This window comes from Lotus japonicus, chromosome 4, assembly GCF_012489685.1.
Source record: "Lotus japonicus ecotype B-129 chromosome 4, LjGifu_v1.2".
NCBI lineage: Eukaryota > Viridiplantae > Streptophyta > Magnoliopsida > Fabales > Fabaceae > Lotus > Lotus japonicus.
The window spans coordinates 26,751,099-26,822,805 of record NC_080044.1 but is presented as its reverse complement, the minus strand read 5'-3'; the positions used below and the strand labels follow the sequence as shown (position 1 = coordinate 26,822,805).

Here is a 71,707-nt window from a genome sequence, read left to right as displayed (position 1 = left end):
TCGTGATGATCTCCAAATCATCCGACTCATCTCCATCCGATGGTCAAAACTGCTCAACGAGCAAAGAGTATCAACATACTCGGAAACTACCGGTTTCCCGGACTTATCCCCAGGATAGCCTCACAACACAACTGCTCCCAGAGCACAAGAGTATCAACATACTAAAAAACTTACTAGTTTTCTCAGCTCTTGGACTCGACGACACTTCTCATTTTCAAAACTTAATGTTCAAGCCCTAAACTTTCGTCTGAGTCTTTTATCATTACATTAAGGGTTTTGAGGTTGTTTAATACATTATGGAGGTTCATTATGCAATTGTTTAAGTTTCGTCTCTAATCCTATTAGTTTCAAAGTTCTCATAATTCCAATGATTCCCTGGAGAAGGTCTCAAAACAAAAGGTCCATCATCACCCAAGTAATGGCCCGAGAAGTTCCCAGGTAAGCTGGCCGGGCACAATGCCTCATTAAAAGCCCTTCTTACCTTAGACAGAACAACCCAAGTTCTTACGTGACTTCAAATGGGGTGTTTCCAATATCATTTTCAAACTCATTTTCCTTTGAGAAGGTCTTGATCCATAAAACAATAATAGGGTACGAACCTCGGTCCGTCCCATCAAACTTCCCAAAATCCCAAAATAAAATCGGCATGACATGCCCGTTATCCTCACTCTAAAGCATAACAGATATATGTGTAATAGCATAGTTAAGTTAGCACAATTCAACAATCATAGCTCATATATCAACACATCCTAAGTTAACCACATAACACTTAGCATATAGAGCAGATATCACACATCCTAAATTAACCATTTAGCACATAGCATGTAAGTCAATCTCAAAAACAATCAATAGATGAATACTCATCATTGTCAGCCGAAGCCTCAGAAAACATTTTCCAGTCAAACACAAACAAGTGCATAAACAATAAATCAAGTCGAATTCGTCGACACCTAAAGCATTAGCTAATAGTTCAGTGAGTAGCCCTCACCTGTAGATTCTCCAGGGTTCTCTTCAAACGCTCCTTCACAATCCTCTTTTCCTGCTCCAAGTGTTCCTCCAAACGAATCTCGATACCTTCAAGTAGCAACTGTTGAATCAACGATCAAGCAAGAAATGAAGAAAAGCTCTCCTCCTCCCTCTTCTCTCCAAGCCGCGGATTGTGTGTGTGTGTTTGTGAGGTTTTTGTTTCAAGCTTCACATATTTATAGGGAATGAAATGGAAGATATTTATTAAGGATAGGATAAGTATGAATAGATATTTATCAAGATTGGATAAGTATGAACAGATATTTATCAAAGATTGGATAAGAATGAATAGATATTTTGTAAACCGGTACAGTTTTATTTAGATATCGGAGGATTTAACTCATAGAGTTAAAATAAAAATATAAAAGCGATCCCGATTTCTTCCTACTGATTCCAACGTATTTTAGACACGATATTCTCCTCGCTGAATCTTCTAATTCTTCAAAGAAATATCGGTATGATTTTTGGTTTTCGAGGCTTGTTTTTAATGCTATATATAGAGGTTGGAAAACGCGGGAAAATGAAAGTTTCGCGAACCTGATTTTTCCGGCTTCATTCTCCATGAATTCTAAGATAGGTTTTGGCGAAAGAATTCCAAAACTAAAAAGAGGTTCCCTTGTATTTTAGGCGACTAATGCAAAGTCGGTGTAAAACTATTTTGCCCGATAAGTTACTTTTTGCATCGAATGTCGGAATAGAAAACTTTCTTCTGAAGAAAGATTGAAATCATCAAGAGAAATGGGTGTACGCGTGTGGAATCTTCATTTGATGTTATGAATAGAAAAAGTCTTCATTGTCGGGTGATTCTAGGGTTTTGAAATACCAGGGTTTCGGTTTCGGCAAACTTCCGATGATTGGAATCGGACGTTCGTAGATCCTAGAGTTTCGCCTCGAAACGATTGTGATGTATGGAAAAAGAGAAGTTCTAACATTTCTCTGAAGATTTTTGGAATAAATTCCTACAGTGTTCCAAGGGTGGAAGATTTTTGGAAATTTATTCTTATAGTGTTCCAAGGGTGGAAGATTAGTCTTTTCCTGAACTTTCTCCTTCATAAATTTATTTCACTAAATAAACTCTTGTTCAGGTTTCTCTTCACAATACGTCAAACCTAATCGTAAATGGAAATCTCTCCCACTTATTCTAAGCTTAAAAACTTGGGTCTTACATGTATTATCCAAGCCTACACCGAATATTCCTTTAATCCTCTTCCTGGCGGTCACAGACAAAGTTGTTAGCACAGTCTTGTTTCAAGAGGAGGCTAAAAAATACAAGATCATTTATTTCGTCAGCCATACTTTGCAAGGCGCTGAATTGCGATATCAAAAAATCAAAAAGGCTGCTTTGGCAATTCTGAAAACGGCAAGACGCCTCCGGCCATATTTTCAAAGTTTCCAGGTGAAAGTCAAAACTGATATTCCACTGAGGCAAGTACTACAAGAACCGGACCTGTCAGGGCGGTTAGTCAGTTGGTCAGTAGAATTGTCTGAATACGACATCCAGTACGAGCCAAGAGGAACTGTAACAATCCAAAGTTTGATTGACTTTGTGGCAGAAATGACGCCTACCGATGGCGAGAGTGTGTTTGGAGAATGGATTTTGTCTGTTGATGGTTCTTCCAATGACAAAGGAAGTGGGGCGGGAATAACGATTGAAAGCCCGGATAAGATGGTGATCGAGCAATCTTTGAAATTTGAATTCAGGGCAAGCAACAACCAAGCCGAGTATGAAGCACTGATAGCCGGCTTAAGGCTCGCCGTTGAGTTAAGAGTTCACAAGTTGTTCATCAAAGGCGACTCACAGTTAGTATTTAAACAAGTGAAAGGAGAGTACCAGGTGAAGGATCTACAACTTTCTAAATATTTGGAAATTGTACACAGGCTGATGATGGAGATTGAAAAGGTTAGGATAGAACACATTCCAAGAAGCCAAAATGAGCGGGCAAATGTATTGGCAAAGTTAGCTAGCATGGGACGATTGGGTAATTACCAAACAATCATTCAAGAAACTCTTCCTCGCCCCAGTATTGACCTTGTTGAAGTAAAGATAAAGGCGGTAAAAGCTATAGCAGAAGGGGAATCCTCGTGGATGGAGCCCATTAAAAAATTTCTTCAAAATCCCCCAAGAGAAGATGATTTAAACACAAGAGAAAAACACAGGGAGGCCAGCTTTTACACATTAGTGGGCGATGAACTGTACAAGCGCGGTATAATGTCACCATTACTCAAATGTGTGGACGCTAAGGACGCCCAGGGGATCATGGGAGAAGTTCATGAGGGAGTATCCTCTAGCCACATAGGAGGGCGATCTTTGGCAGTAAAAGTGCTAAGAGCGGGATTCTACTGGCCGACATTAAAAAAGGATTGTTTAGAATATGTGAAAAAATGCGTTAAGTGTCACGTTTTCTCTGATTTGCATAAAGCCCTGCCAGAACATTTGACAACCATGATGGCACCGTGGCCCTTTGCTATGTAGGGGACAGACATACTAGGTCCATTTCCAATGGCAAAGGCACAAATGAAGTATATTGTTGTGGCGGTGGATTACTTCACTAAGTGGATAAAGGCTGAGGCATTGGCAACCATTACCGCCGCCAAAATCAGAAATTTTTTATGGCGAAGGATAATATGCAGGTTTGGTGTTCCCATGGCGCTGGTAATGGACAACGAGACTCAATTTACTAGTAATTTGACAAGAGAGTTTTGTGCAGACTTTGGGATTGAAATGCGGTTTGCATCAGTAGAGCATCCTCAGACCAATGGGCAAGCGGAATCAGCTAATAAAGTACTTTTAAATGGTTTGAAGAAGAAGTTAGACGAGGCAAAGGGTCTTTGGGCGGAAGAACTACCAGGCGTGTTATGGGCATACAACACAACTGAACAGACAAGTACTGGAGAAACGCCATACCGTCTGACTTACGCCCGAAAATTTGCAACAAAAGTAGTTCCAAGAACCATGAAGGCAGGAGATTAAGTGCTCCGGAAAAGGACGCTACCCAACAAACACAACAAACTCTCGCCTAATTGGGATGGACCTTATAGGGTGATGGCAGACATTGGAAATGGAGCCTATAAGTTGGAACAATTAGATGGAAAAAGTCCACCAACGTGGAACGCCTCGCATTTGAAGCAGTATTTTAGTTAAAAGAAACAACAAAAAATTAAAGAAGCCGCACTCATTTTTCCTTTATAAGGTTTTTAATGAGGCGGCAAATGTAAATGAAGGGACGATAGCTCCCATATTTTGAAAAATCAATGAAATTTTTTCTCTTCAAGTGATTTTAGTTTTTATCAGTTTATACGTGTTTGAATATTGGGTGGAATGAATCAACTTAAGGTACAAGCTACCGCGAGTAAGTCTTTCGGAATAAGAAAGCATCACCGCTGAGTACACAAAGCCTTGGCAATTCTAGTGACCACTAGAAACCAAGCCTCGTGGAAAAATTGACTAAGGTAATATAAGCCTAAATCTCCAAAACTCAATAAATAATAACAACAATAACATAGTTGTAGAAAAGAAACTTCATTGAGATAAAAAGGGCGCGACCCACACACATTACAAACAAAAAGTGGGCGAAGCCCAATACAGGGTGAAAATTGAAACGGGCACAGCCCATGAACAAAATAAACAACAACATAAAAATAGATCAAGCCAGGCTTTCATTGTTGGCGTTGTTGTCTTGGCTTGCATCGGCTTTGGGGTCTCTCCCTCCTTCGTCGCCATTCTTGTCCTCGCCATTGCCATTTACACCATTCTCTTCCTCAGATTCACTCTCAGAGTTAAACTGAGGAAGGAGGTCAAGATCAACATCATCATCGCCAACTACTTGGCCATCCTTAATCTCCTTTAAAAAACCGATGCGAGAAAGGTCAAAACCAGGTTCAACAACACTGATCTGCTCTTTGGCCTTTACAAAGCCTTGAGCAAATTGAAGGGATGCACGCCCAAGAATGGAAGCCTTCATGCGCTCATGCTTTTCCGCCATCTTTTGGCACTTAGCCTAAGCAGCAGTGTGTTTGGCGTCAATGGTGTCCTTCAAGGACTTGGTCTTCTGCAGGAGCAAGTCGGAAGTCGACAAGTCCTCATTTAACTTAGCACATGTTTCTTCAGCCGACTTCAGGCGCTTATTGGCAGCTTCAGCGTCACCTTTTGCTCGCTCGTAAGCAGCCTTCCAATCGACCGCTTTCTTCTCCAGGTGTTGTTTAACCGTGTGCATGTCCTTCACATGCTGGACCATTCCCGCCACATTACTGGTGGCCGAAAGCGTATGATGGATGGCCATAAAGGCAATGTTGGGAGGACCTTGACCAGCGATGTCTTTATGGATCGTATTGTCAAAAGTCCGGTTCATAAAGTCTAAACCGTCAAAGCGAGGATCAGACAAACTTAGCAAGGCAGGGAGAGCCTCGCCTCCAACAACTGAACTAGAGCCAACATGAACAAATGGTGTCCGTGGGCGGTCAGTCGACGCATTTGGATCTTGACGAGGTGGCGGGAGATTGTCATTTCCCTTCTTTTTCTCAGCCGGTTTGCCCCTTGAAGTCAAGCCGGATTGATTCAGAGTCGCTTGGTGCAGAGGTTTGTCACCAACAACTTTTTCAGTAGCGCCCGAAGTCCTTTGGCGCTTGGGGTCTCTGACATTACCTGAGTCAGAAGTACCCTCGTGTCTTTTCTTCTGCTCAGCCTCAGCAGCCCTCTTTCTCGCCGCCTCAGCAGATTGGGCGAGATATTCCTTCATTTTCATCGGGCTAGCATCAACCTTACCTTTACCCATCGTGGCTGCACAAAAAAAAGACAAAGTTAAGAATAACGAATGAAGTGATAATTTAAAGTTACACATGAAGATCATCGACTTACTAAAAAATTGATTCAAGGTGCCAGTTTTTGACGCCTCAATAAAGTCATGACCAGAGAATACCGGCAACGACTGAAGATAATCAGCAACCCCTCGCTCGGATTCATCTAAGGCATCATAGGAAACAAAGATTTTTCGGCGAGGATTTTTCGTCCAGTAAAAAGGAAAGAGAGGGCAATTGTTGGAATCCCGGAACAGATTCTTTATTTCTGGCGACTCAACAACCTTAAAATATTTTTTCTGCCAGACTTTATAATGGCTCTTAAGTGCGGTGAACCGGCTCATTTTCTTACGGGCTAGAAGGGGAACCCACTTGATCGAAGTAGGTTTTTAAGTAACGAACTTATAGAAAAGAAAAAATAAAGGGTAGGTGGGCGTGAAGCTCAAATGATCACACAAGATCTCGAAACAACGAATAAAGCCCCAGGCGTTGGGCTGGAGCTGGCAAGGCGCCACATTCAAAAAATACAAAACGTGACATATGAAAGGCGAAAAAGGAAGTTTGATATTCAGATCAGTAAAAAAATAACCATAGACATAAAAGAAGTCGAGCGACTCATCTGACGCGTCTTTTCGCAAAAGGACACAATCATCCTCGCCACAAGGGAGAACGTTTAACTGCAAATCATCGTTGCATGAAGTGGCGGGATTCACTTTCGTGAACCCTTGAGCTGATATTCGAAGGGAGTTGATACTCCCAATACTACCCCAGATAGAACGCCACAAACACTTATCTTCAACCAAGTGCACATTTGTCCGCCATTCCGGCGAGGACAAACCTTCATTGGAAGAAAGAACAGAGTCAACAGAGCCGGTGGGGCCGGAATCATCATGAATCAAGGGCGAGTCAGGAATTTCAATGACAGATGGTGAAGAAATTTCACCGCCTGATGAAGGGGAGGAAAGTTCTAAAAAAGAAACGCTAACACTGTTCAACGACATACTGGGCAGTCTCATTAGAGGTTTAAAGAAAAAAGATGAACAAATTCAAGAACGACAGAAAGAAAACAACAAAACGAGAAAGAAGTGTGCGAAGAACTCACCGGAGGAGGGGATGTGAGATTGGGTGAGGAGAGCGTCGGCTAAAGAGAAACACCGCGCAATGACAACGATCGGAGCAAGCAGTTTGAATCAAAAGTCAGGAGGAAACAGTTTTTTAGAATAAGGGCAAGAGCAGTAAAATTGTAGAAAGTAAAAGTAAAGAAGAAAAGAGGGGAGGTTTTATAGTGGAGGAAAGAAGAGAGAGAACGAGTGGGAAAGAGTATGAACCGACGGAAGAAGAGAGAGAACGAATGGGAAAGAGTACGAACCGACGGGAATTTTGAAAAAATTTGAAAAGTTTTGAAAAAGTGTAGTTGAAAGAGGAAAAGACATCTCACGATCCAAGGTTTTCCCCAAACGAAGCAACTCCTCGAGACGCACGCACACACAGATTACATTCATTGCTAATGATGACAAAATCCAGGAAAAGAGGAATGCGTGTGTCAGTGAAAAAGATTCGATTGATGTTTGATCGAAGACCGCCAGGCAGGTAACAACACACCAACATGAGTGAATGACTCACGCTACCAAAAGAGGGCGATGTATGCGCATGGTGATAATATCATCAAGGGAGAAAAATGGCAAAATTTCTTACCAAGGCGATGCGAGACAGTGGATGTTTGAACCACTAAAAGATACGATAGACATTTCGACTCAAGAATCTTGAACCTCATGTCTTAGGGGCTTGTGGACTGGGCGGGACATCCCTCATATGATTCCCGCCCATTACACTCATGGAAGATGGCGACGCGTCAGTCTGGCAAAGGTCACGGGCGACGATGGAAGGTCTGAAGGTCTATCGTTTTACCGGGGGTCCCATCTGCCAGCTAGAAGATTCTTTTGGGTTTGTCTTATCTGCATAGGGATTTGGGCCTCGCTTGTAAAGGCCCAAATATAGGAATAATCTAGATGTTGACCACACACCCTCTATAAAAGGGAGATTTTTACCTTGTATCTGACAACTTTACTATCATTAATGAGAATGTTTCCTTTTTATTACATCATGTCCATATTTGTGCTCTGTTAGGGTTTTCTTAGTGTACCTTTCTTACTTAAGATATTCCTAGTACAGAACAATGATGGAGTGACGATGATTGGAGCGGTCAGACGACAAGTGCAGCACAAATAAGCCTCTAGGACGACTAAAGTTTTAGAGGAGGTTGTGAAAGAAGAACGTGTGCATGCCTTCCCAGAGATGGTGAAGGAGAGCCACGCAAGTGATACAGCGGGTGGTGGATGAACCGTGGCGTGGCTAGTAGTATATTGGTCAGGTTAGGATTTAAATATATTTTATTTTATATAATTATCTTTATACATCCAAGGTAACATTAAACTTTTAATTTTACCTTAGCTCTTCTCAATAGATAATAAATTAAATTCATGACGTTTATCATTTAAGATTCAATTTAAACTTATAATATTATATATTTATATTAAGTTTAAATAATTATTCATTTAGAAAATTGTACTTTAATTCTTTTGAAATTGGTCTTTATTTCATTTCAAGTATATACTATAAATTATACTCAAATAATAATTACAAAAGTTTATTTTAATTATTGTAAAAAATATTTTTCTCATATATTGCACGGGCTAAAATACTAGTTTATAAATATTTTCCATTTATTAAATTCACATTATCACCATAAAAAAAAGCTCATATTACCACATGACTAAAAAAACAATTATTTTTTAATTTCCTCCAAATTTTATGTATCCAACTTAAATATTTTTTTAGTCATTTTTAATATATTTGCATTAGGTTTAATTCCCTAAATGTTATTTTAGCTTTTAATGTTACTCCAAAGTAAAGAGAAATATTATGTAAAATTAGTTAAGGTATGTTAGGTGATGTTTTGGCAAACGAATTACCATATCATCATTTATTCACATATATTATACGTTACACGTGGCAATCATGCATCCTACCTCCCCCTTTACCCTTCCTTTATATAACCTTATCCCCACTCATTCCCTTTCTCTCACACCATTCATCTTTATCCTCAACTTTCACCATGAACCAAAGAAATAAAACAACCACACCTCGCCATCTCCGTAAGTATATCAAACTCGGTGCCCTAGCTAAGATTCGTGACGCTCGTATCAGTGCTAGATCGAAACAGATTAACTTCATCCATGAAATTCCTATCAATCATGCTCTCTCATCGTCACAACCCTCATCTATTACTCAGCATGAGGCCAACTCTGTTGAAACAATTCCTCTCTTCCTCACCAGGATCCATGGCCCTCACTGCCCACAAAGGAAGAGGCTCACTGCTACAAAGCCAATCACCTATGTACCCATCAATCCCTCTATTGCCTTGCCTGATCTAGCTATTGAGTCCTTTGGAAATGATGTTGACATCGCGATTTGAATGCAATTTGTTGAAAAAAAGGAATGTAGAGAACTTTGGATGTGCAGATCTAGCACTTTTTGGTTGAATTATATGAAATTAAACTTTCAATTTCACATAAATTTTTGCGATGTTTAATTCCAATTACATTTAATTATAAAAAAATTGTTGCTTTTGTTTTTACATTTAGGAATATGTGGGGTGTAGTGTGGACGCAAAGAAGAAAAAAGAGCGGTTAATGTATCAAGAAGAAGAGTACATGCTAAAGAGTTCACCTGATGTTAAACCATGTCACGTTGAAGGAAGTCTAGATTCTGAACACATTCTGAAGATGCCTATTTGTCATAGGCATTGATCAATCATTAAAGAAGAACTAAGTCTAAAATGTCCTAAAACAATGAAAACACCTAAATTAACCAAACAAACTACACGAAAAATGACTGAGAAAACTAGCCTTAAACCTGGATCATCACACCCCTATACTCAACGTTAGATTGTCCTAAAGTGAATAACAAATTAACAATAAAACTTGTCCTCAAGCAAAAAAACACTCTAAGTCAGATGCAAGCACATATTTCTACACTCAAGACAAATTTCTACACACAAAGCAATTCATGGAAACAGTCATACTAAGAGACTAAGTGACCTTCAACGGGTGAAAATGAGAATCACAAAGACTACCAATATGTGGGGGTTTTACAACCAATTTCTAACTCCCCAACCTCATATTGAGAATCCACTAATAATGGTCATCGGTATTTCTTATGAGCGCACATGACATTATTTTCTTCTTTATTTCTTTTAGGTAAACCCCATCTAAAGTAGGAGATATAGTGGTGCTCGTGCACCTATGCACACGAAACCCTCATGCTCTTACTCATGATAGAAGCTAGATTAGTTTTTTGAACAACGTAGAGAAATGATTAGGGGTGTTCTTAATGGGGTAAGTATCTCTTGTTAAGTTCAAACGTTTAATCATATCGTTTATCATGTTTTGTACAATAACAATTTTAAGGGCATATGTGGAACACTAAAATTTCATATTTAAGGAACACTTTTCACTTATCTTCTATGCCTATAATGTTTTGTCCAGGTATGATTAGTCTACACTAAACGACAGTTCAAGTCTTGAGAAGAAAGATGATCATTTTCCAAGAGAAGATCGTCAGGAGAAAGAGTGTCATCTTTTAAATTACAAAATGATCTCAGGCAAACTTGGAGAAGAAGACTTGCTAAAAGAGCACGCGATCTGACTAAGCACAATGGCCAAAGCTGAAGTACAACATTGTCACCATCAACTTGCCATTTTTTTCTCATTAACGGATAGAAGAAATGACTTGTGCTACCTACCAACTGATAAAATACACCTTTTGGGCAAAAGGTCTTCATCAAATAGTGTCATTCATTTAATGCAATTGACATCAAGTACATAAGAGCACCGTTTGATCCAACAACTAGAATCTTCGTGAAGAACAAGCTCCAACGACTATAATCTCTCTCACGGAAGATCAAGGAGCATATATGCAAGACTTGAACATTTCTACAATTAACGATCCAACCTTCATTGAATCAATTCAAAAAGATCAAGTAAGCAAGAAGCTAGAAATTAAGAAAAGCCTAAGAGTCAAATCGTTTTCATCGTCTGAGAGAAACACTTAAGATTCAAATCCTCAAACTTAAATCTCTCTAGATTCAGAACTCAAAGTATACACAAGAGTCAAATCTTCTGAAAAACTTTGTAGTTCCTATGCTTAGAATTTTATACTATCCATTTTGTGATAAGAGAACCTTGTTGAGCCAAACGATCTTGAAAAAGATCTTAGGAGAAGTCCTGAACAATACTTTGGAGGAGCTAAGTTCAAGGTGGTCTTCCCTCTTATGGTTTCACTATCATGGTACAACTTCAACCTCTAACTATTTACAGTAAAAGATCTTTTAGAATTTTCCTCTTCAATCTCAACAACACCATGAGGGAAAACCTCTTTCACTGTGAAAGGTCCTGACCACTTAGACTTGAGTTTCCTAGTAAACAACCTCAACCTAGAATTGTAGAGAAAAACTTGCTACCCCAGAAAGAATCTTTCTCCTATCAATCTTCCTTTCATGCCATTTCTTGGTTTTCTCTTTGTAGATGCTATAACATTCTCATAGGCTTAGAGTCTAAACTCATCCAACTCTTGGAAAAGCCTCCTTTTACTAGCATCATTTAGATCAAAATTCATAAACGTCATGACTTAGTGAGTCTTGTGCTCTAATTCCACAAGTAAGTAACATGACTTCCTATAAAGTAGATGTTCTAATAGGGGTTTTGAAAGCAGTTCGGAAAGCTCATAAGGTATCATCAAACTTCTTCAGCCAATAATTACTTTATGAACTTACCACATTTTCTAGAATCCTTTTTAATTCCCTATTCGAAACTTCATCTTTCCCATCAGTTTGTGGGTGATAAAGTGTAGCAAACTTATGCCCGACACCATACTTTTCAAGAAGAGAATCAAGCAAAAATGTGTGCCCCTGTCACGTATAATAGCACGCAGTGAACCAAACATAGTGAAAACATTCTTCATAAAAGTCGTTACCACATTGGCATCATTTGTTGAGAAGGCAGAAGCTTCAACCCTTTTAGAAACATAAACTACTACCGTGAGAATGTACTGCCATCAAAATGAAGGTGAAAAAGGTCCCATGAAATTGATGCCACATACATCAAAAGCTCAACTTCTAAACTATTTTTAAGGGGAATCCCCTTCTTCATAAAGGTGTTTTCGGTTTTTTACACCTAAATGTTAAGTTCAAACATTGAATACATCGTTTATTATATTTTGAATGATAACAATTTTCAAGAGCATAAGTGAATTGATTAAATATTTCATGTAAACTTCAGTTCAGAAATTAACCTTTACGCTACAGTTTAAATATTATGGTTTTGGATTTTGAATTTTGCGCTAGCGGTTTAACTAGGAATTTTATCGGGATATTATTTATATTTATATTATCGCAATAACCTACATTTAAAGTTGGATATTGTTAATCGGATAATGGTTTAAAAATCAAATGATAAAGTTTTTGAAGAGTTGATTAAAATAAAGTAATCAAATTGATTTTTAAACTTAAAGGATAATTGAATCGATTTTTGAAAAGTGATTTGAAATGATATTGAAAAACCTCATTTAAGTTCAAGTAAGAACTCGGGTTGTTCTGTCTAAGGCAAGAAGGGCTTTTAATGCGGCATTGTGCCCGACCAGCTTACCTGGGAATTTCTCGGGTCATTGCTTGGGTGATGATGGGTCTATGTTTCGAAATATCACCGTTTAGAAAAGAAGAAAAAAAAAACCCGAGTTAGTCCCCATATTTTGTTGGGTTACTAATGTGATCCCCGATTTAGAAATTGGGGCGTTACAGAAGATAATCTAGACAAGACAGGAAAAGTCGAATCTGCAAAGTTGTATGATGAAGAAAAGAGAAGAACGTTTGAAGAAAGAAGAAAAGTCAGAGCTTCAGAACTAAAATTGTACAAGATACATTCAAGCTGACAGATTGTCTAAGAAGACCGTGATTAAAGAAGATCTACATCGTCTATCTTGAAGGATGAAGCAAGGTACAGAGAAAGAGCAGCACATTCTGTAAGATCAAGTTTTGATCGTGTAGTACAACTCTATGTTTTGATGATTACAAGTTAACATTTTAGTATGAACAATTATGGTACTCTAACGTGTTTTCTGAGTGTGCTCTTAACAGGCTCTGACCTTAACATAATCTCACACAAATCAGAAGCACTGTGCTTAAAGAGTGACCCTAGCAACGCTTTCGCAATCTCCAAGTTCAATCTGAACAGTAGAAAAGCTTCAGAAGATGTGAAGTTAATCAAGCTCTGATAAGGACTCAGCTCACTTGAAGTTCTGAAGATTCAGACGTTCTGACAACCCAGACACTCTGAAGGTTCAGATGTTCTGATGGTATAGAAGACTCTGAAGATCCAAAAGCTGAAAAGTGAAGACTCTGAAGTCCAGAAGCAAAATGGCTCTGAAGACCAAGTACTTCTCCTCTGGGTTCAGAATCAGAAGATACAACGGTCAGAGGATCCATGCTTCCCTCTGACTCTGATCAACAAGCTTCACAAGTTCCAACACGAAGCATTCCTCTGATCAGAAGTCTACTAGGTTAAAGGTCAAGTCACTATCCAAAGTACAAAAGCAAATGTACTATCCTGACGACCTAACCTAACATTCTCAGCCACAGCAGAAGCTGGAAATCCCAGATCTGCCCTCCAACGGTAGCTTTCCCATGCAATGTTCAAACCCTAACCCTTGGAGTATATATAGAAGCTGAAGATTGAAAGATGTGGTTGGAAGAATCTCATACGCGCAAGCTATACTCAAATCTTCTAAGCATTCTTTCTTCATTGAATTCATTGTGTTTACTACAAGCTTTTAAGAAGCAATCTCCCTGTAAACAATATTTCTTAAACAGTTGTTTAGTTTACCTTTACGAGATCAAGGTTGATCGGATCCTAGAGAAGACTAAGAGAGTGAATCTTAGTGTGAGCTAAGTCAGTGTATTGTTAGCCACTTGTAGGTTTCAAGTGCAGTTGTAACAATTATCTGATTAGTGGATTGCCTTCATTCTAAGAAGGAAGAAATCACCTTCACGGGTGGACTGGACTAGCTTGAGTGATTCATCAAGTGAACCAGGATAAAATCCTTGTGTGCTTTTCTTATCTCTTATCTTAAGCACTTTACTTGTGTCTCGAAAGATTTGTTTAAATCTTAAGGTGGAAGTTTTATTCTGAAAATGTTATTCAAACCCCCCCTTTCTACCGTTTTTCATACCTTCAATTGGTATCAGAGTGCAAGTTCTAATTACCACACCTAACAGTGTTCAGTGATCCGGGCCGGCGTGAAAAACAATGGCTACCACCAGTGAAACGCAAAAAGATGGTTACAATGCAAAGCCTCCCATGTTCGATGGTCAAAGGTTCGAATATTGGAAAGACAGAATTGAAAGTTTCTTTCTGGGCTTCGATGCAGATCTCTGGGATATCATTGTGGATGGCTATGAGCGTCCAGTTGATGCAGATGGCAAGAAGATCTCCATATCAGAGATGACTGCTGAGCAAAAGAAGCTTTACTCACAGCATCACAAAGCTAGAGCTATTCTTCTTAGTGCTATTTCCTATGAAGAGTACCAGGAGATTACAGATCGTGAGTTTGCCAAGGGCATCTTTGAATCTTTGAAGATGTCTCATGAAGGAAACAAGAAAGTGAAAGAATCAAAGGCGCTGTCCTTGATCCAGAAGTATGAATCCTTCATCATGGAACCTAACGAGTCCATTGAGGACATGTTTTTCAGATTTCAGTTGCTCGTAGCTGGAATAAGACCTCTCAACAAAAGCTACACTACAAAAGATCATGTCATAAGGGTCATCAGAAGTCTTCCTGAAAGCTGGATGCCTTTAGTGACTTCAATAGAGCTTACAAGAGATGTTGAACGTATGAGTTTAGAAGAACTCATCAGCATACTGAAATGTCATGAGCTAAAGCGGTCAGAGATGCAGGATCTAAGGAAGAAGTCTATAGCCTTAAAATCCAAATCTGAGAAGGCTAAATCTGAGAAGTCAAAAGCTCTTCAAGCTGAAGCAGAAGAATCTGAAGAAGCATCATAAGATTCTGATGAAGATGAGCTGACTCTGATCTCAAAAAGGCTCAACCGCATCTGGAAGCACAGGCAGAGGAAGTACAGAGGCTCTGGAAAGGCCAAAGGAAAGTCTGAATCCTCATCAGGCCAGAAGAAGTCCTCAATCAAGGAAGTCACATGTTTCGAGTGCAAAGAATCAGGGCACTACAAGAGTGACTGTCCAAAGCTGAAAAAGGACAAGAAGCCAAAGAAGCACTTCAAGACAAAGAAAAGTCTGATGGTGACTTTTGACGAATCAGAGTCAGAGGATGTTGACTCTGATGGTGAAGTTCAAGGGCTCATGGCTATTGTCAAAGACAAAGAAGCAGAATCAAAAGATGCAACTGACTCTGACTCAGCATCAGAAGAAGATCTTAACTCAGACGCTGAAAATGAGGTATTCGCTTCTTTCTCAACCTCTGAATTAAAACATGCTTTGTCTGATATAATGGATTAGTATAACTCTTTATTAACTAAGCATAAAAAGTTGAAAAATGATTTCTCTGCTGCTTCTAAGACTCCTTCTGAACATGAGAAAACTATTTCTGAATTGAAAAATAATAATCATGCTTTAGTGAATTCTAACTCTGTGCTTAAGAACCAGATTGCTAAGTTAGAAGAAGTAGTTGGCTTTGACTACAGGACATCTAACAAAGAAGATCATAAAGGATCAAAAAATTTTGTTTCTGCTACAAAACAAACTGAATTCAAGAAGCCCAGGAATTATCAGTTGTCAGACCCATTGCCCCGACATGTGCCTCAGCATGTGGACCCTCAGCTTAAGTTTGGCAAAACCGTGCCTTGGAAGTGTCACTACTGTGGTAGGAATGGTCATATAAAGCCCTACTGCTTCAAGTTATATGGCTATCCTCAGATGCACAATAATATCAAGTCTACAAAGCCTATTCAGATGAGGAAGCAATGGAAGCCCAAGGGTGAAATCAAATGTCAGGTAGCCTACACATCTTTCAGAGCATCATCAAAGGAAGACTGGTATTTTGATAGTGGCTGCTCAAAGCACATGACAGGGAACAAGAGCTTTTTACAAGACATCAGAAGTCACTCAACCAACTATGTCACTTTTGGAGATGGAGCTGAAGGAAAAATCAAGGGAGTAGGAAAGCTTGTTAGCACAGAATCTCCTAACTTGAATAATGTGTTACTTGTTAATGGTTTAACTGCCAACCTGATCAGCATAAGTCAACTGTGTGATCAAGGGTATGATGTGAAGTTCAATAAGCTAGAATGTGTTGTGACCACTGATGATGACAAAGTTGTGATGAGAGGGGTCAGATCAAAAGACAACTGCTATATGTGGACATCAGAGGACAAAGCTCATGTTTCTAGATGTTTGTTAACCAAAGAAGATGAGGTAAATGTATGGCATCAAAGACTAGGACATCTCAACTACAAAAGCATGCAAAAGGTTATTGTTGATGAAGCAATAAGAGGCCTGCCCAATTTAAGCTTGGGAGAAGGAAAGCTTTGTGGAGAATGTCAGATTGGTAAACAAACCAAAGTGTCACACAAGATGCTCCAGCATCAGACCACGACAAAGGTTCTGGAATTGCTTCACATGGATCTCATGGGTCCCATGCAGGTTGAAAGCTTGGGAGGAAAAAGGTATGTGTTTGTTTGTGTAGATGACTTTTCAAGGTATACATGGGTTGAATTTATGAGAGAAAAGTCAGAGACGTTTGAAATATTCAAGAACCTATGTTTGAGACTTCAGAATGAGAAGGACTGTGTGATTGTGAGAATCAGAAGTGATCATGGAAGGGAGTTTGAGAATTCTAAGTTCTTGGAGTTCTGTGGAACAGAAGGTATTAGTCACGAGTTTTCTGCCCCTATCACTCCACAGCAGAATGGAATTGTTGAAAGAAAAAATAGAACACTCCAGGAATCAGCTAGAGTAATGTTACATGCTAAGAAGATTCCACACCAGTTCTGGGCTGAAGCTATGAGTACTGCATGTTGTTGGTCAATTCGCAAGTGTACGAATACCTCCGGGTTTTAAAATATCGAACCACAAGGATTGTGAGTGAGAATTGTTGATTTAAGCCTAAAGTTTGCAAGTTCTTAAAGCAGTAAATTTCAAAGATTGGTGTTGGTTGTTTGTGACAAAAGATTTGCAAAAGAGCAATGTTGGTAAAGTTTGAAATAACAATTGATGGAAAATTGCCTTGGGTTGTTGATCATCTAATCCATTTTAGTCCACCTATCCTATGCATGTGAAACCTTGATTTAACTCTTGTTGTTATAGCCTATGTACTTACTAGTTGATTCCTCACAAAAGTAATTTTCTCAAATTGAAAGTTAAGCCCAATTCCTTGTGTACTTAAACATTCATAAGAGGTATGATAGCATGTATATTCAGGCCAACAAAACCCTACCCTCACTCTATGCCTAGAAGCAATTATAGAAGGATCTATTCCAATTCATGTCCCTAAATCATAACAAATTTCCATTTGATTATAATCTAGCCTATAGCAAAGGTGCACCAAAGCTAAACATGCAATAAGGAATTGAAATACAAGATTGAATCAAGAACTCATGCATAGAGATAGGATTTAACAAACTAAAATTTCATAGAATCTCTTAACCCAAAGCAAAAAGTAAACTAGCCACTCATGGCTAGTGAATTCATAAAGAAAATGCAAAGAAAACCTGAGAAAAAATACAAGTTGGAAGCCTCCCTTGGCCCCAAAGTTCTCCTCAGCTCTCAAACTTGATCAAAAATGAGTGAAATGTCCAAATGTATCAAAGAAATTAGCCTAAGCCTTATTTATAGGCAAAATAAACGAGGCTGGGTGCTCAGGCGCCAATTCAGAGCGCCTGAGCGCCAATTGCATGTTGAAAAACATGCCTCTGGACCTAATTGGCGCCTAGGCACCCATTCCCAGTGCCTAGGCGCTTAAGCTTGCCTGAAAAGGACTTTTTGGCTTCTGAAACTCCTCTTTTCAATCCTCTTTAAGTTCTCCATCAATTCCATGCTTCTTGGCCTTCTTTCTCCTTCAGTTTCTGCTCTCCAAACCTAACCAACAAGTCAAGGAAGATTCTAGAAGCTCCAAGAGCTCATTAGCACAAGAGGTCCTTCATAAAACAAAGGAAAATCATGCAAGTCCTAAACTTAACTTAAAATGCAAGAAAACTCCCTATAAAACTACAAAATTACCAAAACAAAACAAAGACTCAAGAAAAGATAAAAATGCATGAGAATGCATGAAACACTACATGAGACTCAACAAAAAGACTCAAAACAAACAAAGAAATGACCCTAAAAACACTACTAAAATAGGGTCATTACACCACTATACTCAACGACAGCTCGCCCTCGAGCGTAAACAACACTCGCTTGCCCTCAAGCGCAAGAAATGCTACCAAACAAGTGCTCTCAACAAGGAATACTTCACAAAAACAGGGGGATAAAGGAATCACAGCTAGTTCCAAGAGAAAGACCCGACAACCTACTTCATGCATCTTTTGAAAAGAGAAGAGTGTAGAGTCCATTCTTGAGAAACATATAGAACTAAAAATCCTAGGATGAGATGTTAATTTAGTGCACTGAGCACACAAGCAAGTTCATAGGTCCTGAATGTCATTCACTCAATAGCAACAAAGATCAAACATGCAAATATTCAAAGAGACTTTCAAAAGGGTTGAAACATTGGCTAGGTAAAGCATGATGGTGGTTGGTCCCTAAGGGAAAACTAGGCTTTCAAGCACATTGAGTGTGGTCCTCCTCTAATAACCCCGGAGCTTTTCACAACACACATTTTTCACAAGCCTCTTGCATCCCCTTTTTCAAACTCTTTTCTTTTTCTTTTTTTCCAACTCCAACTTTTGTTTGGGAGTTCTTTTTCTTTTTTTTAACTTTAAATTTTGGGGCACGAGACTATTTCACAATTTTTCAGCTCCACTCAAATGAAACAAGGACCAACACTCCCCAATATTCCAACCAAACATCCGTCCCCATCACTTGGCTACAACAAATTCTCCAATTAAGCTCAAATGGGACAACTAAGGGTAATGTTCAACCAACAAATTCAGAATCTCAAGAAATCCTACAAGTCTCAAGAATAAAGCACGAATCACAAAGCATGCTATGAGTGAAATTAACGCAGAACCAAGAATTGCAAGTGAGTCAGGATCCTCCAGAGAATTTTTATGGTGAAGGGTCAAAGATAGACCCTTAATGGACTCACCTCGACTCCTTTCTCAAGAAACACTCGGAAGACCGAAGTCTCCTCCTCTCTTCCCCAAACATGCAATCACTCATCCCCAAAAACAACAACAAGTATTCACAAAAGCATTTTCAAAAACAGCACAAGTAGGGAAGCAAAACTATAGCTAAAAGCATGTGAGTATAGGGAAGTAAAAGACCCAAGAAAAATAAAACTAACTAAACAATGCATGATAAAAAGAAAAACAGAATCTACAAATTGAAAAATATGCTAAAGATGCATGACCTAAACTAAGGGTAGACATACCTCAACAAACTCACTCCATGGGGTCATGGTCACCCCTTCCATCGCCATAATCCGGATGGACACCGGCATCATGCATTAAGCTCAAGTCTATCATCCCCTACTCCAAGGTATTAAAATCCATGGGCCCATTGTACCTGGGGTCTGATGTACTACCTCCCCTCCAATGGAGGTCAAGATCCCTGTGTAGGCGATCTTGCCTCAAAAGAATCCGCCCGAAAGGGGCCTCCATCCAAGCAGGAGAAGGGTCAGCACGTGGTGGAGTAACCACCTCATTCACCACCTCAACATTTTCTTCTTCCTCCTCTTCTTCTTCCTCTTCTTCCTCATCTTCTTCCGCTGGCTTCTCAGGATCCTCTTCCTCTTCCTCCTCTTGAGGCATTCTTGCCGTCCATTCTTTATAAAGTTGAGTGATCCTTTCCTTACTGAGCAGAGGTGCCACAGGCAACCTCTTCTCAATATATGGACTGGCCTCCTAGCTCTGTCCCTCACTGCATGAATCAAAGAGCAAATCAAGTGAGGAAAGATGGGCCGATGCTTATCTTTACCCCCGTTGTAGAGGGAATAAATCCGACCAGCAATGATGGTAGCCACGTCCATAGGATGGCCACTCACAATGCAGTAGATGGCAACCATTGTAACCTCTCTAACTTCAGATTTGTTAGAGCTAGGAATGAGGGTATCCTGCAAAAATTCAGCCCAAACTCTAGCCAGCGGTGTCATATCCTTCCTCCGCACAAAAATGATCTCATCATCAACTGCTTCCCAGTCCCGCCCAGGCCTAACAATCACTGCCTTCATGTCCTCCAAGATCTCCGGTGACTTCTCCTCTAAGAGCTCATGATAGGTGGCCTTCTCGGGGAAAAGCTCCTTCTCTTGGTCCTCCGTGAGGAGACCAAGATGCCTGCGAATGACTGCTGCATTGTAGTCAATCACATCTCCCCTGAACCAATATGAATTCACCGGTGGCCTGGACCTGTCCTCTTGATTGTCACAGTAGGTGTTCGCGTAGAACTCCCTAATCATGACCTCACAAGCAAACGGAATGGGGTTGACCCAATTCTTCCACCTCCTAATCTCCATGGCTTCTTGCATGCCCAAGAGGTCTCTTCTCCCCTCCCGATAAAGAACTCCCCGCTCCTTCACACACTCCTTGTGTGCTAGGTGAGATCGATAAAACTCCTCCTTTTTCAATGAAAGGAAGCGGGAGCGATCAAAGCTCCGGGAGGTGGAGGAAGAAGCTGCAGCTCTTGTGTTGGTTCTTGCTCTTTTTGCAGGCATCTGCAAAGTTGTTAGCACATACACAAGCCACAGACGTTAGAAATGTTAGTTCAAAAACAAAAAGAAATGAAAGGAGAAACCTTGTACAAAAACAAAAATAGAACAACCTAAGAGCACCCAACAAGTCTCTTAGTGATTTTGGCAAAGAGAGAAAGATTACCACATAAGCACTTGCCAAGAATCGACTAAGAGAACCCATTGAAGCATTCTAACAAACACCTTATAAGCAAAAGCTAAACTAAACTAAACCACAAAATCCTAACTATCCATTCCTTACAAATTCACAACCCCTTTCTAATTAAGCACAAAACCAACCCATAATGAACAAATACAACTGAAACCCAACTTGCACTAGCACAAATTCACTCACCCTTACCCAAAAGAAGCATGCATTGCAAAACTCATGAACTATTATGAAGGGAAGTGGAAAATGGAACTTACCTTGACTTGAGAGTGAGTGGGTGCAAGTGGAATAGACTTGATGCAATGCAGAACTTTGAAGCAAAAGGAAGAGCCAAAGCGTGTGCAAGTGAGAAATGAGAAGTAGAAATGGGGTTTGGAGAGAGTGGGGTGCGTTTATATGAGAGAAATGAGAGTTAAGAGTGGGAAAATGAAAGGTTGGGGTTTTAAAACTCAAAATGTGGGCAAAAATACGAACAGGAGCGCTCGAGGGGAACGCTCAGGCGCTCAAACCAGTTCCAGAGGCAGTGCCTCTGCCACTAATTGGCGCCTAGGCGCTCAGCCCAGTATTTTCACAAAAATTTTACTTTTTTTTTTTTGAAATTAAACACCTAAAATACTACAAAATTAAAAGATAGAAAATAACAAAATGAAAAGAATGGGTTGTCTCCCATTTAGCCCTAGGTTATAGTCCTAGGTGGACTCTCCTTCCGATGGTGTTAGGAAGGAAATTCCTTTCCATTGATTAACTTACCACAAGTGCAAGGAAGAAACCTTGCACAAAACCTCTGGAGTAAATCCTCCCATGAGGCTATGTCCTCTTGCTCATCAAACCAAGCTCTAACCTCCCTCGTCAAAGAATGAGGGAAGAGTTTAATCTTCACTTCATCACTTGAAACACCCTCAATCTTAGCAAGGGTGCTAGCTTGGTTAAACTTCACCATATGAGCATGTAAGTTCTCGTACTTGGACCCCCCATACTTGTTACCGCTAACAAGCTTGATGAGAGCCGGATGGAACTCATCAATTTGGGCATTAACTTTGGGGGTCTCTTCCGAAACCTTTGACCTGCTTCTATTCACATCACAGACAAAGTCATTGTCATGGTTAGTCTCAATCATAGGATTAAAAACAGAAAACCGTACCTTTTCCTTACCAACACGGAGAATGAGGTGACCCTTGTCAACATCAATCTTAGCTCTACCAGTAGCTAAGAAAGGTCGACCAAGGATGAGAGGAATCTTCTCATCCTCCTCCATATGAAGCACAACAAAGTCCACGGGGAACACATACTTGTCCACCCGCACCATTACATCCTCCACAATCCCATATGGAGTCTTGAGGGATCGATCCGCCATTTGCAAGGAGAGCATGGTTGGAGTAACCTCTCCTAGGTTAAGCCTCTCAAACATGGTGAGCGGCATCAAATTGATACTCGCTCCAAGATCACACAAGGCTTCCACATCCGCCATGCCTTCAATTTCCATCGGAATAGTGAAACTTCCGGGGTCCCTTCTTTTCTTTGGCATCTTCCGCTGCAAAATGGCACTACATTCCTCCGTCATCAACACCGTCTCATCTACTCCCTTCAATCTTCTTCTCTTATGCAAAATATCCTTCATAAACTTAGCATATATAGGCATTTGTTCCAAAGCATCAGCAAAAGGAATACTAATGTGGAGCTTTTTGAAAACTTCAACAAATTTTGAAAACTTTTTATCTAAGCTCTTCTTAGCCAATGCTTTAGGGAACGGAACCTTGCTAGTTTCAGGAGTAAGATCAACTTCCTTTCTCACCTTAATAGGCACAACTACTTCTCCTTCCACTCTCTCCTCTCCCTTTTCTCCCTCTGTTTTTTTCTTCAATTCATTCATCACTCTCCCACTTCTAGTGGCTACAACAGAGGCATTTTCTTGCTTAGGATTGGGGATAGTTTCGGAAGGAAATTTACCTTGAGGTCTCTCGGCTATTTTCTTGGCAAGCTGGCCAAATTGATTCTCAAGATTCTTGATAGCCGCCTCTTGATTCTTGTAATTGTTCTCCGTCCGGTTGATGAAAGTTTCCACCAACTCTTCTAAGCTCTTCTTGGAACCACTACCTTCACCTTCTCCTCGCTCTTGAGGTTGTCTTGAGCTTTGGCCTTGGAATCCTTGGCTAGGAAATTGTCTTTGAAAGCCATTTCCTTGCCCACTACTACCTTGCCTCCAAGAAAAATTAGGGTGATTCCTCCATCCTGGATTGTAAGTATTTGAAAATGGGTCATTCCGAGCTTGACCCATAGCCTTCACTTCCTCCTCCGGTCTAGTCTCTGTGCATTCTTCGCTGTCATGTGGCCCTCCACAAGTCACACACTCCACCTTGGCAACTCGACCACCAATCTTGGTAGTCTTCATTTGATTTTGAATCTCATTCATTTGCTTGGAGAGTTTCTTGTTGGAGGCCATAAGTTGATCATAAGCTTCAACCTCAAGGACTCCTCTTCGGGCTTGGCGATCATTACTAGAGTTCATGGCTCTTATAGCCATTTTTTCAATCAACTCATACCCCACTTGTGGAAGTAAGGCATCGAACTCTCCACTTGAAGCCGCATCCAAACCAAACCTCGAAGAATATTGGAGACCATCATAGAACTTTGCCACTTGTTCAGCTTGAGTAAGGTTATGTTGAGGACACCTCCTCAAGAGCTTCTTGAACCTCTCCCAAGCTTCATAGAGATTCTCATCGGTGGATTGAGCAAAAGTCATGATGTCATTCTTGAGCTTTCTCAAGAGGGCTCTTGGAACAAACCTTGTGGTGAACTTCTCAGCCAAGTCTTCCCAAGATGTAATGCTACCTTGGGGCTGTGAATTCAACCACTCCTCAGCAGTATCCCTCAATGAAAAGGGGAATAAACTCAAGCGGATGGTGTCCGCTGAAACATTCTGAACTCTGTAGGTGTTGCAATTGCGGATAAACCGCTCCATGTGTGCATGAGGATCTTCAAGAGCACCTCCACCATACTGATTTTGGCTCACCAAATTAATGAATGCCGGCCTCAGCTCAAAATTTCCCGTGCCATCGGGGGAAACTATGCTGCCCGGATAATCGTAGCTCATGGCAGCCGAGGTGAGGTCTCTGAGAGAACGATTGGCATTCTCCAATTCTTGCTCTTGAAGTCTTTGAGCAATAGCCTCATTCACTCTTTCTTCACTGTGGGCTTGCATCTCCTCCTCCGTCATATGGGCAGCCATGGCGGCTAACTCAGCAGCTCTTTGTTGAGCTCGTCGACGATGGAGGGTGCGTTCTGGCTCCGGATCAAACAACAGTGGATCTGAACCAAATCTACTGTGCATAAACTGAAATCACAAAAACAGAGAAAAGGTTAGTAACACCTATTCAATGCAATGCTTAGTAAAACAAACAAGCAAACTCTTTAACTTAAATCGAAAACCACAAACAATCCCCGGCAACGGCGCCAAAAACTTGTTGGTCAATTCGCAAGTGTACGAATACCTCCGGGTTTTAAAATATCGAACCACAGGGATTGTGAGTGAGAATTGTTGATTTAAGCCTAAATTTGCAAGTTCTTAAAGCAGTAAATTTCAAAGATTGGTGTTGGTTGTTTGTGACAAAAGATTTGCAAAAGAGCAATGTTGGTAAAGTTTGAAATAACAATTGATGGAAAATTGCCTTGGGTTGTTGATCATCTAATCCATTTTAGTCCACCTATCCTATGCATGTGAAACCTTGATTTAACTCTTGTTGTTATAGCCTATGTACTTACTAGTTGATTCCTCACAAAAGTAATTCTCTCAAATTGAAAGTTAAGCCCAATTCCTTGTGTACTTAAACATTCATAAGAGGTATGATAGCATGTATATTCAGGCCAACAAAACCTTACCCTCACTCTATGCCTAGAAGCAATTATAGAAGGATCTATTCCAATTCATGTCCCTAAATCATAACAAATTTCCATTTGATTATAATCTAGCCTATAGCAAAGGTGCACCAAAGCTAAACATGCAATAAGGAATTGAAATACAAGATTGAATCAAGAACTCATGCATTGAGATAGGATTTAACAAACTAAAATTTCATAGAATCTCTTAACCCAAAGCAAAAAGTAAACTAGCCACTCATGGCTAGTGAATTCATAAAGAAAATGCAAAGAAAACCTGAGAAAAAATACAAGTTGGAAGCCTCCCTTGGCCCCAAAGTTCTCCTCAGCTCTCAAACTTGATCAAAAATGAGTGAAATGTCCAAATGTATCAAAGAAATTGGCCTAAGCCTTATTTATAGGCAAAATAAACGAGGCTGGGCGCTCCGGCGCCAATTCAGAGCGCCTGAGCGCCAATTGCATGTTGAAAAACATGCCTCTGGACCTAATTGGCGCCTAGGCGCCCATTCCCAGCGCCTAGGCGCTTAAGCTCGCCTGAAAAGGACTTTTTGGCTTCTGAAACTCCTCTTTTCAATCCTCTTTAAGTTCTCCATCAATTCCATGCTTCTTGGCCTTCTTTCTCCTTCAGTTTCTGCTCTCCAAACCTAACCAACAAGTCAAGGAAGATTCTAGAAGCTCCAAGAGTTCATTAGCACAAGAGGTCCTTCATAAAATAAAGGAAAATCATGCAAGTCCTAAACTTAACTTAAAATGCAAGAAAACTCCCTATAAAACTACAAAATTACCAAAACAAAACAAAGACTCAAGAAAAGATAAAAATGCATGAGAATGCATGAAACACTACATGAGACTCAACAAAAAGACTCAAAACAAACAAAGAAATGACCCTAAAAACACTACTAAAATAGGGTCATCACATGTTATATTCATAATAGAGTCACCATCAGGGCAGGGACATCCTCTACTCAGTATGAGCTTTGGAAAGGAAGATAGCCTTCTGTAAAATACTTTCACATATTTGGAAGTAAATGCTATATTCTTGCAGATCGTGATCCCAGGAGGAAGCTTGGTCCAAGAAGTGATGAAGGGATTTTCATGGGGTATTCTATGAACAGCAAAGCTTATAGACTTTTTAATTCTCGCACAAGGACCATGATGGAATCTGTGAATGTGACTGTGGATGATGAACCAAGCAAGAAGGAAGAAGCAAATTTGAATGAAGATGATGATGGTACAGATGTTCCAGCCGATGCTCCAACAACTATCCTCGACAATGATTCAGAAACAAGTGCTGATGAAAAAGAAGACAAAGATATCTCATCAAATAAAGCTCCATCAATTAGGGTTCAGAAGAATCACCCGCAAGAAAACATCATTGGTAATCTTCAAGAAGGGGTGACTACCAGATCCAGAAGTCTTATTGCTCATGGTTGTTTCATCTCTAAGATAGAACCCAAGAATGTCAATGAAGTTCTCACTGATGAATACTGGATAAATGCCATGCAAGAGGAGCTAGAGCAGTTCCGGAGAAATGAAGTGTGGGAATTAGTGCCTAGACCAGAAGAAGTAAACATCATTGGCACTGAGTGGATCTTCAAGAACAAATCAGATGAAACTAGAACAGTCACAAGGAATAAAGCAAGGCTAGTTGCTCAAGGATATACTCAGATAGAAGGGGTTGATTTTGATGAGACCTTTGCTCCAGTAGCTAGACTGGAATCTATAAGACTCTTGTTAGGTGTTGCTTTTCTTTTGAAGTTCAGACTCTATCAGATGGATGTGAAGAGTGCTTTTCTGAATGCCTATTTGAGTGAAGAAGTTTATGTTGAGCAACCTAAATGATTTATAGATCCACATCATCCAGATCATGTGTACAAACTGAGGAAAGCCTTGTATGGTTTGAAGCAAGCACCTAGGGCTTGGTATGAAAGGTTAACTGAGTTTCTTGTAAGAAATGGTTACTGTAAGGGAGGAATTGATAAAACTTTGTTTGTGAAGAATGACAAAGGAAAGCTCTTGATAGCACAGATTTATGTGGATGACATTGTTTTTGGAGGAATGTCGAACTCGATGGTGGAGCATTTCGTCCGACAAATGAAATCTGAATTTGAGATGAGCTTAGTTGGTGAATTGAATTATTTCCTAGGGCTACAAGTCAAAAAAATGGAGGATTCTATGTTCATATCATAGAGTAAGTATGCTAAAGGATTAGTCAAGAAGTTTGGTCTTGAAAAGGCTGGTCACAAGAGAACTCCGGCTGCTACACACATCAAACTGTCCAAGGATGAGCAAGGAGAAGATGTTGATCAAAGTCTCTATAGAAGCATGATTGGAAGCTTGTTGTATCTTACTGCTAGCAGACCAGACATCACCTTTGCAGTTGGTGTATGTGCAAGATACCAAGCAGCTCCTAAGGCAAGTCATCTGCTACAGGTCAAGAGAACTATCAAGTACATCAATGGCACAAGTGACAATGGTATTCTCTATACTCATGATACAAATTCTTCTTTAGTTGGATTCTGTGATGCAGATTGGGTAGGTAGTGCAGATGATAGAAAGAGCACATATGGTGGATGTTTCTTCTTAGGGAATAATTTGATTTCATGGTTTAGCAAGAAGCAGAACTGTGTCTCATTGTCTACAGCTGAAGCAAAGTATATTGCAGCAGGAAGTAGTTGTACTCAACTCATGTGGATGAAGCAAATGCTGAAAGAGTATGATGTTGAACAGGATGTCATGACATTCTACTGCGACAATCTTAGTGCAATCAATATTTGCAAGAATCTCATATAGCATAGCAGGACCAAGCATATTGATATTAGACATCATTTTATTAGAGACTTGGTGGAGGATAAAATTGTCAATCTGGAGCATGTTACAACTGACAAGCAGTTAGCTGATATTTTCACAAAACCCCTTGATGCAATTACCTTTGAAAAACTAAGAGGAAATCTAGGGATTTGTGTTTTTTATGCATAGCAATTAGCATGCCCTATTGTGTCAACGACTAGTTTATTTTTGGTCATCATTAACTGTCGTTGTGACATCAGCAGAGAGAAGGTTGCTTTATGGTTCACTTGCCCTATAACTACCTCCAACGGGCAAATTGTGTTCTCTCAACCGCTTGTTCATCTATTTTCTTCAAGACTCATTATCTCTCATTTTCAATTCTTCTTCATCGTTCTGTGCTCTGTTTGTGTTTGCTCTCATTTCATCATGTCTCAAAGTTTAGGAAAGAATGACTCCGTCAAGGCAAAGATTGAAAGAATTGCTAAAGGAGTTAAATGCATGGGTTTGAAGAGTGGTTCTTCCCAACCATCTTCTGTGTAAAAGAAATCTCTTGAGAAGACGAAGACAAGATACCTAGCAAGAAAGACCTACATGTCCAAGGTTCAGAACAAAGAACCCACCAATGTCCCTCTCTGTGAGGATGTTACTGATGAAGAGGAAATCAATGTTGAAGACTCTCTTGTGAAATCGCTTCCTGATGTTGTGCCCGATGTTGAGACATATGTGTCTCAGGAAATTTCTGATCAAGAAAATTATGGAAAGGAGTCCACTTCTCTTGAAGATTCAAGCAAGGCTACCATCTTCTGAGGATACCAATTCTGCAGAGCCAACCCAGGCTCCAGCCCCTGTTCAGGACATCTCTGATGATGATTTTGATGATGTGCCCCTGGTAAAGTCCATTCCTGATAGCATTGCTGCCAGGATGAAAAGAAAAAGAAGGGTCTCTACACCTGAAGTCACTCCTACTCCACCAAAGAGATCCAAGTCATCTCCTGTAACCTACAAATCTAGACAAGCAAGTGTGAAGGATAAGGGAAAGCAAAAGGCTGTCAAGACTCCAAGTGAGAAGAAGAAAAGGAAGATTCCAGTTGATGTTGAAGACTCTGAGTCAGATGCTGAAGGCGATGTCCATGACATTCGACCCTCTGAGTAAAAGAAGTTTTTTGGTAAGCGTATTCCTCAAAATGTTCCTGCTGTTCCTATTGATAGAGTGTCTTTTCACTTGGAAGAGAATGTACAGAAGTGGAAGTTTGTTTGTAAGAGAAGAATGGCCAAGGAAAGGGAAGTTGGCCCTGATGTTCTTGAATGCAGAGATGTTATTGCACTTATTGAGAAAACAGGTCTGATGAAGACTATCCAGAATGTTGGAAGGTGCTATGAGAAGCTTGTGAGAGAGTTCTTGGTGAATCTCTCTGTGGATGTTGGACTGCCTGAGAGTGATGAATTCAGGAAGGTTTTTGTGAGGGCTGAATGTGTTGTGTTCTCACCTGCTGTGATAAATCAAGCACTTGGAAGAAGTGCTATTGAATTTGCTGATGAGGAAGTTTCCATGGATGATGTTGCCAAGGAACTTACTGCTGTACATGTGAAGAAGTGACCCATCAAGAGATTGTTGTCCACTGGAAATCTCAGTGTGAAGTATGCAATCCTTAACAGGATTGGTGTTGTGAATTGGGTTCCTACTAAGCATACCTCTGGTGTTTCTGCAACCCTTGCCAAGTTGATCTATAGGATTGGCAAGTCTATTGCATTTGATTTTGGTGCTTTTGTTTTTGAGCAGACATTGAAGCATGCTGATACTTGTGCTGTGAAGCTGCCTGTTTCTTTTCCCTCACTTCTTACTGAGATCATTATCAAGCAACATCCTCAGATTCTTAGGGCTGATGAAGTGGCTATGTCTCGTGGAGTTCCAATCACTTTGGATCAACGTTTGTTTATGGAGCCACATGTCCTTGATATTGCCATGCCAACCAGCAGGACATCTGCCCCTCCTGTGTCTGAATCTGGCACTCAGGCCATCATTGATGAATTACAGGAAGTCTCCAAGGCTTTGTAGAAGACAATTAGGGTGAGCACTGCCAGGAAGCTCAAGGTTGATGCTTTGCTTCTCAAGCTGCAGGAAGAAGAACGCCAAGGAGGTGAGTAAAGTGCTGCTGCTACTGCTGCTCAGGCTGGGAGCAATGAAGAGGAGGAAGGGTCTGATGAGAGTGCAGAGAAAAGTGCAGAAGAGTCTGGAGAGGAATCTAGTTCCGAAGACTAGATTGCTATGTACTTCTGCTATTGTCGTTTGTTTTTGGATGTATTTGTGCACCCTTTGCAAATTTGTGCTAAAAAATGGGAGTACTTTGTAGTTTGAAGATTTGAAGATTCTATCTGCTATGGCTTGTAATAATTTGTGTTGCTACTAAGAAGACCTATGTTGCTACTGAGAAGACTATGTGTTTTGCTAGTGTTAGCTTTGGTCTGTTTTATTTGAAGACAAGTTCAAGACAATGGCTATGTTTTGTTTCATGTCGCATCTTCGGGTTTTATGTGGATAGCTTATGTGCAAGTAGCTTCTGATAGTATTTCTGATATGTTGATGTTCAAGCTGATCTATTGTGGAGTCATCATATGCTAAGGCCTGATTGTACTTTTGTTTGTGTGTTTTTGCTGCTAAGTGTAATGTTCCAGCTATGCTAGTTGTTGGTATGGATGCAGCATTTGAGGGGGAGCTATGCTTAAGGGGGAGAATTGATTCTCTATTTTTATCCTCTCTGGTTTATGTGTTGTTTTAGACAAAATTTGACAAAGGGGGAGATTGTTGGTACATGTTGCCTTGCATTTTGTCAAAACAACTGATTGTCGAAGCAGATGTCGTGGCATCTGATTCCGTGAAGCTAGGGCATCAGTCCTTAGCTTGAGTTTCTGTTGTGGGCCCTCTGAAGATTATCTGAAGATATGTTTTCGAGTTACTTAAGGTGCAAGTAGCTATTCCATAAGGGTTTTAATTATGGGTTGTTATTTGTTGAAACAATCTTTGTTAAAAGATTGGATTCTATCTTTACTTGTGCAATAAGTAAACAAAATCTATCAAGATTGCGTTTTGAATTGTTGTTGCTGCAATCTGTTACTTCAGCCCATGCTAACCCTAGAGCCCATGCTACCGCTGCTGAAGTCTATAAAAGGATGAAGACCTAAAACATGAAGACCACCGAAGCTAAGAGAGAGAGATCAAGTGTTTTAGGATTTGTGATTGTGCTTTGTCCTTTATTAGTTGTGAATCCTCTTTGCTCACTGATTCTATAAAGCAAAGAAGGGTTCTGTGTGTTTGATTGCGTTCAAACTCTGATTGTTCATTATATTCACCAATCATTGTGGCAGTGATTGAGAGAAAGTGAGAGGGGCTCTCATACTTAGGTTGAGATTCTAAGTAGAAATACACTGGGTAGATTAGGAAGTGAACTATGAACTGATGTGTTCATGAGTGTCTGTAATTCCTGAATCTTGAGATAGTGGATTTCCTTTCTTTGGGTGCAAACCCTCCAGACGTAGGTGAAAGTTTTTCACTGAACTGGGTTAACAATTCTTGTGTTTTGTTGTTTCTGGTTTAAGTTCTGTTTTACTGTTAAGCGATTGTCGAACCTATTGTCCTAGCATCGTGCAGAACATTCGTACTACAGGGAACCTGAATTACATTCTTCACCTGTTTTGTGCTAATTGATTTGTTAATTTTTTTCTTATAAATTCCTGGTTAGTGTTCAATAAATTAGTCAAAAGTAGATTTACGGCATTACTATTGTGGTTGGATATTTAGCAAAAGGACGTAACATATCTAGTAAAAGGAACCCTCTTGTGTGCATTGTCTCAGCGTTGCAGATTGTGCTGATTGCTGGTTGTTTGAGTTCTTAGGCATGTTTGTGTCATGGGCTCCCTGGCTGGGTACATAGCTTGTTGGTTCTACTGTATTCCACTGTCATGATTGTTTTCTTTCTTTGGCCTTGGAATGCATTGTTGTTGGTGTGGCATTCGAGAGTACATTTGGATGCCTCCCTGCCTTTGCAGTATTGGTCTTGTTCTTGTAACAGCCTTATTTTGCTTTAATTTTTTTTTTTTTGCTTTAATTGATAGTGTTCTTTTATTCAGTATATTTCATAGAAAGAATTGACATATTATATGTTTTAATGTAGATAGATGGTGAGAGTATAAGCTAATTCGAGTGAGATTTCAGCAAGGATAATTATTTTCTTAATTATTTAAGTAGTTTAAAGATGATCTTTTATTTTGAAGTAAGGGTAATATAGGAATAAAAAGTTATAACTCATTCTGTTCCGTCCATCATCCAAATAATGGAGTGGTAACTTTGTTCCGCTCCATCATGAAATACCCAAATAATGGATGAGATTTTTTTCCCATTCCGCTCTGCTCCAATCCATTCCATTATATTCCGCTCCATTATGTTTCATCAATCCAAACATAGCCTAAAGATTTTGAATTTCGCGTAAATAGTGCTTTAAGAGCAGAAATACAACTATTTCATATCACACGCATACAATACAGCAACTTAGCATCAATCTTGACATCACATATTCTCACGTTACACGCATAGCATAAGGCAAAGCAACACGACATGAACTTTGACATCAAATTTAGCATGCTCTTCAAATAAGAATCATATATTCATGGCATCCAACACTTTTAAGAAATAAAAACAGTAACTTTATCATATCCTCATGCATACTCATCAAGGTTTAACAACATCAAAAGACTTCACATACACGAATATTATCACAGAAGCATGCATCAAAAACAACCCTAGACCTCTACCCGGACTGAAGTTTCCCTCACCTTAGCCAAAAGTCGAAAAGAAAAGAAGATGAGTGATGATAGTGAGTCACGAATCCTCTCCCTTTCTTTGTGCCTCACGCGAGTTCTTCTTCTCCCTTGGCTCTTTCATGCAAAACCCTTCTCTCTAGCCTTGCTCTCACGTGAATCCTTATTTTTGGTGTGTATTGTGAATGTAAGAAAGATATGTGTGGCTTTTCTGAAAATTCACAGACATAGATAAAATACCACACGCATAATCACCCACAGTAACTCAACAATTACTAAAAATTCACTCAGTACTATTTATTTAAAATAAATAATATTTATAATAAAATCAGGCTCTTACACCTGCAACGCCTGGTTCTGCTAGCGGAGCTCTTCCATCCCAGCGATCTAGGCTTGTATCGCATGTTCTGCTGTTGTACCTTGGCCATCAATGCGTTTATGGCCTCGTCCGTTTGTAGAGTCGGGCCATTAGAGCCATGGACGTGAGATCTAGTATCCCCCATGCTCGTTCTAGGTCGGTAGTAAGACTAATATTCCTTGAGGACTCGGGAAGAGTTTTACCGAGGCCTCACAGTGGGCGCCAATGTTCACGAATGAACTTTCAGTAAGTAAGACAAATGATAAAGACTAGTATATTGCTCAGGTATCAAAAGGATGGATCTTCATGGAAGCCCCCCTTTTATAGTGGGTTAACATCCTAACCCTAGCTCCTATGTCTATTACACAGTCGGCTGACCAAAGGGGGCAGACTGCGCTCCTATGTCCATTGTTATGTTGACTCTTATGTGATTTGCGAAAGGATCTCCTACTACTGTATTGACTCTTGCGTGATTGCGGAAGGATCTCCTACTATATTGTATTAACTCTTGCGTGATTGTGGATGGATGATCCTCTTGAAGTAGCGTTGCTGACCTGATAAAGGTGCCACGTTCGCCTGACCCAAGTCGCGAGACGGTCTAGAGATCATAATTGATTATGATAGATAGTGTCAAAAACAAAAACATGTGAAAATCAATTCTCCACTATATATTGTGCTTTGAAATCAATTATAAGGTTCGTCATCAAACTCCTAAACACACCTAGTATGTTGACAGTTAGGTGAATAATTAGTCTAACAGTTACTTGATTTGAAAAAAAAAATTTATTTAAATAAAAAAATAAAAAATATATAATTTTTTTATTTTCCCAGACATTTGAAGAAAAATGAGATAACAATTAACAAATAAATGAAATGATGAAATATCTCTGAAGTATAGCTCAAGTGATAAAAGTTTGGGGAGATATGAGTTGGGAAATGGAAGATCCATAATGCAATTTATCTATCCAATGTATAAAAAAAAATAATGATGAAATAGAAACTGCGATGAAACAACACATTCATAATTATCATTTCGACGATGTGGCAAGCTATAAACATTAATATATTTTCAGCAGCACTGGCTATATATATCATCGTAGGATCTTTCATGCGGCTGACTTTGCTGATGGCGAGAGCCTGTATAGGGGATTCACCGGGGAGAATCCAGATCTGAAAATCTATGAACGTTTCATTCACCTTTTACTAGTCCCATCAAAGCTACAACTAGCTTCACCAAATTATTTGCATATGTTTTTCGCTTTATTCATTCCAAGATGAGAAATAATACCATACATTCTCTTGCTCTTGGGGCATGCATAATCGGGTGTATATATAGTAGTTAAACAGATGACAACTTCCCAGTTAGTAACAGCAAGTTAGCAACAAATTAGTAGCAGCAAGTTAAACAGAAGTTATTATCTTCAATGATAACTTTTCTACTTTCTATTGAGTAGCAAGTTAATTCTATGTTTTTTTTTTTTTGAAATGTAATTCTATGTTCAGTTGTAACAAAATTAGTCGTAATGATATACATATAAAATAGTTTGATATCAATAATAACATAACATTTACCATTCTTCAATGGCTTAAATATGCTTGGGGTTCTGAGATTGTAAGAGGAATTCAATCTTCATCTCAACATTTTCATCTCAACATATAAAAGTAATTTCCTATCAATAATAACATAACATTTACCACTATTTTGTATTTGGTTTTTTTAATTGATTTTTCAACCTGTCGCAGGGACTAAATTGATAGTGTCGGGGACCAAATTTAAACCCACGTGACATATAATGTGACACATGAGCATTTTTTGTCCCAGGGACTAACGGAAAATGTGGAAAAGGACAACTATGACAGACGGTTACAACTTCAGGGGTTATTTGAGCCATTTTTTGAGTTCATGGACGTAAAAGACCGACGCCTACAGTTTAATGGACCATTTAGACGATCAATTCGAGAGGATATAAAAAAAGCTAAAGTGGAGTTGTGTTTGGAAGGTATATGTCGTTGGGACAGTGAAGGGTTGCCTGGGGTTGCGTGGATTTGGTGGAATTTTAAAAATTCCCAAAAATTCCCAGATAGATCCTCTTCTCCAAAAACATTGGCTCTGGATTTACTTTTGAAGCTGGATTTGTGGTAATTCAGGAGGTTCTCTCATTATGCCAACAACATCTTAGTCATAATCTAATCATTGAAAGCGGCTCATCCTTAGTAGAAGGATCAGGCCATGGAGAGGCGGATGCTCTTGCAAAATGGGGGTATAATAATTCAAGGCCTTTGTATGATCTGAACAACTCTGTTGGCGCTTACTGATATATGGAAGGTTTTTATTCCCCAGTCAGCTTGCTTAAAAACCTCATTATTAGAGCATTTTACAGAGATAAGAAAACCGCCTCACTTGACTCTATATCTAGCCAAAGGTAAAGACTTGCATTAAGTTACTCTGAGAAAGATCCGGCAGGGTGAGTTACCAATATCCAGAGTAGCTTGTCCATAAAAGCCCAGTTTACCTGGCAAATAGGAGGATTGATGCCTATTCTATTACCAGACATAATTGGGAGAAGCTCATCCGTTTCATCTACCACATTTGAATTTACAATTAAATGTGTCTTTGTTCCAACCGTCGCGCAAGGTCCGACTTATACCCCACCTTGTTTAATTTCAGGTTCGTAACACACATACAGGGAATTATTTTTGATAAAGACCATGGAACGCGTCATTGGATATCATTTACAGGGTGTAGGACTGTTCATGGTTCGGTTCTTTGCTTGAACCGAACCGAACTGAACCTGAACCAAAATTTTGGTTCGAGAGAACTGAACCGAACCGATATAGTATGGTTCGAACCGAATCGAACCGGTTTCAAATTTCGGTTAACCAGTTCGGTAAAACATGCATATTTATAGTATGGTTCGAACCGAACCGAACCGGTTTTTCAATTTAGGTTCGAGTTCGGTTCGGTTCTTAAAGGTTCGGTTCTTAAACGGTTCGGTTTTCGGTTCGATTTTTTGTTAGCTTCGGTTCTCAGAGAACCATGAACAGTCCTAACAGGTGCTTGTTATGCTCTATCTGTAGTATATTTGAAGGTCACAGATATGTTGTATTTTGATCCAACTTAGTTATTGTCCTCCCGTGTAATCTATGTGCTACGGCTATGCATGGAGTGATGTTTGTCCTAGCTGGGTATTTCTGTTTTGTTTGGTATGGGCATGTGTTGAGTACTCTTTTTCCCCCTAAGGGTTTTTTCCAATGGGTTTTCCTTGGGGATTTTAATGAGGCTCTTCATTTGCAATATAGTTACCATATTTTAATGAGGCTCTTCAGATGGGGGAAGAGTAGACTTAAATATGAATTAAAAAAATTTACAAAGACTAAAATTGATGCAAATTCACATGGATGCCTCTGTTGACTATGCTCACTACTAGATCGTTGACTAGTCAAAATTGATGAAAATGACTTAATTTGATTAAAAAAAGTATAAAAATGACATTTCAAAGAATTTTTTTTCAAGAACCCAATTTTATACCTCTTACAATTTTAGGACCCAAACATGTTTAAGACTTGTTCAATTCATTTTTCACTGTGATAGAGTTTGTTATTTTGAATTCACCATTCCTCACAAAGCATGGTTTAGACGTGTACATCCTTTCTCGAGTCATCTGTATCTGTACTTATGTTCTGGCACACCTTGTGCTTGTCAATTTGAATAAAAGTTTTGCTCTTCTAACTCTAATTTTCCGATGTGCAAAAAAAAAAATCCCACTAACTTTAACTTTCCAATTATGCAAATTTCCTTTACGCTGATAGTTCTAATTAAAGGCATTCATTTATGATGTGAAAATAACATGAATACAAGTTTATACAACTACATAAATGAGGGTACATGCTGCCCCACATCACAACATAGATGTAGAAGTATAGCCAAAAGGTCTCTCTTACGAGAGCTGCTGCTTAGAACAGCTACGAGTACTTACTACATTCTCTGCCCTCTTCATTTATTTTATATCCTTATCCTTGTCTTATCCATAACACTCCTTATCTCATCACTTTTCACTTATCCACCAAAATTACCTCACTGTAAAATCTGATTTTTCAATTTGAAATTGCACCGTTCCATGTTTTTTACTCCCTTCCATGTTTTTTACTCAATCTACAGCAATACTTCATTTTTCTTTTACTGCAACGCAAACTTGCAATTCTTCTGCGCCACCGCGCACTCCAAATCCTCCACCCCCACATATCCGCCGCAAAACACCATCCTCTCCATTCGCGCCACCGCCTCATTCCTCACGCTCCGCCACGCGCAACCTCCCCTGTCTGCAAACTCGCACACCACCATCTCCTCCGGTTCCCATAGGTTCACCAGATAAACATAATCCCCCACCGTAGTCACCGAAATCGACGCCATCACACCGCAACCATCATCACCCTTCATCTTCGCCACCATAGCCTTCGGCATCGCCCCCAATTCCTCACACCAATACTTCGACCCTATCCCCAATTCCCCTTTCACTTCCCACAATTTCACCCCTTTCACGTTCTCCGCTTCTCCGACCATCCCCGCCACCACCAATCGCCCCCTCACCGTTCCCGTGACGCAGTAGAAAACGCCCTCCTCCGGCCGCAGTTCGTACGGCCCCAGCCACGACTTCGTCTCGCTGTCAAACGAGTACGTCACGCCGGAGTTTTTCTCCGTCACGTGCACCCGGTCACCGGCGACGGCTACCGAGAGCCACGTCGACGCCGTGGAGCCTTTCAGGATCTCCGGCATGGACTCGCAACGGGACCAAGTGCGGGATCCCGCGTCGTACATCTCAACCGCCAGGGGGTCGTCCTCGAAGTCGCACGCGCCGCCGGCAACGATGATGCATCCGCCAACACAGGCGACGACTGGGTCAACTCGCCACACCCGCGGGGGTGGCGCGTGGTGCCACTCGAGGCCTAGGGGGTCGAGGGAGAAGGAGAAGCCTGTGGGTGAGAGGGTGTAGATGAGAGTGGAGTGTGACGAGCGGAGGGGGGAGGAAGACTGGCTGGAGGGCGGCGCGTGGATCTGAATCCAGGAGCGTGAGCGTGGATCGTACGCGTGGGAGGTTGTCACGTGCGGGGCACGGGGGCTCTGGGTGTGCACCGTGAGCCACGGCTTGACGGGGCTGACGTGGCGGAGGGAGCTAGACAAGGCACGCTTCCAGGACTTTGACACGTGACGAGCTGGCACAAGGTGGATGAGAGGCACGTGCGAGAGTATGGCCTCTAAGATGTCTCCATGGATTGGAGCTTCTCTCTCGTTTGTTGCCATCGCAATAAGTGTAGTGTGTTGGTTTTGTTTTGAAGTGGGGCTTTGTGTTTTCTTTTTGAGTAAGAATGAATGAGTAGGAAAGTGTGCACTGAGAGGGGTTTATATAGGATAAGGGAGTGAGGGAAAGATTGCATCTTTGTCTGGATAATGCTTCATGATGCATGCCACTTGGTTTACCTTATTAGTTAGCATAATATTTTAATCTCACCTATTTTAAGTGGAAAATTAAGAAATAGATGGATTTATATACTCCCTCCGGTTCTATTTATAAGCATGAAAGAGAAGAAAAATCTTGGTCCTTTTTATAAGAACCAAATGAAAGTTTGAGCTATATTAATTAATTTTTTCCAATGATGTCCTTATTAATTCTAACTTGTAAAATGTGTCTCATTAATTATTCACTCTCTTTTCCACTTTCCAACACTAATAATAAAGGGTAATTTTGGAAGTTCATTTTAATTTAAGACAAATTTAATGCATTTTATCTAGTTTAACTACATTTCTTAAACTATGTGAATTTTTTTTTTGTTGCTTATAAATAGGACCGGAGGGAGTAAAAAATTAAGAAATAGATGGAGGGAATAGATATGGAGAAATTAAATGGAGAGAAAACATGAAATGTTATATTTGGAATTGAGTTAATGTTAAATTAGTTTTTTATTTTATAATTTATTGGCGGTCATATATACGATTATTGTTTGTTTTTAATTGTCACTAAAGGTCACTATTGAAAGATTAAAATAAAATTCGCTTACAAAATTTAAAATTAATTTGACAATTAAATAACACATTATGTCGTTATAATATAAAATGAGGAGATTAACAATAACAATTAACAAAGGTGGAAATTGAGTAGAAACTTTTTAGAATGTGAATAGGGACGACAATCTCATTTGTTATTATGGCTATGTTTGACATGCCATTTCAGCTAGCTTATAGCTTATTTGACTAACTTAAAGCTTATTTGACTAGCTTAAAAGCTCTTCAAAAGTGTTTGGTGAAGGAGCTTATTTTAGTAGTTTAAAGCTTTAAGCTATAAGCTATCTCAGGTAGCTTATAGCTTAAAGCTTATAGCTTATTAAATTTATTCTCATTTTTATCCTTATTATTTTATTAAAATTCTACCATTACCCTTATATATTTATAAAAACACTAAACATATTTTCCCCTCACACTTACGTATCCAGTTTCCGCCACCATTTCCGCCACACCGCTGCGCACCACAAGTATTATAAATATTATATTAATAAAAATAAATAAAAATAAATATTATATTTTTAAGATGATAAATAACTGAAGCTAATAAAAATATTTAAAGTGATAATAATTTTAATATTAATATTATATTGGTATTATTGTGAAAATAAAGTAATGTTAAATATAAAAATAATTATACAAGTACGTCCTTTTATGTCATTTTACAATTTCAGCTTGTTTAACAACTAGTTTTACCAAACACTTTTGTTTCAATCACGTAGCTTTTCAGCTTTCAGCTAGCTTATCAGCTTTCAGCTATCAGCTAGCTTATAAGCTTTCAGCTAGCTTTTCAGTTTTCAGCTAGCTTATCAGCTAAACATGTCAAACATAGCCTATGTGAAATTTGTGTGGCTATCTCACTCTTTTTTTTTCAAAGAAAAGAAGATATATTATTTCATATCAATGTTTCAAGAAACAAATTTACCCATGAGAGCACAAGCCCACGACTACACCCATCGAAAAATTGACAAAATAAATAATAAACAAACACTTACACCAGTGATGAACATGGGCCGGTTAGATCCAATGAACCCGTCCAACCTATTCCGATCCAATAGAAAAAATGTGGGTTGGATCGAGTAAATCGGATGGATTTTACTACAACCCAACCAAGTTCGGATCGGATTTCGGATTCAGTTCAAATCCATCCAACCCAACCCATAATCCATACATATAATAATAATTTCTTTTATAATTTTACTCATACTTGGAGTGCTAGTGTTGGAGTGATGACTTTTTGAAACTTTGAGACTTAAGTATTTATAGTTATTTGTCATATTTGAACTTAGAGTATTTGTTTGTAGTTATTTGTTATATGTCTATATATATTATTTGGCATGTTGGAGACATCTAAGTTCTAAGTGTCATGGCATGACATTTAGTGTTGTTTCTCACTTTTTAGGTACTATTTATATTAGATTGTTTCATGTCATTTGGTAATGAAGTTTTATGTTTTCATGATATTTGGTTATATGTCATTTATGTGATATCATTTCATGCTATTTGGTATAACTTTTTGTGTCATTTTCATGCTATTTAGTATTATAACATATTTAGTATTTTTTATAACTTTTTCTGAATTTATAATAATATTTACAATATTTTTTAATATTTCAGATATATTATTATTTTAATATAGTGACCCAATCAATCCATCCAACTCAATCCGAACTTCGTCAGGTTGGATCGGATCGGGTCCGAAGAAGAAATTTGTGAAATCCAACTCAACCCAACCCAGACAATTTTGATCAGTTCGGATTTTATTTTGATCAAAATCCATCCAACCCATGTGCACCCCTAACTTACACCACTAACAATGAGTCCCTAAACTAAGGGTCTTTAACTCTGAATGAGGACTTATAAAAATGCAAAGACCTAGAACAATTGATCGAGCACCCCTCTTGACAAGCCAATCTGTAAAATAATTGTTGTCCCTACTAATTACTGCAAGATTAATTCTTTACTTCCTCTTTAACAGGTTTCAAATATCGTGGAGAATGGAAAAGAAGCGCTCAACCTCCTCCGACTCCAAGCAAATTGTAAGCTCCTGACTATGTCTTTATGGATATTAAATATGTTGAGCAATTTAAATATTTAAAAATATTATATCACTGGGCCATGAACAACACCGGCTGTTTCATTTTCTAGAAGGTCAGTGTGAAATCATCTTGAACCTCAAAATAAAGTAAACGTCACTTCTTACCAACAAAGAAAAAGAGCTAAAGTAAAGTAGTAAACGGCACTTGCTACTGCTACAATCTTTAGAGGGTGTACTGGGCCATTAAAATCGCCAGCTGTTTATTTTTTTATTTTCTAGAAGGCAAGTCGTAATCCAAGATAATTAGATAAAGATAAATGGCTTCTAGAAAAGTTGTAATTAAAATTAAAAGTCTACGTTTTTATTCTTCTGGAAACATGGATCTTTGACATCATACTTGCAATTACTAGTAAGAAAGCGCAATACAAATTATTAAGAGGAATTATGTCTACAACATTTTATTATCATGAAGAGATAAGTGATGTTAGTCTAACTAGCTAGCTTGTTGGTCACTTATGTACAACATATATTGTGCTGGCTTGGATTAGTTCCTTTACTTATGGATATTAATTCTTGTCACTAAATGTTGTTGGCCAACACCACTTGCGGTACACATCGTAATCCATTGGTATAGCTGGGTGGATTTTGCCATGTCTAGGACTCTAGGATGATTGTGGCAATGAACTCTGGTCTTGTCTTTTATGTCTCAACTCGGTTAGCTTTTATTTTGCTGCCCAGTATTTCTATTTTGTATTTATAATTGGGTTGAAGTAAAGTGAAAACTACTCCGCTATGGTTTCACGAAAACGTTTCTTCAGGGAAAACTGTTCACGGTGCATCAGCAGCGTTCCTGGCTGTTCCCTCGTGTTGTGTCGGTCCTTATTCTGCTTTCTCTTCGCAGCCTCTGTTTTGTACTCTGTTTCTCTGATGCGCTTGTGCGGTTCCTTCTTTGGTGGTGCTCTGATTGTTCAGTGGTTGAGAGATGAGGCTTCGTGTTCTCCTTGGGCATGCGAGAAGGAGGAGGTTGGAGCAACGTCGTCTTGTATCCATGCATAATGCGACATCCTCATCTTCTTGCAATATGTTTCGCTCGTCGCTTCTTGGGGTGCAACCCGTTGTGGCCATTTCACAGGGTGGCGATTTAGATGGTGAGAGCATGGTTGTTGATGGTGCAGGTGGTTCCATGGCAATAAATGGTGATGGTAGTGCGCGAGTAGGGGGTGTTCGTCTTGTCGAACCAGTGGCGATTGGTCTTGTGGATGGCGGCAGCACTGATGGTGGTTCTTTATTTGTTGAAGGGATTTCAGATGCGGTGAATTATGCACAGATAAAAGCATTATTCACTCGATGGGGAACGGTGAGGAGCGTCTATGTTCAGCAACGCCGGAAGCCAGGTAGGCGGACTCGTTTTGGGTTTGTGCATATGGTTTCTGAGGTTGATGCGTGCAAGGCCAAAGCTATGCTTGATGGTTGGCGGATATGTGGATCTTCGTTGTCTGTTTCGGCAGCAAAGGTCTCGCATCCTAAGCGAGGGGTGGTTCATTGTGCCTTTAATTCGATGATTGAGGGTGTTCGTGTGGCTTCATCGAGGAATGGTTTGGAGCATCAGTGTGATGACGGGGTGGCTGATGAGGTGACATGTTTGATTGGAGATGACGTTACAGGGTGTGATCATACTGATGGGATCGATGATGCGATGAGGGTTGTGGGCTCTAGATTGGACAATGATTGTGTTTCGTCGAGTGCGTGTGTGTCTTTGCGGGAGGGGAGTCGTGGCACTCCTTTCATTTGCGTTGTTGGTGGTCATGGCCTGACGTATCATATTTTTGTAGATGGGGTTCTAAAGTTTGTTAGGACGAAAGATAAGGTGTGTACTTCGGATGAGATGAATTGGTCTGCAGATTGTGCGGAAGTGATTGGTGCTATTGCCCGGAATTTTGAAATGAAGATGCATGCTCTATGGTTTCCACAGGATTACGCTCCCTCCATTGCGAGTGTGGGGCCTGAGGGTGTTGTTTCTAGTTCTGATTTCGTTGTGCGTGATGATGGTACGACCGAATCAGAGGCTGACGGTGCTATCATGCCTGACGCCGATAGGTTATATGGTGACTCGGTGGTTCCTATCGTCCCTCCACATCAACACGCTGTGCTTTCTTTGATTCCTTTAGAGGTTGTATTCTCTCGTTTTAATGTGTTGACACGAGAGGAGCAGCCGGCGGGGACGAGGGTCAGTGATGTTGATGTTGATATGGTGGAGCCTATACCTTCTGGGGGATCGGGTCGGAGAGGTAGGGGTCGGCCTAGGATAATGTACAAGGGGAGAGGTCGCCCCAAGAAGAAGAATGATCTTCAGGTCTTGATAGCCGAGGATAGTGACATGACGGATGTGTTAGAGTCACTGGTAGATGTTGAGGAACGTGTGCTTCCGGTCACAGAACAGAATCATGGTTGCGTTTTTGAGAGGGCGCGGGGCATGTTGGAGACAGGGAAATTTCGTGGACTTGTGTTTTCTGGTACAGACGAGGAGGCTCTTAAAGCTTCTGTAGAGTATCTCAGAGCTACTCATCCAAGGAAGTATGAAGTGTCTGGTAGTATGCGTTGATTGAATTGCGTGGTTTCGGTTTTCATTTTTTTAGCGGTCTTTTTTGTTTTGTATCTTGTAGGTTGGCGTTTGTTGTTTTCGTTGTGTTTCTTTCGTTTTGCTTTGCTTTGTATTTAATCCATTGTCGAGAGGATCCATATCTCGACTTCTTGCGTATTCAATAAACTTTTGCTTTCTAAAAAAATAATTGGGTTGAAGTATCATTTGCAATTTATTTAATGAAGTTTTGGCTTATTAAAAAAATAGAAATGTAAGATAAATTAGTTGATTATTTTTTCTCTAGTGTTAACTAATTAAAGTATCTTCAGAGTTGATAACCGTGAGACTAATTTTTCGCACTAAGTGTCAACCTTCGTGTCATGTATGTAGCGTTAGCTTAAAATCGTCTAAACTGACAACGCTAGCATTTAGCCTCGGCCACTTGACGGGCATTACTTGTTTCCTTAAAGCCTTTAAACATTGGTCCCGATGCCGACACTAAATTGACTATTGTTAGCGTTGGCTTTTGACCGAAGCAAATGAGCACTTTTGTAATAGTGAATACATACATTATTGAATATTAATTAACACACACCAATCAGAAACTGTAGCAAGGTTGCACAAGGTGCTTTTGACCCACAATAGTGGGTTTTCCTATTTTAATTAAAAAAATAATTAAAAAACATATTTCTTAATCATAAGATTTATCCTTAATCTTTTCATCTTCCATCAAGAAATTCAGCTTCATCATTCAGATCCTGAAGTAACCCACACCCAAAATAAGAAGAGGAAAAACTCAACCAGATTGGAATTCATTTAAGATGAAGGGTAAAGGAGTAGGAAAGAGAAAATCAATACCCAAAAAAATGAATGGAAAAACTCATACCTAGAAAAACTAGAAGCAACTAGGAACACAAAACTGTGAAACCCCTATTTTACACAAGTCTGGGTATGAGTTTCAACATGTTCTAAAACATGAGTTTGCTGGTGGTGGGATTTCTTAGGATGGTTCCTACTAGTGTTCTACTCTTTATTCTTAGTCTTATCAGCTTATTTCATTTCTTACTTATAATTTGAACCTTTCTTCTTTGGTTCTTTCACTCTTTTGTATTTGGGTTAGCACCCCTTATGCTATATTTGAATACAATTGTTTGGCTTATAAAAAATATAGGTGTTCACGCTCAAATGAACAAGTAAGGTGACTAAGCTGGAACCCTAGCGGAAGTAAGGTTCCTAATAACCTAGCCCTGCCTATGTGTATAAAATGTTGGAACCCTTTACAAGATAAGCACCCTCCTTTTATAGTGGAGGTGCTCAAACCCTAAAACCCTTGACATATGCGGATCCCAAGGCCTTATAGAATCGGCCCACAAATCCATACAAGCCCAAACATAAACATGAACCACTTCTCCTCAAACCAAGTCCCGAGGTCGCCCTTCACGAACGTATGGCAAGGGCCTCCTCCTTCCTTCAAGCACAAGTTGGGCAGGACCTCCATGCTTGGGAGGCTCGCCTAGTCCACAAGACACGTGCTTGAATAATGAAAGCTAAATGTCTTCATAAGCCATCCACAACGATTTGGCCTCAAGGGCGTACATTGGGTGAGACCTCAATGCTTGGGGGCCCATACCATGCAGTCTTATTCCTACCCTTTTATTCCTCATTCAAATCACTTTATCATTCATTTTTGTCTTTATTTTGATGTTATTTTCTTTTATACTATTTCCCATATTTTCACTTGTTAGTCCAAATAAAGTCTTAGGATATTTTTGTGATGGAAATTGAAAAGATATATTTCAATGTTTATTCTTATTCTATTAGATTTTGTTTTATATTATCTACCATCATATTTTTAAAATTTACTATTTTCTGCAAACATATTTCACATCCAAAACAATCCTGATATGTAGACCATTGTTGTGGCGGGAACACCTAGACATTCATTTACCTGCAGATTTACCTTCAAAAGAAAATTTGTAGGAAATTTCACTCGAATTATATTCATTTATATAATCATTATCAAAAATAAAAATTGCATGAAAATTTCGCAGGAAAAGTTTGAAAATCCACAAGAAATGATAACCTTGTGGTGGATTGACTTACATATAGGAATCACCACAAAAGTTTTGGCTTTTGGTTATTTAAACCGTTGTTTGGTTTGCAGAGAAGAAAAGGGAGATAAGGGAAAATGAGGTAACACCACACTTTTTTTTTTATAGGAAAATGTTAGTTGTTAGTAAATTAGTACAAATTATCATTCATCAAGGTTCGAACCCTGACCCTTCACCTGCAATTACCCTTAGCTCAACCATGTGAGCTATCCACCCCGCCCTTCTCTCATTTGGTTACAAGGAAAAATAAGGAAGAAAGAAAAGTTAATGTGCGCCTCATGCAATCTTCTAAAATCGGGCGGAAAAAGTCATTCTTATCAAAGTACTGTAGATGGCCCACTTTTCATACTACGTTTAGCTAGTTTCATTTTTCTTTTAATATATATCAATATGAATATAATTTTCAAACGCAAATGTTTTTATATAAAAGAAATGAGGGTTTCATGTCATGTCATACATACACACTTTTGTTTTCATTCACTTTTTCTTTTATTTTCTTTGAGATTGAATAACCTAAAAAATCATCTCACTTTCCTCTCTTTTGCTTTTCTTTTCCTTTCTTTCCATTCCATTTCTTTCCTTTCACTTTGCTTTCCCAACCAAACAAGGCACAAAAGTGTCGCTTTTACTTCCAAAATAGGGAAGAAAGAAAAGTTACTGTGCACTAAAATCAGGCGAAAAAGTCATTCTTATTAAAGTACCGCAAATGACCCACTTACTTTCATTTTACGTTTAGCCAGTTTCATTTTTTTAAATATATATTAGCATGGATACAATTTTCAAATGCAAATATTTTTATATAAAAGAAATGAGGGTTCTGTCTCATTTCATACATACACACTCTTGTTTTCATTCACTTTTTCTTATTTTATTTGAGATCGAGTAATCTAAAAAACCATCTCACTTTCCTCACTTTTCCCTTCCTTTTCCTTTCTTTCCTTTCACTTTTCTTTCCCAACCAAACAAAACACAAAAGAGTCGTTTTTACTTCCAAAAAGGGTAAGTTTAGTAATGGGGCCGGTGGCTGAGTAGGGACAAGGGGCACTATGTCTAGCAGACTAGCACTACTCAGCGGCATGGTGGTCAACAAATTATGAAGTCGGTGGCCTGAAGGAGGAGCTGGGGTCCATGTTCCACCCAATTAACCTACTCTTGTGGTGCAGAAAAATGGTCCCATTTAAGTCACACTCACATGTTGTGCAACCTCAAGTAATCGAAACGTCATTTTAATGTCCAATTATTATTGATAAAAGATATCTGTATTTGTAGCTGGAAGCTAATTAATTAACGAAACAATGATTTCATGCTTATCCAACTAGGCTCAACCCAGGTCTAAGGATAGTTGGTAAATAGGGAACGATGTGTATAAAGAGAAGACAGAAACCATATTTCATAACAGAAATAGATCAATAAAATTCATTGAGAAGACAAACCTTAGCCCCAGAGAATCCCTTCGAAGATTTTAAAAAATAAATAACAACAAAAAAATTTCAAATGACTTTTTTTTAGTACACTGGAAAAATAGTTTATTGGATTTTAACCAAATCTTCTACAATTTGAAAATGAAGTGCTGTTGCGTAGCCAGGAAGGTAATTTAACACTAACGGTATCTAAAAAACTGTACTTGTGTTACAGTTTTATAGATTACTTGGGGGATGGGTGAGATAAGGGAAATAAAAGGATTTGTAGGTTGAAGGGTCAGGTTCAAACCCGGGCGAAAGAATTAATTTACTGACAGTTAACAACTAACATTTGTCTATAAAAAAATCTATAAAACTGTACTTGTTTTAAAATTTAAAAAAAAATTGCAAGTGCTGCAATTAATTTTGGATCTCCCGCTATGATGCCATGATAAAATGTAAAGGATCAGAATTTGTCCTCCTCCGTTTTACTGATTTCAACAAGTTACAAAGAGATATTGCAATTACAGAAATTCTGATATCTCTAAAATCAGAAACAAACTAATCCTATCTTATCTCTTATCTTAGTCTAGATTTACATATTATCTTAGTCTAGATTTACATAACAAACTGATCCTATCTTATCCCTTATCATATTTGAAACTTACCGCTGTATCCAGTCCACCTATCAGGTTGGCAGCAATTATACCATTCTCAACGCTTTCAGCTTCAACATGTGCTGCATTTATAGCATGTTGTGCCGCCTCAACAGCCTCCTCAACAACAGAACTTCAGAAAAAAGAAAAGCCCCATGAATTCACATTTATGAATGGTCATTGGTTTCTGATTGAATGAAAATTACCAACTGTGACCAATCCAAACAACTTGAAATTAAGTAGAGCTTATCTAAATGTCACTATAAGTTTTTGGGGATAAAGTTTAGCTTGGGTGCGTTTAAATAAACAGCCCAATTAAGTGCTTATCACAGACATCCTTATTCATAAGCATTTGAGAAGTTTATTGAAATAAGTTCATTTAAGTATGCTAATGAAATCCGTTTCATCAAGATTTGGATGATTCAAAGTATGTGTCTTCTTTTGTTTATATGGCTGTCACGACTCACGATAAGTTCATCAATTGGAAAATCTCTTGATTTCACATGCAACATACTTTTATAGGCTGCAAGGAGATAACCATAAATAGAAACTACAAAGCATACATTTGCAGGTTTTAACCTTTCTCTTAATAGTTTAAGCTAACTTTTGTGGAAGTTATTGAAAAACGAAATAAGACACTTTAATAACAGTAGTGTCATTAAACTGTGAAGCCAAGATTTGAGTGACAGCTAAACATCCAAGAAATGTGCAGCGCTTGTTCAAGCTAATAAACGTGTAACTTTTCAATAGTACACACATAATGTGGAGTGTCCGACATACTGTCGTATGAGTGTCAATGCAACCAATTTATAGTAACATGATTTCAGCCAGGCTCAGATAAAGCCAGCAGAAAGAGATAATCTGAGATGATATAAACACATTGCAACACATCATAGACATAAGTACAAATGAAAATACGGTTGCATTTTGAAATAAAGCTAACATGTACCTTGGAAATTAATAATTAACTGCAACTGAGGAAAAATTAACCATTCTATTGCATTTGTATGGCGGGGTTAGCATGTTGATCCTCTCTAACCTGCGTGCTAGGTCACCTCCTTAGGGCCTACTATGTAACAAAAAAATTGTGCAAATAACCACATAGCTATCAGATGCATCAACAAATTAAACAGTAGAAACATTCATAAATTAAAGGAATACTGTTTACCATAGAGCCAGCTCAAGCAGCCATCATTAATAAATAGAAGGGATTTAAGTGGCCACCTGTAAGATTGATAGGCCTCATAAGATTTGACAGGATCTATTTTTGGTGCATTAACAACCAATGCCCCGCTCATTCTCTGCAGCATCAGCAGCCGCGACAGAGGGAAATGCAAATAGGCGAAAGCGCAGTTGAGAGAGGCCGAAGGTGGAGAAACCACAACGGCTGTCTAGACTTAGAAATCACATGCACACACTCTTATATGTAAAAAGGCGAGGAAAATAACTATACATAAGTGATTATAATTTAGATTTGACGCTCATTGCGGTAGGCTCTTTTTAAAGGGAAGGGAAGATAATAAACTAATAGAAAGTAACAACTAAAAATAAGATAATCCCATAGCCTCAAAAATCAATACCACCTTATTTATATCAACAAACGAAGGTTTGGTCAGATGCAAGATCAAGAGAGTGATTATTTTCTTTTAAAACAATCAGGCCAGGTTCAAGGACCAAGGTTATTGGTTAACCACTTCTTATCATTCCCATTCTCAGGGAAACCCCAAAATATTCTAATTAGAGTCAAGTCAACAATGAAATTTCCAGAAGTTAATAAATCAAAAGAGGTACAGCTACAAACGGCGAAAAGCATGAGAAAGTGAACAAAATAAGAGAGGAAACACAAGAAACGCCAGCCAATCATTCTGGTGCTTTCTCTGCTTTTCATACACCTCACAACCTCAATGCGCTCGCTTTCACTGCTAAAGCTAAGCACCCCTGATTAATGTTCTTCAAGAATGAATAAAGTCACATTTATTTACATTAAAGTCACACTCATTGTCCATAGTTGCTCGCAGTTTTTGCAGCGAGTTTCATTCTTGAACATGTCTGCCTATTGATTGAATTATTAACTCTTGACTTATTCAATGTTTCAATGTAGAGTTGCTCTTATAATTTTTCGATATACCAAAGATTGAAAATTTATTTTTGATAATGAATTGAGGAAAATGACAATCAAATCTTGAACACCAACTAGCAAGCAAGTGACAGATGATGATGAAGATTCACTAAATTGTATATACATTACTCAAAAGGGATCACTTTTGGAAAATGTACTATTAATATAACCATTAAAGGGCAACAATAAAAGCCAAAAGCTCATACATCTCACTTACAAGTTATAAGCCTAGCCACTCAAATCTGATTTTATCACTTTGATCAGTTTCTTGAACATTCCCCACATTTTGATTCCACGGTGGTTTCCACTCTGCCTCTTGGATAGCGAATACCAGCTGAGGAAGGAAACATCCAATGAAGCCTCGCAGAACATGAACAAATTACGCAACGCCGGATAATAAAACTCACGCGCCTGCTCCATGAACTCCGGCGAAACCATGAACTCCGGCGAAACCTTAGCCCGAAGAGAAGACGCCGCCCTACCGTAGTTCCCTACACTCACGCGCCCGTTCGCGTACTCTTTTAGCGCGGAGAGAATCGCCGGTGCACGGTTGCGGAAGTGGCCGATGACGAAGGTTATGAAGTTCCTCGGGGGGCTCAGAAGAAGGTGCGTGGTGAGGCGGCACGTGAGGAGGTACACCTGCTCATTGTATGCGCGTGACGAATCACCATCAACGCTGCGGAGCTTCGCTTTACCAGGATCGTTGAAGTAGGGTTTCTCGTTGAGAACGTGTTCTTGAAGAGAAACCAGTACCTGAAGAACAGTGGACACGGGTGGGTCCCACCTCTCGCCGTTGTCCGAAGTCTCGCCGGTGTTGAGGAGGCTCATGGAGACTTCGCCGTTGACAGAGAGGTTAGGGTTGAGACTGAGGCGGAACGAGATGAAGTGGACCTTGGGCGGATTGTGTGGGTAATCGGAGGGGAAGGCGATGTCGAAGAAGAAGAGGCCATCGTGGTAGGGTGTGCCGGCGGCGCCGATGATCGCCGCCCTCATGAGATCAATGCGGTTGTCGTAGACATGAACGTAGATGGATTCGGGTAGGTTTTGTTCTAGGGTTTCCCACTCCTTCATGATTCTCTTGTATGCTTCACTGTTAGGGTTCTCCGTAATGCTGTCTCCGCTGCTTCTATCAAAGTGGTGGTGGTGATCTGAGTGGTACGCAACAATGTCGAAGTTCTTGAACTTGTTCGTCGTTGGAATCTCTTCCATGGCGAGCACTGAGAAGGAAAGAAAGAGCGAGGTAGAAAGAAAGTGAGAAAACATATTAAAAGATATCTGCTATGGGAGAGGAGAGGAGGGGGGTGGGAGGAGCTCATAATTCACAGCGGAGAGAGATTCAGGAATTTAATGAATTCATTTCTGCTATGGGCTTGTTTGATGTACCTTTGGCAGGGAGGAAATATACTTGGCGTAGGCCAAATAATACCGCACAAAGCAGGATTGACAGGGTATTGGTGTCTAGTGTTTGGTGTTCTTTCTGGCCAAATTGTTCACAACTTGTGCTAAACCGTGATGTGTCTGATCATTGTCCGCTGTTGTTTCGGCAATCTGTCCAAAATTGGGGGCCTAAACCTTTCAGGGTTCTAAATTGTTGGCTCCATGATCCTCGGTTACCGAAATTTGTGGAGCAGTCTTGGAAGAATATACAGGTTACTGGTTGGGGGGCTTATGTTTTGAAAGAGAGACTGAAAGGGTTGCGGGGCAAGCTCAAAGTGTGGAATAGAGAAGTGTTTAGGGATCTGAAGGGTAGGAGGGATGCAACTGTCACCCAAATTAATTGCCTAGACTTGAAAGAGGAGGAGGTGGGACTCTCACCAGCTGAAATTCAGTTACGTAAGGATCTAACTACTGAGTTCTGGCAGGTTCTTAAGCTTCAAGAGTCTTTGCTGTGTCAGAAGGCGCGGTCCAAGTGGATAGCAGAAGGAGACCAAAATTCAGGGTTTTTTCATCATACTATAAATTGGAAACGACGGTCTAATTCTATTGTTGGGTTAATGATTGATGGTGTGTGGGAGGAGGATCCAACAAAAGTGAAAATAGCAATAAAGGACTTTTTTGTGGAAAAATTCAAGTCTACGCATGGGGTGCGGCCTACATTGGATGGTGTGCATTTCAGGATGGTGTCGGACCAGGATAATTCAAATCTGATTGCTCCGTTTCTTAAGGAAGAGATCAAGCAGGCAGCGTGGGATTGTGGCGCAGATAAAAGTCCGGGACCTGATGGGTTTAACTTCAAATTTCTGCAGAAGTTTTGGCATGTTATGGAGGAGGATTTTGTGAGAGCTGTGTTGGAGTTTTGGAAGCGGGGGGTGTGGCCAAAGGGTAGTAATGCATCTTTCATCGTCCTAATTCCTAAGGTAGATTCCCCACAAAACCTTAGTGAATTCAGGCCTATTTCTCTTATTGGGTGTGTGTACAAAGTAGTGTCTAAACTATTGGCCATGAGGTTGAAGTCAGTCCTTGCCAAGCTTATTGATGAACGTCAGTTTGCTTTTCTTGGAGGCCAAAATATGTTGGACAGCGTAGTTGTGGTAAATGAGATTGTTCATGAGGCAAAGGTTAAGAAGAGGCCGACGATTGTTTTTAAAGTTGATTATGAGAAGGCGTATGACTCGGTGCAGTGGGACTTTCTGGAATACATGATGACTAGAATGGGGTTTTGTGGGAAATGGATTGGCTGGATTATGGGGTGTCTTCGTTCAGCATCTGTTTCAGTTCTGGTCAATGGTAGCTCGTGGGATGAGTTTAAAATGGAGAACGGCCTCAGACAAGGTGACCCTCTTGCTCCTTTTCTGTTTTTAATTGTGGCAGAGGGGTTAAATGGACTGTTTTTAAATGCAGAAAGGTTGGGGAGGTTTAAGGGATATCAGGTGGGGCGGGACGGCAAGGTACATGTCTCTTTACTTCAGTTTGCTGATGATACTATTTTTATTGGGGAGGCCTCAGTGCAGAATTTGGTGGTGTTGAAATGTGTGTTACGCTGCTTTGAGTTAATTTCTGGGTTGAAAGTTAATTTTCATAAAAGCAAGTTGGCTACAGTTGCGCTTGAGCTTGGGGTTCCACAGCAGTTTGCTTCTTATTTGAACTGTAAGGTAATGCCTACCCCCTTTGTGTATCTGGGTATCCCCGTGGGGGGAAGGCCTAGTGGGCGTCAGTTGTGGGAGCCTGTGATAAAGAAGATAAATGATAGATTATCTAGTTGGCAGCGGAAATCTATTTCTTTTGGGGGGAGGATTTGCCTTATTCAAAGTGTGCTCACGGCGCTCCCATTATTTTTTCTATCTTTTTTTAAGCTCCCGACTTGTGTGATGTCTACTTGTAATCAGATTATGAGAGCTTTCCTTTGGGGTGGTGGTCAGTTAGAGAGCAAAATTGCTTGGGTAAAGTGGGTAGATATTTGTAAGCCTAAGGAAGTGGGTGGGCTAGGCATAAAGGATTTATCCATTTTTAATAAGGCGTTGTTGGGAAAGTGGATGTGGAGGATGAGAACTGAAAAGGATAGTCTATGGTGCCGTGTGCTGAGTGCTAAGTACTCTACTGAGTTCAGTATGCAGGATTCACCATGGTGGAAAGGGGTAAAAGAAGCTTGTGAAGATGATGTTTTGGGTTGGTTTCATGATGGCATTTCTAAACAGGTTCGTTGTGGGGAAGCAACTCAATTCTGGAGTGAGGAGTGGACGGGGCGAGGTAGCTTTCGTGAGAGGTATTACAGGCTGTATAACCTGTCCAAGGGGAAACGTTGTTATATTTCAGATTGCGGGCGGTGGAACCAAGGGATATGGCAATGGGAGTTTACATGGTGCAGACCACTGGTAGGGAGGGAGTTAGGGTGGCTAGCTGAGTTGCAGCAGGAGCTCTCCTTGATCCAGCTTACAGAAGGGGTTCCTGATAAGTGGGTGTGGTTGCCAAACACTGATGGAACTTATTCCGTTAACACAGCTTATTTATTTTTGCAGGGACCATTGTTACCGGAGCCAGATACTGTGTTTTCAATTATTTGGCGGGCACTAGCGCCATCTAATGTGAAGGCATTTGCTTGGAGGTGTTTGTTGAATAGGTTGCCCACATCAGATAATTTGCTTAAGAGGGGGGTGCTGCCTTCTCCAGAAGATGCGGTCTGTAAGTTCTGTTGCATTGAAGCAGAATCTTGTTCCCATCTTTTGTTTTCTTGCCCGGTTTCCATGGATGTATGGAGGGAAGTGTATCAGTGGCTTGGAGTCTCTACTGTGCTTCCAATAGATGCTAAGAGTCACATTTTACAATTTCAGCAAGGTTGGAGTAATGCTAGTTTCAGGGGTATGTTTCCAATATGGTTGGCAACAACATGGACAATTTGGCTTCTAAGGAATGATGTAATTTTTAGAGCTGGTGTCGTTTGTATTCCGACGGCAGTGGAACTAATTAAATGGAGGTCTTGGCAATGGGTGAAGGCACTTGTTCAGAGTTTTACTTATTCCATGGCTGAGTGGTATGCTGAACCATTACTGTGTATTCAACACGTCTGAGGTGCAAGCTGGTTTGTTTTTGGCATCTGTTGAGCTGATCTGATATGTTGCTGCTGAATTCGTCATTTGTAACTTGTCTTCCCTTGTGTTGCTGTTTTGTTATTGGTTGGTTTAGATACTGCATGCCTTGGAATAACTAGTGTGGTGCTGTTGGGTTTCAAAGGGGACGTGATATCTTTTTAGATATCTAATTTGGGTAGCTTTTTAATTTTTGCATTTTCTTTGTTTTTACCTTGTCTATGTATTAAGGGTTGAGTACCCCTTGTACTCCCACTAATACAAATTTTGCTTATCAAAAAAAAATATTAAAAGATATCTATATATAAACACACTCATCTTTTATCTTTTTTATCAATTCGAATCTAATCTTAACGAAATTCCTATTGATTAATTTTTTTCCATATATCAATGTATTTTTTTTTGATAACATATATCAACTAGTACTTTTACCCGTGCATCGCACGGGAATATTCATTTTTGTTTTTTTGTGTGTTGTTTTAATAAAATGTCTGTGTTTTTTTAAGATATTTTATGGATTAAAAGAAATAAATTTATTTTAGATATAAAAAATCATAAATTTGTATGTTTTTCTTTACTGAATATTTGTTTGTGTCTTTTAGTTGCTATTTACTTTTTATCTTTTGTACTTGTTTTACTAAATGCTCGATTGATGGCCATGTAAGAACACTGGTTTTGACAAATATATCCACGTCTTTTTTAATGACTATCCTTGACTTTTGTTTATTGTCATGGCAAAAGAGAGTGTTATAGGAAATTGTATCCTTTAAAATTTAAACGAAATTCTCCAAAAGTGATCATTGAACCTCTCCTATTCAACCCATATATACATCTAATGATACGTTAAGAGTTAAAAAAGGAAGAATTCTCAAACAATTAAATTATAAGAGATTTAATGTTGAAGAAGTAGCATTTCGGAAACGTCTTTCTCTAAATTAAGACTATACCTTAGATATATAGTCTTCAAAAAATAGCCTTCTAACATAAATATTTCTTATATCAAAGCTTAATGAGGAGTGAAGACCCGTGATAGAACATAGGGATATAAACTCCAGCTATATCCTACATCATGATAGGGACTTGGAAGGTAAATTGAATTTCAATGATAATACCCCCATAGATATTTGATCAAAGCCTGAGATTGTTGCAAAATATAATCGAGTAACACTCAATGCTTATCCCCAACCAAACACAGTGCTTCCAAACACAGTGCTTTCAACTTTCTCATATGATTCCTCCACTATATATATACTGTTACACACATTTAAAGGAAATTTTGTTCAAGGTAAATATTTCAACTCCATAGCAATAAATATAACCATATAACTATCATGTTACCCTCATGCCATCTTTTGAAACATAAAATTCCAAGATTCGGGTGGTTATAGTTACTTTTTGCACAACTTAATTCTTTAATAGGAAGACTTTTCACTCAACAATGCACATGAACTTGAAATATTTTAAATACCAATGCTCTTGAGAGTTGTTTGACTTTTTTTTTTCTAAATTTCTGGAACAGTTCAGAATAAAATAAATATATAAAAAGAGAAATAATAATAGTGGCAATAACAATGATGAAATCAGAAGGACACAAAGAGAATTTAGAAATGTGGGCAGTAAATCAACTATCAAATTGAGCTTAAAATACAATATAGCACTACAATCTACAAATGTGTTGAAAAGCAAGTAATTAATCAAACATACGTCCAAACTCTAAAGTTTCCAAAAGCTAACACATCATTCTTTTGTCCTACTAACCAAGTTTGGCCCCTTGGGCAATAACCTCAGAACATGTTCACATCATTTCCTGCATCAGAATCTTCAGGGAACTACCCATCATCCACCTCTATTTACAATTATATATTCAGCTAAAAACATGCTCCAATCTTCTTCCCCTTCAAGCTATCTTTTCACCAACTAAACACCTATAGAAGAATATATTTATGAAGTTGAGTGGGAAATATACAACTACTACATTTTGCAGAACATTTCCTATGACAGTAAAAAATTTCAATAAGGGTTAATTAGTTGAAAAATTAAAATCATATTGAAATAAACACTTTCACAAAAAAAGGCAAATTAATAAATCGAAAACTTTACCTTGATATGTCTTCAAAAAATAGCAAAAAACTCAACATCTAATGGCTAAACACCGTATACCTGTGGTGGCTAAGAACCATACCCATTAGGCCATTACCATCATCTTTTCCATTGACTACCTCATCTTGAAGACTATGGTCCATGTATAAGCTTCGAAAAGGATAGCAATGTCAACCAAAGCTGCAATAATGCCATTGAAAGCAGGAAGAAATTGATCTCACTTTTAGAGATGCGTTTCGCTTAGCTCTTGTGCAGGTTACCCAGAAATTATGAAGAGCTGCATCTAAGGAGCTTCATAGAACTGGGTCAAAATGAAAAAGAACATCTACTGCTTAGCTTCTCACACAATTCATAAATTAGACTCAGAAGTCAAATTGAAAGATTGAAGCAAGGGAGATATTAAACAGAATTAGTAACAGACATATTGAGTCAATAATACCAATAAGAGCACCCGTATAAATCATTAATATCCCTAAATGAGGAGGAAAACTACACCAGAAACTCCACATAAACAAAATCAAATGGCCACAAAAAAATCAACTCTGCATCCAAAAACTGAAAATGGGGAACAAAGGGGTAAGAAAGAGTCTGATGGAAGCTCTGATAAGAATAAAATAGATGACAAAGCCAACAACCAATTTTCTAATGATGTATTTCCTTCTAAGGCCTAATCAATTGAAACGATGGAAGCAAATGATACCCAATTTGTTCAAAAGTTGAAACTTCAAGGATTCAGAACAATTTATTTAAGAACAAACAGAGATGGGAAATCCAAATAAAGAATGAGTTCATATAAATTACCAACAGCACAGGCGAAAATCAGGATTTCTTGCCCCTTGTCTTTAACAATCTCGTTATCCTCATCTCCACTCTCGCAATTCGAACTTGAAATGTAAAAAAACCTCAACTGTAACCACCAACCAATCTATAACACATATCGAAGAGTAAGAGGTACACAGAGTAAGTTCTATTAGCAGTGATTACTTACCGGAACTGAAGAGAACGATGAGAATTTTGTTCCCTGTTCACAATTTAGAAATGGAAATTGTGGGTCAAAACTTAATGCAGAGAACAGAACATGCAAAAATAGTGAAGGAAAATAACAACTGATTTGTAACCTGACCTGAGCGGAAGACAAAAACGACGCAAAAGCAATCTCTTTCTTCCCAAAATCATCAATCGCTTCTTCCACTCCCTGTTTCCACTACTACAGAAATGACATTTTGCCACGCCTCAATTGCCACGGTTATAGGCGGAACCGTGGCAAAAGCTCAATTGTCACGGTTATAAACAGAACCGTGGTAATAGGGGACAATATTTTATTATTTTTTTAAGGGACCGTGACAATAGATACCCCTAAACCTTCTCCCCTCTATCCCACTCTCCACACTCCAACCCTTCAAAACGACGGCGGCAGACCCAAGCTCTCTCTTCTCGAGGTCGACCTCGCAGCCTCTCTTCTGTTCACGACGACGGTACCATGGTCTCGCTTATCCTCTTCGTGAGGTCAAGCTCGTTACTCTTCCTCTATCATCTACAGGTCTCTGTCGCGTCTTCCTCCTTCGTTCTTTTGTTCTCCATCGCGTCGTTCTCTGTGGTTGTTCTTCGTCGCGCCATCGCCCATCATCGTCATGCTAGAGTCGTTTTAGGTATGCATTTCTGTCTCTCACACTCTCTCCCTCCCTCTATCTCTCACACGGCTATTTTATTTGCTAGCTAGGGTTTCAAGGGACCAAGGTTAGAGAAGGAGTGAAGGAAATTTTGTAATCTTTTTTGAATATGATGATATGAGTAGTTGAAATTGATTGTATAGGTTCCAATGTCATAGATATACTTGGGAATTTCTTTGAATCAATTCAGTCGAAAAGTGTTTGATTTTTGAAACTACTAATCAATTTCTTGTAATTTTCTTTTTTATGAGCAGTGGCTGCTCTCCAGGACCTATACAGAACCTTGAACTACCCACCAGAGCTTCAAGGATGGAATGGTAGTGATCCTTGTGTACAACTGATGGACTGGGACACCAGGCTCAAAATTGCGATTGGATCAGCCAAAGGACTTTCTTATTTACATGAGGATTGTAAGTGATATGCATGCTTATCTTCTCTTAAATAATCAATTTGTGTAGACTTTTTTTTTGTTAAAAGGATGAAATCATTGTTATTAACTTATGGGAAACATCAATCAGGTCACCCTCGCATCATTCACCGAGACATAAAGGGTGCAAACATTCTAATTGAAAACAACTTTGATGCCAAAGTATGTATATCAAATTTCATGAGCTAGAGATATTTTAAGAATTGTGGCTCTTGATTCCTATTGGTAATCATTGGTTTTATCTATTCAGGTGGCAGATTTTGGATTGGCAAAGTTTAATCAAGACACTAACACATGTTTCTACTTGTGTGATGGGAACATTTGGGTAAAATACTAATAAACCAAACAATTCACAAAGTTTTATATCATTATATGTGTATGTTTCTGTCTGCTAATACCAAATTGGTCTAATCACTTGGTTTCTTATTCAGGTATTTGGCTCCTGAGTATGCATCAAGTGGCAAATTAACTGTGAAATCTGATGTTTTCTCATTTGGTATCATGCTATTGGAGCTCATTACAGGACGACGGCCGGTAGACAACACTGGTGATTATGAAGAGGATAGTTTGGTTGATTGGGTAAATTACTTCAAAGTTCTGAGCTCATTTGCCATTCTTGTGTGGAGTCTTTAGCATGCTCTATAGTGTAGAGTAGACAAATTAAATTTTATCTATATTGGGTTTCATCCAACTAAATTTAATGTGAAATCTCGAGTCATCAACCAAATTTTGTTTGAAGGAGCAGCCAAATAAGTGGGGCTTTATGAGTTTCCTAGTTTACTTTGTAACTTCGTCCTCATGCCAAATTATATTGTTTCTAATTCATCAAACTTGCATTTCCTTTGGGGAAGAACTGTGACTTGTTCAGAAATATTTTGACTTTATCTTTGCTGGTGAAGCACGTTGTGTGTAACCTCTTGTTCTCATTTTCTTATAAACTTCCGTTCAGAATCACATTGACTAATATTTTCTAGTTAGGTGTGCTCTTGTGTTTGTTTTCATTTTCATTGGACTTTTGTTCTGAAGCACATTGTCTCTATCTTTACTGGTAAAGAACATTTCATGTTTGTAACCTCTTTCTGATTTTCATTAGACTTGTGCTACCTTTGGGTAAGAACTCTCCACTTGTTCAGAAGCATTACTAGTAAGGCATGTCTTCGTTATCCCATTGCTCATGTTTTCATTAGACTTCTGTTTCCATATAGAGCAGATCTCTTGCTTGTTCACACTATAGATACTTACATTTAGAACTAGCACCCCAACTCTTGCTTGAGCATTTCATTTTCCTCACAGGATACTGAGTGCTCATGTTCCATTTCCTATAGAATGGTCTCAAGTCCTGTACTAAAACAGCTCTTTTTTTCATGTTTCATAACTTGAGAATAACATGCTTTCAGTCATCCAATCTTAGTCTATTTTATTGTAAATTTGCCAACATTTGGGTTTTCAAATATGAAAGTTTAAATATTTGTGGTCTGATTTTATTTTAAGAATTTCTATTTGAAATTATTTGAGCTGCAATTGTGCACTTTGATCCTAAATCAGCAAGCTGAAGCTCTTAAGCAACTGGGTCAGAACTTCAATGGTAGTTCTATAAGTTCTTCCCACAGTCCTGGTAATGATTCATTCAAGAACATATTTTTTGTTTTTCGTTTTTTTTTTCACTTTGATATGGCTTTGGCTTTTTAGTTGTTGGGGAAGCTTTGAGTTTTAGCATGTCATAGTAAATTTTGCATTTATTTATAATATGTTTCTTTTGCCTATTCGGATGAAGGAAGGTCCAAAATGGAGAAAGGCAAGGGACAGATGAAAGTCATGAAACAGACATAGCACAGAATGTTGTCTCTCACAGGGGACAGAGATTGTTAAAAAGTGTGGTTGCTGTTGCAGGGTTCTAATTTGGATTCTGCAATGATGTAAAAGATGATAGCATGGTAAACTTCTACACCAAGGTGATCATATTCATATTACATCTCAAAAAGTGTTCAAAATTGAAGTACTTAAAATGATTATCACGTTCAGTTAGATCTAAGCAGGGTACATTCACATCCTAGTAGAGCTAGCGCTCCTTGCTAGAGTTTTACTTTTATTTATACACAGGACTCAAACATAAGACATTAAGAAGATGGAAAAGAAACTGCCTGAAAAAAAAACTGTGAAGGTGGGTAAGAAAAGGTCTATGGGGATGGCTATGAGCCTATGATAGTGGCTATGCTCATGGGTTTGACCATGGTGTTGGCTACGGCAGCAGGAAGGATGTATATAGGAACTATGATGACAACAACATCAGTAAATACTCTTAAGCATGGCCATGGCTCTGAGCTTGGTCATGACTGCATTGACAGTGGATATGGCTACTATGAAAATTATGGCAGTGAATATGCTTTTGGAGGTTATCATGGTGCTTTGGAGTGTGTTAGAGGAAGTAATATAGTTAGTCTTCACAGTTATGTAATTGGTTAGGAAAGCTATTACATGTTAGTCTGCTAGTTGATCAGTTTGGTTTAATTTTGTTATTATGCTCCAACTAATTCTGTTTTGAGAGATTAACTTGTACAAGGTTTATAATATACCCTTCATTGCCACTAATTAATGAACCCCTTAATTACCTACTTTTTGTCTTTATGCAGCAAAATTCAAGGATTGAACATCACTAGGTATCTCGGAGGCTTGCTTCACAATCTACAAAACTTGAAGCATATGTAAGTAATTGTGTATATATTTCAAGTTGTTCTGTTTCACTGTAAACATATGTGACTTACTTGTTTCCACATGGATGTGATTTCTAACAACATAGTTGGTGAGATACCATATAGTTTGCCACCCAATGCCACACATATGTAAGCCTATTGTTCTGATGATTTTTTCCTTCATCAGTGAATTCTATTTGTTTATGTGACCCTGTGTCTTCAGCAGTGAGTTTTTCTGATGAATCTTCTTTATTGCAGAAACATGGCTTGCAATTATTTGAGCCAAAATATCCCTCATTCTTTACCAACCATGAAGAAACTGAGACTTCTGTGAGTCATTTTCTTATTGATTTTAGTCCACTGGTTGCTTATTTTGTCTTATGTTCTCATTTTTGTTGAGTGAGATATAGTGATTCAGTTTTACAAATGACTGTGAGGTGTGAAAACTTTCAGGGTCTTGGAGTTTACTAGTGTTTTTTTTTATCCTATTCATGTATAATTTGTTTCAGTGTTTAATTTGAGCCCATGCCATTTTCCCCATTTTCCACATGATTCATGGCATCGGGGAATTGAAAGTATGTAGTGGTTTACAATTGGATCATTTCTTAGATGGAAAAAACAATCTATAGTCAGGGAATAACTTGGCCATGCCATTTCCCCCATTTTCCTCATGGTTCATGGCTTTTCTACCATGTCAATCAGTTTGCTTGCTTGCTTCACCATTTTTTTCTCCTTCTTTTCCTAAATGTACATACATAACTTCCCTCCCTCTTACCTCGTGTGTTGCTTTTTTGAAGGCTTGGTCCCTTGGAAAATCAACTCAAACAGAGCAAAGTAGCAACACAAGGATATACAACTCATAGCCCTACAATAATGACAAGGCCTAAACAGGTGACATGCATTTCCCCTTTTTTCCATGTTACTTCTGGTTTACTACTTAGTGCTTTGCATTTAACTAATATACATTCCTCCCTCTCAAACGACCCGTTTCCATGATTTATTTGCTACATGTTTCTTCCTAGAACAAAAAGAGTTTGGTTATTTTTAGCTTTATCAAAGTGCATGTAAACAAAGTAGTGACTTTGACATAGTGTTGCTCAATTGTGTTTGCACTGTTTAAATTTGGCATTGTAGTATTTTTGTTTCGGCTTCTGCTGTGCTGTTGGTGATGGACTGCTGTTTTTCTGCTACAGTGTGCATTATGGCAAGTTGTTGCAGATGCTCTACTCTCCCTCGCGTCTTTCTGGATGCAGCTAGATCCGATTCTAATTCCAACAAAACTTTGTTAATTCATGCTTTTAACTGATGTAGCTTGCTTTAATTTCTTGAGAGAGTATGTTCTCAACAATAATTAGTATTGTTTTAGACAAATTAGTAAAGTGACATGGATTTTAGTATTGTTTTGTTATTCAAGGCTGGAATATTTGAGTAATTCTGTTAGAATATGTGAATGTTGTTCTCAACATGAGATTTTATGAAATTTATTTTTCTTGAAAAAATGTACTGCAATTTATGCATAGACCAGATCAAATAAAAAAAACATAAATCTGGCCGTGGTAATTGCACAGCCCAGGTGTACAACATATTGCCACGGTTAAAAAACCGTGGTACAAAAGCCTCATATTGTCACGGTTACGTACTTGACCGTGGCAATATGTGGACTCTATTGCCACGGTTGAGTGGGTAACCGTGGCAATATGTGGACCCTATTGCCACGGTTATCCTTTACCGGCTGTGGTAATAGGCGAATCAATTGCCACGGTTCGCCCTTGAACTGTGGCAATTGAGCAATTGCCACGCAAGCTATCGCCACGGTTAAACCGTGGCTAAAGGGCGTGCGGAACCGTGGCGAAAAGCCTTTTCTGTAGTAGTGTTCACCATCGCAATTTCCTGACAACCTCACAGGCTCACCTCTCTTATGATCCGCATGAGATGCAGATACCCTTTTCTGATCCCTCCTCTCCCTCTTGTGCGCCTGGGACCATTCAAACTCTGCCCTCGATCCCTAACCCTCAATGGTGATTGGTGGCTCCATCCCCGGCCATGAAAGACGTCGTCTCAGCCGGAGAGAGTAGGTGAACCTCATCGGGGTGTGGCAGAGACCACCTGATTCGAGTCTGCCATCGATCATATACCCTCCAATGATTTCAGAACGGAAAATCATTGAAATTATAGTAGCGATGCAGGTTCCAATTGCGAGAGTATTGGAAGGTCAGAAAAATTAAACTCCCAATCCATTAAAATTGGAAAGGCTAACAGGTAGAGGGAAGACGTTTCACAAAATTTGGCGTTTCACGTTTTTGTAAAATCATACGTTTCACTTTTTTGAAGAAGTTGCTATCCAAGAATCAATGGTCAAGATCAAAGTCAATAGACGGTCACAATTGATTTTTTATTCAATAATTAGTAAAATTACAAAAATATCCAGGAAATTAATTCAATAATGTATAATGATATATTGAATTACTGTTTTACCCTTCTAGCTGCCAAAACTTTCCTTTTATATAGATTATAGATAGATAGATAGATAGATAGATAGATAGATTATAGATTATAGATAGATAGATTATAGATAGATAGATACATATAGATAGATTATAGATTATAGATTATAGATAGATAGATAGATAGATAGATTACTTTTAAATATAACAATGTCATAAATACTTTTTTATTATGTACCTAAAATTTAGTTTGGAAGAACCTAAAATTTGATTGTAATTTTTTTATTGAGCCAAAAATAAAAATATAAAAATGATATTAGTTTTAAAACATCATTCTTCACTCTATCATTTTCCTGTATGTGTGAGCTCTTTATCATAGAAAAATGAAATTCTTTGAATATTAATTGGATTTGACCGGTCTGTGGTACCTGCTTATTGAACTCCTTACTCCTGTGCTCTTTGAAGAGGCCAACCCGCGAAAGTAAAAATTCCCCAACAAATACTGTCAATTACATCAAATTTTGCCAAAAGGGAAGAAAAATCAAGTAAGCTACTGCTGAAGGACTTACATTGAAAACTCCAGAAATATAAAATCTTAATATTGGTGTTTAGTAAAAGCTCCCATTAGAAGAACTTACATTGAAAACCAAGAATCAAAAAGCCTCTCTCCACCTTCACTTGTAGTTCTTGAAGTGACTAAGTGGCACATAGGTGCATTTGATTTCCTTTCCCCATAGTGTCAACTGAAATGGGCACAAAATTCACAAATCTCACCAAGTCCATATGAGAAAGAATGAAAAAAAAAGGAAAAAGGTTTCGATTTGCCATCTGAAGACTGAAGACTGATGAGTGCACACAATCAGAATATTTACCCAATGGTAGATTTTTATATCAACAAAATTAAGGAAAAATACCACTTTCAATGAGTAGCTCCTTTCTCATTCAGGGCTGGCTGTAGCAAGAATATCAATTCTTAATGAGTCATCTTCTTCCTTTCATCAAACATTGTTTTCTCTGGTATGATTTTTGAAAGCTTCTATGTTCCCCTTCTCTTTCACACAATCTTATAAGCAAGTTTGGATTTATCAAGAGACCTAGCAGCATTAAACACAACACAGTTAAAAAACCAATTTTTTTAACGTGTTCACAAACAAACACAAAGCATATCAAATCACAGGGAATATTATAAAGCAACTTAAAATCAAAACCAAAAAAGATATCTTGCAAACAGGTCCAAAATAGCTTGGAATGAAGATAGGTTGGTCTATATATATATTGAATGGATCTCTGAGAGAATTTGAGAAGCAACATATTGATGATTATGGTGCTTGAATTGCTCGGCCAAATGTGCGATCAAGGTCTAACAACAATGTAGGTTACCTGAAACCAAAAGAAAAATTAAATAACAAATTATAACAATGAGAGTGATAGTACGACCATCAATGACCCATGTATTTTGTATCTTCTCGTAGAACATAACAATATACTTTTTTAACAATTAATTTGAAATGAGATATTTTTGATTTCCCAGTTACATAGTTTGTTATGAGAATTTTGTAGAGCAAATGCCAGAAAATTGAACTTTTCAAAATAATAGATTCATTGAATAGTGACATTTAGTTGGAAAAAATCTGCACCGTTTGACCTGAAAATAATGCAAAATCAAATAACTCTTTTTTTTGGTACATCGGAAAAAAAAAATCAAATAACTCTGAAGTGAAGAATTAAACTTGGCTTTCAATTGTACCAAAAAAAAAACTTGGCTTTCAAAAAAGAAACTAAACTTGCCATAAATTTCGTTAAAAAAAAATTTGCCATAAATTTAAAATGATTTTCTTAAAAGAGTAACTAACTTTTAAAATTAATAGCATGTTTGGTTTGTTGTGGTCACATGTAGAATTGAGAGCATACGTGTGAATTTAATTTTTTTTTTCTTTAGTGTATTTTCCAAAGTAGAATAGTATATTCCTCAAATAGTGTATATTTCTTAAAATTACCTTATATTTTGAATTTTGAAATAGTTAGTGTATAATAATTATCAAGTTTGCATATTGAAAATGCCATGAATTTTGATAGCTTGACACGTGTACCTAAAAGTATGGAAGCTCTAGATTGCTGACACATAAGATTCTGATGACTCTCAAACTATATAATATTAGATGTATTTTTGGCAAGATGGTCGTGTGCACGAGATATTTTTTTTTAAACATACAGAAATATAAAACGAAACAAACAAACTACTCTATTGGGTCGTAAATCGTGAGACAAAGACAAAATCAATTAGATGGAGGTTGCCTCCAAATCAACCGGTGCATTCCATACATCCAGCCTTAGACCCAATAAGAAGTATAAAAAAAATAGAGTTTGGTTCAATAAATAAATCTAAAATGCAATGACTCAATAGATTTGATATACTCTACGATTTCCGGAGAATCACAAGAAAGCAATGCGTCAAAACTTATTCCAAAACCAAATATAAACTCATACAAATTTTTCTGCAAGCTTTAACCAATGACAGTAAGTTTCTCAACCCAACGCCCTAGCACACTTACAAGCCTTGCTGCCACCCAATGATTTTATCAAATATATCAGTTTCTTGAGCATTCCCCCCTTTTTGATTATGCTCTCGCTCATGGATGACAACTCCAAGCTGTAGAAGGAAGCATCCAATGAGGCAAAGGGGCTTATGAACTACACCATACCCAGATCCTCCTCCCGCTCTGCCACTCGCCCTCCTCCGTCGGGGCCGGTACTAGGTCGCTTCCCTCTCCCTCACAATGCAATTGGGTTGTTTAATTTCTAGGTTCATCAATGGTTCTGGGTTCCTCCATGGCTCCATGCAATCTAGTTCTTTTTTTGGTTTAGATCTGATTGAATTGTTCAACTTTTAGTGAAATTTTTTAGTTCTCTTCCTTCTCTTCTCTTCGGTTCTTTGTATTATTTTTCTCTTATGGTGTCACTGTTGGTTACCGTCTAACCGACCTGTCACAACCGCAACCCGCAAAATCCAAAACCCGATCAAACCGATGATGTGAACGGACGGTGGCGCTTCTGGCCTAGGGGTGTTATCAACCGACAAAATCCGACGTCAGCGACCCGAAACCAACCGTAACCGACCGCTAGACAGCCCTGTCTTGAATACCTTGGAGAAGAAACTTCCTAACCATGGCCCCAACACTCGTATAATGTTTTTTCCACGTAATTCGGTTAAAAAAAAAGATAGCCCGTAATTGAAGATTGTGAAATGAATCTACTCGAGACTTGGAGATCATATTAAATTAAGTGAGTAGGTCTATTCTAATTAACAAATTCATTGATCCATACACATTGCTCGTGGATCGAACCTTTGAAGTATAGGCTTAAGGAATCCAACTATTTAACTTATGTATAGAATTGTTTGTTACTATTATAATTTTTCGTTCAACCAAAGATTGAATATTTCTTTTTGACAATTAATTAAGGAAAATGGAAATCAATTACTTGAACACCAACTAGCAAGCAAGCAAGTGACAGATGATATACGAAGATAATTAAGAATGAAAAGACAATTGTAAATAACTAAATACATTACTCAAAAGCATCACTTATGGAAAATGTAGTGTTAATAAAACCATAAAAATAAAAGTAAAGGCTCATATGGTCACTCAAATCAAAACACTGATTTTATCCCTTTCATCACTTTCTTGAGGATTCCCCTCTTTTTGATTTCACTCTGGTTGAATCCATTCCAGCTCAAGGATGTCAACCAAAACCTGTGGAAGGAAGCATCCAATGGAGCACCGCAGAGTCTAAAGATTTCAACCATCACCGGATAAAAGGCCTCCGCCCACTTAAGGATCTCTGGCGAAGAAACCTTATCTGTAACAGATGCGTATCCGAAATTCCCGCAACGCCCGTCCACGAAATCTGTTAAAGTCGAGAGAATCACCGGTGCACGGTCGCGGAAGTGGCTGTTGACGAAGGCTTCGAAGTGCTCCGGCGGGCTGAGAAGAAGCTGCAGGGAGAGGCGGCACGTGTGCTCGTACATTTCAAAACTGCGGTCGTAGAGTTTCTCTCTGTGGACGAGAGCTTTGAGGGAGAGTAGTACCTGAGGAAGAGTGGAAAATGATGGGTCCCACCTCTCCCACAGAGTCCCATGGGTGTTGAGGAGCATCAGGAACACCTTGCCGTCGGGACGCAGGAACGAGTGGATTCGGTTCCCGAACGAGATAAAGTGGACCTTGGGCGGATTGTGTGGGTAATAGGAGGGCAAGGCGATGTCAAAGAAGAAGAGGCCGTCGTGGTAGGGTGTGCCGGTGTCGCCGATGATCGCCGCCCTCATGAGATCAATGCGGTTGTTGTAGACTCGAACGTAGATGGATTCGGGTAGGTTTTGTTCTAGGGTTTCCCACTCCTTCATGATCCTCTTGTGCGCTTCACTGTTAGGGTTGTCCATGATGCTTTCTCCGCTGCTGCTTTTTAGAAAGTGATGATCTGAGACCTCTGAAACAATGTCGAAGTTTCTGAACTCGTTCGTCGTTTTCATCTCCTCCATCTCGAGAAAGAATCAAAGAAAGAAAGAAAGCCGTTCAGTCTCTCAAGTGTGAAAATTATATCTTCACCCGTGGTATTTATTACGTTTTTTCATAAACAAGCATATCTAATCTTTAGCCAACCCCTTCTCTATCTTTTTATCTTTAACTCACGTTTAAATTTAAATATTTTTTCTTTAAAAAAAAAAGTTTCAACTTTTTTGGTTTTCAAAAAAAGTTTAAATTATTTTCCAATGCAGAAAAAAAAAGTTTAAATATTGGCGTACATCAGAAAGTTCAAGTTTAGATTTGGCTATATTTTTTTGAAACAAGCATATCTAATCTAATATAATAGAATCCAATCGGGTACAAGAGGAAAAGTAGAATCTAATCTTTGTTTCAGTAAATTATTGCTCTAACTTTACATCTATTATTTAACAACACATTAACCACTCTCTTTTTTAGGAACATTCTAAGATTTATAATTATTGCATTAATCTCCCATAAGATTTATTAATTATTATTATAATACTAGAAAATATTTTATTTGCTGTAAATAAATTATATATAAAGTTTAAAAAAACGATATATAAAAGAGGGGAAGTACACATATTTTACAAATGCTAGAGAATATGATGCAATTTATAAGAGCTTTCAGGCCAAGAGTGGGCAGCAAGGATGGCTGGTGGTGGACAACAGCAGCTGATGGTGTTTTCACTGTGAACTCGGCATACAAAGCTCAACTTGGAGGCTATGATTCTGAAGAACATTTAGTCTTCAAGAGACTGTGGAAAATTCCAGCACCCTCTAATGTGTTGGCATTTAGCTGGAAGGCTTTGTTAAATAGAATCTCATCGAAGGAAAATCTCCGAAAGCGCAACATCATTGCTGGAGGCCAAGATAGTATATGTGTTTTTCTGTCAGGACAAGGAGGAGTCCACAAATCATCTTCTGCTCTCAATCTCATGTAGATTCACGTGGAGGTTGAGGATGCTATGTTATGATTGGTGGGGGATAGACAATACACTGCCAGATGATTGCAGAAGTCATTTTGAGCAACATCGCTGGTTCGGGGGTAGCTGCAAAGAGTCCGGGTGGACTTTGGTGTGGTGTACGTGCATTTGGACCGTTTGGTTGATGAGAAACGAAGCTGTTTTCAAGTCAATTGACGATGACTTAGCTAAGGCTTTGGACTCAATAAAGTTCCGATCCTGGAATTGGCTACGGCACAAATGGAAGGGATTCTCTTATTCACTCTTTGAGTGGTCGAATAATCCACGACCTTGTTTGGGAGGGGGGATCTGAACTGGTATCTTGGGAGTTTACAAATTTTGGACTAATCTTAGAACTATGGCAATGAGGGATCTGATTTTGGGCAAGAATTATTGGCAGCTGCAGAAGATCGACTTGTTTGGAGAGGGTTATTCAAAACTTGCAGGCTTTGATTGTGGGTATTTTGCTGATTTTACTGAACTGTCAATGGCTTTGATGTTTAGCCAAGGATGCAGTGGTCTCTATTTGGTCCTATGTGGTCTCTCTACTGTGTGAGCTGCCTTGGATTCAGAATTATGTTGGTTTTGCTGTCTAAGCGGGTGCATATAGCAGACCTGGAATTGTCTTCTCTGGAGGGTATATATTAGAGTGCCTAGATCGCAAATACATACTTTTAAATTAGTATACTTTGGGTTGGTTTTGACTATTGTTGTGCTTTAGTCGTAGGTGCTTGGAAGATTTCTTCCTTGTCTGCTATTGTTTCATTTTCTTTCTTTGTGTCTTATTTGTATTGCATTGTTGCCCTCCTAGTGCTTCTCTTTAATAATTCTTCTTTGCCTTTCAGAAAAAACACATATTTTACAAAATAAATGGGAGGTAAGTGGAATAGTGAGAGGTTAGTACAATTTTCCCTTCAACTTTTTCTTTAAAATAATCACTTTTTAATAATATTTTTAAGAGTTTAATGGATATGTCATGTCGTTGAAAAACAATTTTACACTGACAACCAACGACATCATGCCAAGTTAAAGGAATAATAACTTTCTTTTTAAATTTTAACTAAAACATAGATATATTTTATGATATGACAAAATTTAATTGAATGGCTGTGTAAAATTTATTTATATTAATTATTTTTTTCAAATTTAAGCTTTTGAATTTTTTTAACTAAAAGCAGATTATTATTATTTTTTGAGAACAAGAGATAGTTAATATTAATAGAAGAATCTATGAGAACAACCCTCTCATAGTTGGCAAGATAGGTAATAAAGGGCTTACAATTGCAACTAAAAAACCCCCACATGGCCAGCCTCATTAAAACCTCTCAAGGGAAAACCCAGTGGGAAAAACCCAAGAGAGGAAAAAGAGTGCTGGACCATAAGCTAACAGTAGCATGAGCCCAAACCAACAGACAAAACCAGCACAAAACCCAACAGACCGACATCAAACACCTACAAGCCAACATGCCAATTCTCTCTAAGCTCCTCCTCCAAACCACGAATAGCCTCATCATCACTACCTGGGAACACCATACCCACATATTTTTCTAAACACCATGCCTTTGTAGCACGAGTGAAATAGCCTCCAGAAGAAGGAGTACGATCAACAAGAGGAGGAATACTTGAACTATCCAAGCCGTCTGATTTTCTAGGACGCCCGCGAGGCCTACGGGGAGAACCATTAGAAACACTCTTCACATAATGTTTTTTCCTAGGACGACCTCGAGGCCGCGGCTTCGGCGGAGAGAACTCTAGTACTGGATCAAACTCCTCCAAAATGATACCCTCTTCAGCCAAAGAAGAAGAAGCTTGCACTGCATCCTCACCCTCCTCCCTTGGCAGGTCTGGCAAATCGTGGTCCATAAAGCCAACCCCAGAAAGAAAAACCTGACCACCCAAATCAGAATCCTCCTTCGGAAAGGGCACGTTAGTATCGCAGAAAGAACCGGAGTGGGAACACGACCCAAAATCAAAACCCGATGATGCCGAAGAACCCAAAAGAATAGCGTTGGAAGAACCCACTCCTGAGGCATACAAAGGAATACTTGAAAGAGAACCAGCCGAACTAGTACGAGAAGAAATTGCAGCACCAGAAGCCAAGGCAGATGAAGACTCTAGCATATCAAAACCCAAACCATGGCAAGAAAACTGGGAGGAAGACGCAGTTGCAGAGCAGCTCGACCTTTGGCATAGAGAAGTAATCCACGGTTGATTTTGAATCAGATACTCATTAAACCATGACCAATAATTATTCCTACTTCCTAGGGGTGCAAATAACAATAGCTTCAAATTTAAATCATGAAAAGCAACCCCTAGAAAAAAGCCTAAAAACAATCTTCATCAGACCAAGTGATCATCATCCCCTTTCCTTGTTTCTTCGTTGGACATTTTGCTTTGATATGACAATACCCTTCACATTCAAGACACTGGACCCATCTTGCTTTGCTAGATTTATCTTCATCTTTGCCTTTGCATTGAAAATCAAAGTTCCTGGTGATGTCGGGCGACTTGTCCTGAACATTTGTCCTTAACATTTCGTCAAATCTCTTCAACGCTTTGTTAAAATTTATACCAAGAACTGCTATAGCTTTTGAAATACTTTCACCAGTATCCTTCTCACTCTGATCTTTGTCTTCTTCAGTGTTGGATACAAACGAT

At 38.9% G+C, this 71,707-nt stretch overlaps 5 protein-coding genes, 3 long non-coding RNA genes and 1 other non-coding gene across 9 annotated transcripts; 4 read left to right on the top strand and 5 right to left on the bottom strand.

The window, feature by feature from the left end:
• Window positions 1–8,935: 8,935 nt before the first annotated feature.
• On the top strand, window positions 8,936–9,295 carry LOC130712558 (uncharacterized). The gene has a single exon (XM_057562387.1). It carries the CDS (start codon window positions 8,936–8,938, stop codon window positions 9,293–9,295), a length of 360 nt encoding a protein of 119 aa, XP_057418370.1.
• A 14,255-nt stretch (window positions 9,296–23,550) lies between these two features.
• LOC130716314 (small nucleolar RNA R71) lies at window positions 23,551–23,657 on the top strand. The gene has a single exon (XR_009011933.1). It is a non-coding gene; the product is annotated as a small nucleolar RNA R71 (small nucleolar RNA).
• A 12,885-nt stretch (window positions 23,658–36,542) lies between these two features.
• LOC130713542 (F-box/kelch-repeat protein At1g23390-like) lies at window positions 36,543–38,118 on the bottom strand. Its single transcript, XM_057563312.1, has one exon. The coding sequence runs from the start codon at window positions 38,029–38,031 to the stop codon at window positions 36,910–36,912; it is 1,122 nt and encodes a 373-aa protein (XP_057419295.1). The 5' UTR covers window positions 38,032–38,118; the 3' UTR covers window positions 36,543–36,909.
• Window positions 38,119–47,369: 9,251 nt separating this feature from the next.
• Window positions 47,370–49,126, bottom strand: LOC130714617 (uncharacterized). Its single transcript, XR_009011366.1, has 3 exons — window positions 48,742–49,126; window positions 48,523–48,642; window positions 47,370–47,706 (listed from the first exon to the last, which is right to left on the bottom strand). It is a non-coding gene; the product is annotated as an uncharacterized LOC130714617 (long non-coding RNA).
• A 794-nt stretch (window positions 49,127–49,920) lies between these two features.
• On the bottom strand, window positions 49,921–50,901 carry LOC130712557 (probable ubiquitin-conjugating enzyme E2 25). Its single transcript, XM_057562386.1, has one exon. The coding sequence runs from the start codon at window positions 50,899–50,901 to the stop codon at window positions 49,921–49,923; it is 981 nt and encodes a 326-aa protein (XP_057418369.1).
• A 4,914-nt stretch (window positions 50,902–55,815) lies between these two features.
• On the bottom strand, window positions 55,816–57,202 carry LOC130713506 (uncharacterized). The gene is made up of 3 exons (XR_009010923.1): window positions 57,117–57,202; window positions 56,376–56,616; window positions 55,816–56,140 (listed from the first exon to the last, which is right to left on the bottom strand). It is a non-coding gene; the product is annotated as an uncharacterized LOC130713506 (long non-coding RNA).
• A 1,301-nt stretch (window positions 57,203–58,503) lies between these two features.
• LOC130712556 (proline-rich receptor-like protein kinase PERK3) lies at window positions 58,504–59,045 on the top strand. Its single transcript, XM_057562385.1, has 3 exons — window positions 58,504–58,574; window positions 58,663–58,737; window positions 58,844–59,045. The coding sequence occupies exons 1-3, from the start codon at window positions 58,567–58,569 to the stop codon at window positions 59,043–59,045; spliced, it is 285 nt and encodes a 94-aa protein (XP_057418368.1). The 5' UTR covers window positions 58,504–58,566.
• Window positions 59,046–61,174: 2,129 nt separating this feature from the next.
• Window positions 61,175–62,515, top strand: LOC130716021 (uncharacterized). The gene is made up of 3 exons (XR_009011840.1): window positions 61,175–61,432; window positions 61,900–61,993; window positions 62,296–62,515. It is a non-coding gene; the product is annotated as an uncharacterized LOC130716021 (long non-coding RNA).
• A 4,680-nt stretch (window positions 62,516–67,195) lies between these two features.
• On the bottom strand, window positions 67,196–68,080 carry LOC130712555 (probable ubiquitin-conjugating enzyme E2 24). Its single transcript, XM_057562384.1, has one exon. It carries the CDS (start codon window positions 68,078–68,080, stop codon window positions 67,196–67,198), a length of 885 nt encoding a protein of 294 aa, XP_057418367.1.
• Window positions 68,081–71,707: the final 3,627 nt, after the last annotated feature.

What these genes read in the sequence shown, in the direction of transcription:
- LOC130712558 (XM_057562387.1), top strand. Translation starts at nt 8,936, where the DNA reads ATGAACCAAAGAAATAAAACAACCACACCTCGCCATCTCCGTAAGTAT.
- LOC130713542 (XM_057563312.1), bottom strand. Translation starts at nt 38,031, where the DNA reads ATGGCAACAAACGAGAGAGAAGCTCCAATCCATGGAGACATCTTAGAG.
- LOC130712557 (XM_057562386.1), bottom strand. Translation starts at nt 50,901, where the DNA reads ATGGAAGAGATTCCAACGACGAACAAGTTCAAGAACTTCGACATTGTT.
- LOC130712556 (XM_057562385.1), top strand. An exon ending in TGTGTGATGGGAACATTTGG is followed by an intron (nt 58,738 to 58,843) that starts GTAAAATACTAA and finishes TTTCTTATTCAG; the next exon opens with GTATTTGGCTCCTGAGTATG.
- LOC130712555 (XM_057562384.1), bottom strand. Translation starts at nt 68,080, where the DNA reads ATGGAGGAGATGAAAACGACGAACGAGTTCAGAAACTTCGACATTGTT.